The sequence below is a fragment of the Spinacia oleracea genome, chromosome 4, assembly GCF_020520425.1.
Source record: "Spinacia oleracea cultivar Varoflay chromosome 4, BTI_SOV_V1, whole genome shotgun sequence".
Taxonomy (NCBI): Eukaryota; Viridiplantae; Streptophyta; class Magnoliopsida; order Caryophyllales; family Amaranthaceae; genus Spinacia; species Spinacia oleracea.
Genome location: NC_079490.1, coordinates 171997080 through 172053196, shown reverse-complemented (window position 1 = coordinate 172053196; position 56117 = coordinate 171997080). Strand labels below are relative to the sequence as shown.

Below are 56117 nucleotides of genomic sequence, written 5' to 3'. Positions count from 1 at the left end.
GTTCCCCGCGTGTATAACACATCAACACTTTACCATCAAACTGTCGGACATTCTATGTGTTTATAGTTAACTCAAATTGCATTTAGGTAAATTTGGGGCCCCTCTTTTTGGGGGGCCATGTGCCGTCGCCCCGGTCGCGCCGCCCCAGCGCCGGCCCTGGAGTTATGGTTCTCCACAAAAGGCATACAAGAAGCCCACAAACTTAACATAAAATAACTCCACATCGAAGGTGATAACCTCCTTGTCATCAATTCCATCAATATTCCTTGAAAAAATCAAAATATCATCTGCGATATTAATAATCTTTTCTTACAATTAAATTTATGGCAAACCCAACATATGTACTTGGAAGTTGGAAGCAAATAAGGTAGCATATTGGATAACAACGTAAACTACTTTTTACTGTACAAAATGATCATTTAAAATTCTCCCGTATTCCTAAGGCATTTTTCTTACTTTATTATTATATGGAGAATAATTAAAAAAAAAAAATGTAAACTCTGATTTTTATTTTTTATTTTTAGAAAGTTTTAAAAAAAACCATATGAGTTTATGCAGCGCGTCTCCTGTGAGACCAGTCACACCATCAACTTGATGGTGTGACGAGCGCGAAACTAATAGCGTACCTCCCCTAAAACTATATAAAAAAAAGTAACAGATCTAAACTATAGAAGTAACATACCTAAACTAAAAAAGTACCTCCTCTACAATTATATATAAAAAAAAGTAACATGTCTAAACTATAGAAGTAACATACCTAAACTAAAAACGTACCTCCCCTAAAACTATTCCGTATAAAAAAAAGTAACATGTCTAAACTATAGAAGTAACATACCTAAACTAAAAAAGTACCTCATCTAAAATTATATAAAAAAAAGTAACATGTCTAAACTATAGAAGTACTACATAAACTAAAAAGGTACCTCCCTTAAAACTAATCCGTATAAAAAAAAGTAACATGTCTAAACTATAGAAGTAACATACCAAAACTAAAAACGTACCTCCCCTAAAACTACTCCGTATAAAAAAAAAGTAACATGTCTAAACTACAGAAGTAACATAACTAAACTAAAAAAAATACCTCATCTAAAATTATTAAAAAAAAAGTAACATGTCTAAACTATAGAAGTAACATACCTAAACTAAGAAGGTATCTCCCCTAAAACTACTCCGTATAAAAAAAGTAATATGTATAAACTATAGAAGTAACATACCTAAACTAAAAAAAGTACCTCCTCTAAAATTATATAAAAAAAAGTAACATGTCTAAACTATAGAAATAACATACCTAAATTTGCAAGTGTAAACTGGTCTCACCATCAGTTGATGGTGAGGACAGTCTCATATAAGAATTTGGGGAGTTTATGAGCAATTGATTGATTGAACATTTGATCTCCATTGACACATCGGACCTCCATAGTCCACAACTTCACATGTAAGAAGAGAAACGTTCCAACATGCCTGGACAAATTTAAACAATTTTTTTTTTTTAAAAAAAAAACAGAAAAATCAGCTGCTCAAACACACAGACACACACTGGGTAGTTGAAATTTCTCGCAAAATCCCCCATTTCGTAACTCTCACACACTCGGTTAGGAGAGAGAAACCATCGAAACCTAACATTCCGCGCGTTGAATTGGATCATCAAACTCCCTATTTCCCCCCAAATTTGCTGTTCTTTCTTCGATTTAATCGCCTTTTTGCTCTAATCATCTTTTCGGCATTGTTAGATTGATCTTCATGTTTTTGCTGATCAATTTCTGAGGGTTTTGATTACGAGAAAATTGCATGAATTTTTCAGCATTTTGCGATTTTTTTTTATTCCGTTAAGTTCAAAGATGATGAGTATTGAATTTGAAGTGAGGAATTGATTGGAATGATAAATTAGGAGTGAGAAATGAGTTCGCAGAGGCAGTTGGTGACTGCTCGTGACTTGGTGGAAGAAGCTAAGAAGCGAATCGTCATTCTTTCAATATGTGTTGTGGGTCTTTCCTATCTCATGTCCTGTAAGTTTACTTATTCTTTGCTATTTCCAGAATGGCAGAATTTATCTCTGTTATTAGCTTCTACTGATTTTCATTTGCTTAAATTCGTTTGAGTTATTGGCCCCTTTGATGCAAGCTCTGTGTTTTCTTTTGTGTTTGGACAATGCCATGAATCGTTACGCTTTTCGAGAGTAGGATCAATATATAAGTGTCTTTAAAAGTTATGGATACTGATTAAGGAATTGTGAGCTATTGCATTGGTATTTTTTTTTTTTTGATAAATATTACATTGGTAAATATGTTTCTTATTGGGAATATGTTTTGTTGTAATCGAAGATATAAATGAGTAGCAGACTGTCTTTTTGAATCAGGAATATGTTTCATGTCTCATATCCAATTCTGGGATAGGTCCTCATGCCCAAAATTTGAACCTTGACATGTCGGACACTCGTACCATAGTTCATAATGAAGAACTTATTAGTGGATGCTGAAACTTGAACACAATGGTATTACAGACTTTACTAATTAGCGAAATTGACCAAATTTTCTTGTCATACATCCCCAGACATCTCTATGTTTGTAAGCTAGCTACTAATCGTTTTGCACTCTTATTGTAGTGACAAGCACCTCAGTTTGGTGGAATCTGCCTGCTGCGGCCGTCCTAATCATAATCTTCCGCTATTTTTCCTTGGATTTTGAGACGCGGAGAAAAGAGGCAGCTTATAATAGCAGGAACTCTGGAAAGATTACAATTCAGGAGAAGCCTCTTGATGTACCTAAAACTTTGGTTAAGAAGGATCAATGGAGAAGCAAAGTCAATTCCCCTCCTGTCGAGGATGCAATTGACCAGTTGACTAGACATATAGTTTCTGAATGGGTCACAGATCTCTGGTATTCCAAATTAACCCCTGATGGGGATGGACCAGAGGAACTTGTGCAATTAATGAATGGCGTTTTGGGAGAAATTGCGTATCGTATGAAACATATTAATCTCATTGATCTGCTGATGAGGTATTAATTGCATGAAGTTGCATCAACCCTTCATGTAAATTTAGCTAACTTATTAATATTCATGTCCGTAAATTTAGCTAACTTATTAATATTATGTTGCAGGGATGTAATTCATCTGATATGCAAGCATCTGGAGCTTTTTCGTATATGTCAAGCAAAGATTAAGAAGAACTTGGCATCACTTTCTTTTGATCAGCGGGATATGGAGCTGAAAATAGTCCTGGGTTCTGAGAATAAATTACACCCACTTCTATTCTCTATTGAGTCAGAACATAAGGTACTTATTCTCCGTACTTATCTGTACCAAAGTTTCTGAAAGAGATTCATTTAATGTGACTTATGCAAACAAACCTTATCTTGTCGACAACTAACATTGGGAAATGGACTTGCTTTGTGGCGAGGACTTGCTTCCCTCATTTTCAAAAAAAACAACTTCATAAGCGAAGTATATTCTCCCATACACTCTCAGATTAGCAAAAAGATAAAACTTTAGGGAGCAGAAAGATAACAGTTTCTCCTTTTTATGGTCTGGGCATTCTATCACCATGACTCCCCATTATGTGGTCTTATTAGACTAACATCTATGTTTTCAGCATAACCATCTAGCAAACACCATTTCTCCTCTGTCAACCGTAAATTTGCTGCTTCACAATCACCCTCTTGTTGGCAGATAGGTGGTTTTCATGGATCTTTTGTTTCATTTCTGTTGTTGTAGGGGGGGTGGGGGGGAGGGGTGGGTGAGCATCTAATCAATTGATGTTGCTCCACTATTCTTGTGATATTGTTTCTTTTGATGGTTCAGTAGCGTAGTTGTCGGACCATTCCCCACCTTGGGATGAAGCAAATGAAAAGGGTGTGGTGTTGAGCTGTTGCTTGGTGTCAATATGGATTAAAAATGGTCTGAAGGGGTTGGAAGAGGAGGAAGGAGACTCTTGCTTGTATTGGAATGGCAGTGGAAATATGGGTGGTGATCGACAAAAAAGAAATTTGTGCCAGTGATCGTGGCTTAATGATAGGAAACGGAGAGAACCTCATAACTTAGAAGCATGGATTTAACATTGCAATTGCATTAACGGTCATCTATCATGGAAGTGTGCGTTATTATCATGTCAAATAAGTAGTGACTATTAACTTAGCATCAGTAGTATTGGCAGTATAGGCTTTGTATTGGTTGTATCAGCCATTACATGATGGACCTTTACAACTCTAGAAATTCTTCAGCAAGCTAAAAACCAATATGTATTTGCCAACATTTGAAACCCTGCTTAGAATTCAGTGGTAGTTGGATAGTGACAGCAGAGGTAAGATTGATAAATGTTTGAACATTGAATAGAAGAACATTCTAATTATCCAGTTTACATGTGTTTTTCGTGACATTTAAGTGTTTACTGATTTTAGTCCGTATACTATACGAGGGGTGAGAAAATATGAAGATCTCCAGGGAATATGAAGCAAAGAGATTGTTTACTTTTGCAAAGTAAAAAATATCCAACTACAACAATTCTTAATGGGGAAGTGGTTATTTTGAGGATTCCAAAGAGGACGATGGATGGAAGGTCTACTCTTCTCTTGGTGGGAGGATAACGTTGGTTCAATCATGTTTGTTTAGTATCCCTCTAATTCTGGTTTCTGTTGTAAGATAGAGAGGACGGCGAGGAACTTTTGTGGTTTTGATGTAGCAATAAATCATATTGTGAGTTGGGTTCTAATGTATTGGGCTATCAGCCCAAGGCAGAAGGAGATCTGGGCTTTGGAAAGTGGTGTCAAGGTTGTTGCATTTTCTTCCGTTTCTATGTCCTTTGACTTCAACTCTTCAAGTCATCTTAAGCAATAAGGGCTGCAAAAAAATGGGGAGGATTCTCAGGGTATTCTTAGGGTGACACATGAATGTCCTTGGAAGTTCCTTTCACAGGTGTACAACCCTTAAGTGAAGGTCAAGGTTGGGGATGAATATCTATTTTGATTCAAGAAGATGTTTAGGGAAGAGAGCAACCTTTTTTGTTCATTACCCTCGACTATTTCACTTGTCTTCACTCCACAATGCCACTGTGTGGTTTTTGGGCTGAAATGCTTGGGATTTATATTTTAAGAACTTATCACATGATAGGGATTAGAGTAACTCTTTTTTTCATTGGAGGTTATGGATCTTCAGTTAGCTACAATAGAGTATTCTAGGTTGGTTGGTGAATCTTTTTCTTGTAAATCGCTTCTAAGTTGCTTGAATTGACCCGTTAGCTTTCAGCTTTACTGGTCGGTAACTTCATTAAAGCCAGGGTTCCTCTTTAGATGAGGGATTTTGTGTGGACTTGGTGAATGAAGGATTAACTCTAATGACATTATGACATGTTTAAAAGAAAATACTATCTGCCTGATTTAATGTGCTAATAATAGTGTCTTGAAATGGTGAGTTATTTATAGAGGGGGTTGTTTGTGTTGCATGAGGAATCTTGTGTTTTCCCTTTAGAGGTTATGGTTTGGCTGTCTGCTGCAGATTTGTTTTAGGGGGTTCAGTAAGGGTAAAGAGATGAAGTTATTGTGGCACAATGCTTTCATGACAATTATGTAGTGTGCGTGGTTGGAGCAAACTCACAGGTCTTTTCAAAAGTTCTTTGTCTTCTGATTTGTTGTGAGACAAAGTCACTTATTTATTGTCATTATGGGCTAAGGTGGCTGGGGCTTTCACGGCTTGTCATAATTTATGGTTTTCCTGTTCAGAGTACAACATATCCTTATTCTTTGCACTTTTCACTTTTCAGCTATTAATATAGTCCTTTTTTGTTATAAAGAAATCTCGTTGAGATGGGGTTAAAATATTCTCTACTTCTAATAGTAGACGGGTGTAGGCATTAAAAATGTGATAAATGCCATGTCATCAATTGTGGTCCCGAAAAAGTCAAATGTTGACTTCTATTATTTAGATGTCAGATAAATTGTTTAATTTGGGTTATAAATCAAATAGGCCCATTTTAATTAAATGACGTTTATGTAATGGAAGTGGGTTATTTAAATGGGTTAAAGAAAAGAGGCCCATTTATAAGAAGGAAAACCCTAAACCTAAGAGGAGAATATAAAAGTTCTCTCCAAGTCATTTGGAGGGGGAGACGGAACGTAGTATACAAAAAACCTACTACTCTCCAGAAAAACCCTAAGACGGCTTCCAAGCACACAAGTCTGACATCAAATCTCGGTGGAAGAAGAACGACAAGCACAAGCGCCGTTCTACCTTCAAACCACAAATTCTTGCTGTTGTAGAGATCGAATCAGTGGATAAACATTAGAGATTGTACCCAAATACAAAATCAATACAAAATATTTTGTTCACATTATTTTGATTCTGTTATTTTTGCAGACTCGTAAATTTGTGTTTACAACGGGAATCTAAACTAGTCAAAGAAGGTGATGCTGAGTTGCTGATAAGAGAAGATGGGAAATGAAAAAAAATTAAATTATGCAATTTGTATACTTCAAAATTGGAACTTAGACTTGATGTCTCGAAAGAAAAAGGCAAATGGAAGAAAAAAGATAAGTTAAGAAAGATTAGAGTTGGGATTGATAGACTTGAGGGTAGATTTGGATTTCGAGGTATGAATTACCATTGTATGACGTATTCTTCCATTCTGGGAAGCCCTTCCAGTGTGAAAATTCACTTGTATGTGTTACTTTAAATAGCTGGAGACTAGAGAGAAACGACACTACCTTAGTATACTCAGAAACACTCCTCCCAAAAACACTAAAACAATGTAGAGATACATACCCAATTGTCCCATTTCCTTAATAAGGATTTTGAAATTGATTTCCTACCAAATTCATTATTAATGACTTCTGTTTTAGACACGCGCAGCTAGAATTTTAGGGGAGCTTCAGTTACTGATTATAATAGGGGTTGGAGCGCATTGTGTAAAACATTTTCAGATTTTCTTTTGTTGGGTGGGGTGGGAGAGGGGGTTGTTATCCTGTTTTTGTTATTCTCTTTCTTGCATGAACAAGTCTTTTGCTTATCTTGTAAAAAGAAACTTATCTGTAATTTGTGACCCCGAGTTTGCGACATGTATTAAATACTATATCAAATAAACAGGTTTTGCAGCACATAATGGATGGTCTTTTATCTCTTACTTTCAAACCTGAGGATCTGCAGTGTTCTTTCTTCCGCTATGTTTCTAGAGAGCTTCTTGCTTGTGCAGTAATTCGACCAGTGTTGAACTTGGCCAACCCAAGGTACTGAAAGAATAGAGTAATTCTGAGATTTTCTTTTGTGTTTTGTTTGTGTGAGTATTTCTAGAACTGCCTTTCTGTTCCAGCAGTGTATATCTATCTCTCTCAAACGTCTCTTTGGCCGGATCTGCACTGGATTGTTTGTTGATGTTGGGTCATATGTGTACTTATTTTAGTTGATTGTCTTCTGTTATTCTTGGTGCTGTTGTAGGTTCATTAATGAAAGAATTGAACAAGTAGTGATATCTGCGAGGAAGAAAAATGGAGAAGCTGCAACAACAAATAATTCCTCGCTATTAAAGCAAAATGGAGGTAATTCTGATCACTTTTCTCCGTTTCCAGATCCCTCTGTCTCGGGTGTTGAACTTGTTGAGCTTAAGAGCATTCAGTCCAAAAGTTCTATGGATAAGCTCGGCAAAGAGAAGGTGGACAGCGAAGACGCGTCTAAGGATCCTTTACTGTTAGTTGATACTCGGTCTACTCGTTCTTGGAGTTCTCTGCCCTTTGGCTCTGCAGCTGCTGCTGGTAGTCACATTGATCGCTCAGCCTCTGGAGGTGAATGGGGTGATATGTTGGATTATTTTTCTCGCAAGAAGAAACAGACTCTTGCTCCTGAAAATTTTGAAAATATGTGGTCAAAAGGGAGAGATTACAATGGCAAAGACACTCAAATAACGAATCATGTTCATCCAGGTTCTTCAATTAAGAGGTCTGATGCAGTTAATTCTTCGAAAGTCTTTGCAAAACAGAAGGAAAGACACAATATTGCTTCTGCAGAGAGAGGTGTTATTCTTCCTGGTTCAAATGTGAGGCCTCAGTCTGAAACAATGTACATCAGTGCTGATAGTAACATGTCGACTCCACCTCCACTTACATCCGATGAAGATGATGAGGAGCAAAAACTCATGGAGACAGAATTGTTAAGCAGTAGTCAAAGTTCCTCAGGTGATGAAGAAGATAGAGTTACAGGTCTAGATTCTCCAACCACCAAAGTATGGGATGGTAGAACTAATAGGAGTTCTGGTGTCTCTCATATCCGCCATCCACTTGAGGGCTTAGAGGGAAAGAAGGGGAAGAAGGGTAACAGAGGGCAGTATCAAAAATTGCATAGACAACAAAGTGGTCGGAAAAGGTCTAGATTAGGCAGTCAAAAGGTGCCATTGTGGCAAGAGGTTGAGAGGACAAACTTCTTGCCGGGAGATGGAAAAGATGTACACCCTTTGAAACCAAATGTGAAAGACGATGACTCTAGTGATGATTATGACATGGAGATTGTGGGTAGACTTCAGAGTGGAACTACTGCTTCTTCATCTGCTTCATCGTTGCCCGGAAGCTTTACGTCAACCGTTAACTCCCCTCAAACTGCGTTCTTAGACGACACATTTTTCAAGCTGAGATGTGAGGTAGTTAAAGTGATCATCAGCTACTAGCTAGGGCATTTTGATGTATATGCTTTTTGATGGCCATGTATTCTTCACAGGTCTTGGGTGCAAATATTGTCACAAGTAGCTCAAAAACCTTTGCTGTATATTCCATATCGGTCATAGATGTTGAAAGAAACAGTTGGTCGATTAAAAGAAGGTGCTTAACGCTTTGGATTGTGACATCATACAAATTACGAGGATGCAGACTCCTTTCGTTTACTGACATAGTTTGCCTTTGATAGATATCGACATTTTGAGGAGCTACATCGACGTTTGAAGGAATATCCAGAGTATAATCTTCATTTGCCGCCGAAACATTTTCTGTCAACTGGCCTTGATGTGCTCGTGATTCAAGAACGCTGTCAATTGCTTGGTCAATATCTGAAGGTTTTGTGTACTTTCCTCTAGTACTTTTTCCTGTACTGCTTCCATTCACAATTTTTCATAAGCTTGGGGTTTGTAGAATTGTAGCAAAGGTTGATTATGCGGATTTAGTTACTTGGTTTGCTGGAGAAGTGTTGTTTACCTAGCTGTTTAGCTATCTGATACAATATTATCACGCTGGTCGCTGCGCTGCTGTGACTCTTTGCGACTATGCCTACACGCAATTTGTTGTTTTGAGCAATAGTTTACGCAGGACTAGCATCACACAGCCTTTGTTTATTTTAGCTTCCCTTGTTAAATCTCTTTACTTCTCCTATCTTTCCGTTCCTTTTCCTCCATTCTATAATAGAATGGATTATATAAAAAAAATGTAACTCTTTCATCTGTTTGCTTGTTCCTCAGAAGCTCATGCAACTTCCAACTGTTTCAGGATCGATTGATGTGTGGGACTTCCTAAGTATTGACTCTCAGGTTTGCTATTTATAACGCTATATGTGTTACAACTTACAACTTGTCACAGTTCTGGGTATCAGTTCCTAATTACTTTTGTGGATTGTGCAGACGTACACATTTTCCAGTGCCTTTTCCATCATTGAGACGTTTTCAGGTGCATTGTTTTCATCTTTCGGATTTAATCTTTTATTGTACATTTGTACTCCCTCCGGGTTTTTTTTGAATGCATCAATTGACTTTGACACTATCCATACACTAAGTTTGACTTGAATTTTTACCATGTATTAAAATCAAATGGTATTATGTAAAATGTTGTTGGATTAGTGACAATACAAATTTTCATAATATCAACCTTTTATAATTTTACGAATAGAAAATAAGAGATATTTATGCAAGTGTGTTGGTCCAAAGTGATGCATTTAAAAAGAAAAAACTTAGGGCGTAATATTTTTTCTATTGCTTGATTTTTGGGAATTTCTCGACTTCCTCAACGTTCTGATTTAGTCATCATTTTTCTCAATAAGTAATAAAACTATATGGATATGCTATGAAGACACCAAGGAGTGTCACCAATGTAGAGAAGGTAGTTAGTTTTCATTTTCTTCACAAAAAGAATAAAAAAATTACCCGCCTTAACTTCTCATATTTTCCTGACTATTTTTATTTTGTGATGCTGTGTGGATTATTTCAGTTAAGCCACATGACAGTAGTGCAAATATGTCCTCTCTTGGTGGCCCAAAGGTGAATCACTTACAACCTAGGAGGGATCATGCAGAGTCTGAAAACAAAGATCAATCACCTCCAAAAAACCCTGTAAAAGAGGTTGGAAAACTTGCGGGAGATTCCGATAGCAGGATACAAAGTAATGGAAGAAAGGGGAATGAAGGTGCCGTGCAGCAAAATGTTGGAAAAGAAGGGGATATTGCTGATGATCCAACCTTTCCTATGGAGGTACAAACAATTCAAATTTATTGTGTCTTGTTTTTGTAATTAGTTACCATTTCTCCGTATGGAAAAAGCTTCAGCTAAAAACAAGTATGTTGCAGAGGAATACTTGTACCAGTATTTCTAAATTCGTCTAGTTACATTGTATTGGCATTTAGTCTGTGTACTTTTATTGGGTTCTTTGTTTCTCTTATGAGTCTTATCTGCTACTCCATTGGTGCAAGGACTGACTTCCTTTTATTTCAGTGGGTGCCACCAAACCTGAGTGGCCCCATCTTAGATTTGGTAGATGTTGTGTTTCAGCTTCAGGAAGGAGCATGGATCAGGTATTCTAGGATTCTTGATTTTGACAAATACTACCTTAATTTTAATTTTGGTTCCAAAATTCTATGTTGCTTCATGTGTAAGCATACCCTCTTCTATTATGTGTTATGTGATAGGCGGAAGGCTTTTTGGGTTGCCAAACAAGTGTTGCAGTTAGGAATGGGTGATGCACTTGATGATTGGTTGGTTGAGAAGATCCAGCGCCTACGCAAGGGATCAGTAGTTGCTTCAGGGATCAAGCGGGTTGAGCAGGTGAGAGAATTCCCGCATTTACTGGATCATGAACTTACAAAACTCATCTATGGTTTCTTCACTTTCTTGTATGTTGTAAAGCCCCCTTAGTTTTTCTGATGAGAGAGTATTGATTCTGGATGCTTGCTAATCTGAGTTCTATGAAGTTTTTCCCAAGCTGTTCTATGAAGTTCCAATGTCATTGTGTGTCAATTTTTAAACCAGGATGTGCTCGCCATTGTGTCATATCATATAATGTAGACCCATTTCTTCAGATGCATGATAAGCTTCTCCCTGCTGATTACTGAAGTTCCACTGATTTAGAATAATATATCTGGTATTGCATTAAAAGCTAATGTTATCTTCCCTAATGTCAAAATATATTATCACTGAACCTGAAGCCACCCAATAATAAAGGTGGGACTGTGGGAGAGATAGAGAAACCCTTCTTATTAAGCATTGAGTGCTTGAGTTTGCCTTAATTTCTCCTACACTTCAATTTAACGTTTGACCAAAAAAAAACACTATTATTTATGCAAATTAATCTTTGTCGGAAACTTTTAATACTGCACTTTGTGAAAAATAGGGAAATGTTAAACAACATTTAACAAAATGTCTGATCAATCCAGCAAAATGGAATTTTAATATTCGGAACGGAAGAACCCCTTTGATGGCTTTGAGTTTGGGTACTCTGTTCCACGACAATTCGTGGGTAGAAATATTATTGTCATTTTTCTGGCATTCATGTGTTCATTGAAAATTTTTGTTCATGTGTTGTCTTTTGTGGGGTGGGGTGGGGTTAAGGCATTAATTTGGAATGGGTTGGGGTGGAGGGATGGCAGGAAGGAAAGTGGTTTCTTCCTTAAACAGGGTGCAGTGGGAAGGGTCACTGTCTCCCTGCACAGATTTTAGAATTTTATTCTTAAGTCTTAACCTTTCTCAGCTTTCTATATGATCTGAATCATCTGATTGAAGATAAAATGAACATCCAGGAACTGAGGGCATTTACGCCGGATTATCAGCTCAGGCCTCAGGGATAAAGCACACCGGTTATTATGTCATTGTGTCTGGGCTATGAGGCAAAACTTTATTTAAGTAGATGAGCCAGTTAATAATAGCTATCTCTCTCTCTTTCTTCTCCAATTCATTATGTTTTTTAAAAGTGAGTTTGTAGAAGGGCTTAGAAGAGTGCAATAGTTGGGGATGGTGTGCCAGCAGCAAGAGAAAGCAAGGTTATATGATATCTCAGGAAAAGCTGGCCAGAACCACGCGTGCAAGTTTCCCTGAAAGAAACTGTGAATATGTCACCTCTATTTGAAAACAATGCCCTGACATACTGTTATGAGTGATTATGTCTTCTGATTTACGTTGTCATTGTCACATTGCCATTAAGTAGATACTGGCTTCCTCGTTAAAGACCCTTAATACTTGAAAATAAACTTGTATACAGATACTTTGGCCAGATGGAATATTCATCACAAAGCATCCCAGTAGACAGAGACCACCTGCCTCTGGTAGCCCGTCTCAGAAGTCTTCTGATGGCAAGATTCCTGATCAGTTATCATCACCAAAGGCAGAGAATTTCGAGGATATTGCTGAGCTTCAAGAGGAGGAGGCTGATAGACGTGCCAAATTTGTCTATGAGCTAATGATTGGTTAGTTACCCAGTAGAACTCTATGAGCTACACTTGGTTGTTACCATGCATTATGAGATGATTAAAAGAGAATTTTATTGCAGATAACGCTCCTGCGGCTGTTGTAAGCATTGTTGGTCATAAGGAGTATGAACAGTGTGCCAAGGATCTGTACTACTTCCTTCAGGTAACTTATTACAGTTTGAGAAAACTATTTCTGCCTTTTTAACAGTCCCCACTGTATAGTTATTTTAAGCTCTCTTGCATCTGTAGCTGAGTAATCCTCCTACCCTGTATCACGAAGCGTTTTTATTCTTCAGTTTATTGACCTGGAAAGTGAAAGTATGACTAGACTAGGTGTAACTGTAGCGTGTGCCTGTTCGTGCATGTGTATATAATAAAACCTTAACCTGTCTCTGAGGTAGGCAGACGCCGCAGACCTTTAAATGCTTCAGATTTGTTTTTTCATTTACATATGAAGTCCCATCCATGCGGCTCAATAGCTCGTACAAAAAGTTAAAAGTCCACCTTTTGAACTGGGGCAAGGTGTAGATCAAATAGGATTCTAGGTATTATGAAAGTGAGAAAAACAGATTTCCCTTGTGTAATCACTTTCAGGATAATCTGTCTATGCAAAACAAGTTACTGAAGGACACTTTCTCCTAAATAGCAAGAAGCTATAGATTGTCATTCGACTTGGGGAATTAATGAATGAATTATCATCAAGTTTGACAATTAATTGATCGAAGTGTCCACTAGGATCTAAGACTCCGTCCTGGTATCCACGGTGTCTTGAACACTCCAGTTGTCTTGGTGCGGGCTATTAATTGTTAAGCTTTCTTATATCGTAAACTGTAGCCTAAAGTTACACAATAGGTTATTTATCTTTGTTTTGAAGAAAATCACATCTCACTCTAATAAGATGTGTTATAAAACATCTTTTGAGTGTCATTTGGTATTGACTTACCTCTCCTGTGCCACTGCTTCTTAACCAATGGATGTTTTGATGTTTTCTGGGGTTTTCTTTTTGTGTGAACCATTTACAAGTTCATATGATGCATTTCAGAATGGATTGAAATATATCAACCATGTAAAATATGTAGTAGTATCAAAAACAACTGCAAAAGTAATTGATTTATTAGAAACTCCATAATAAGTCCGCTTTTTTTAATCATAATTTAAAGGGAACAACCCCGAATTTTCTGATAATATTTGTTTTTGGCAGTCATCTGTGTGTCTGAAACAGCTTGTCATGGATCTCCTTCAACTTGTGCTTTTGCATGCATTCCCGGAGCTAGATCATGTTTTTAAGCAGCTAGATGAAGAAAAACACAAGTTTGGAGAATTCAAGGCCACTTGATGTTTTTGCAAAACACGTTTATGTAAATTTGCTACCAAGATGCCACACAAGAACATATTTAGCACGTTTCGAAAATATTTAGCATATCTACAATTTGTGTAATTCTTGACAGCAAAAAGTGAGTCCCAGTTCTTTCATTCGTTGGACTGTTGAGTTCTGTAAATTTTGAGGATGTTTGAGACGAACCACAGAATTTTCCATTTGCAATTTGCAATTTGACCTTTACAATGTAAGTGAAAGCCACTGATTACAGCACTGAATTGTGCTTGGTGAGTGTTATGTAAATTTTGAGAAATGTTTCAGGCACATTGATGGAAAAGTTGTAGATCGTTAGATGCAGTTTCCCTTTTCTTCGTATACGTGTAGGGGCGGAGCTTCCCTGTGCTGGGGTGGGCCTGGTCCCCTCGATCGAAATATTTCGTAGTGTAATTTTAGTTTCAGTTCCCCTAAACTTTGAATATAATTATATATATCGGATATTTCATGAAATACCCCCGAGTTTTACCATTATTCACCAAACGCCCATCAAGTTTCAACAATTCATAAAATACCCCTCACAAATGACTTAATACCCCAAGTACCCCTTTATGACGTCATCATCTTCATAATCAACCAATTACGATCTAATTATCCACCTAATCCTTAATTAATCCCCCTAATCCCTAATTACCCCCTAATCCCCCATTAACCCACCCATTAACCCATTAACCCACCTATTTCTTATTTTCTCTCTCTCCCCTTCCTTTTTCTATTAACCCACCCCTCCTCAAGGATTCCAGCGAGGGAGCCATGGCTGCCCCCCTTGCTCACAGCCATTTTTGTCTCCTTCTCACCTCCCCTACAACCCACCACCTCTTTCTCAACTCACCATCACCGACTCTCCAAATCTCCTCCATTATCTTCCCAATCGACGCCGTTGTGCCTCCTTCCTTCAGATCTTGCAGTGCCTCCTCCGCCGCCTCTCCTCCGTCAGATCCCGCTCCTCATGCTGCACCTCCGCTCTTTGTATTCTTCTCAAATGCCGCGCCTCCTCCTGTCAGATCTCGCTCCTCATGGTTCACCTTCGCTCGCCTTACTTTGCTCAAACGCCGCCGCCACACTCGTCGTCAATCTATGGTAACAGAAATTTCTGGCGAAGAAGGTGAGGGGGTTGCGGTTCAAATCTGGGCGAAGAGAAGGCGAGTTTCGTCGGTGGAGGAGGCAACGACTTTAGGAGGTGGTGGTGGTGGCTTCAATGGCAGAAAGGGAAGAAGGAAGGGGAGAGGAAGGGTCAAGGAAGAAGCAAAAAAGTAAAAGGAAAAGGGAAAAAAATAGGTCAATTATGAAAAATGGGTAAATGGGTGGGTTAATTAGATGTTAATTGAGTTAATTAGGGATGATGATGTCATAAAGGGGTACTTGGGGTATTAAGTCATTTGTGAGGGGTATTTTATGAATTGTTGAAACTTGATGGGCGTATGGTGAATAATGGTAAAACTCGGGGGTATTTCATGAAATATCCGTATATGTATTCTATATTTACATTGTTTAAAATTTGATCCGCTATTGTATACGTGACTCATTTTCTCCCTACTACAGGATATGGCTGTCACTTTAGTTCCTTGTTTATTTGGTGATGCTTACAAATTTGTGGTCTGCAAATTATTTCATATGCTAGTCCTTCCCAAAATACTTTTTTCGGCACAAAACCATCCATTATCACATGAGACTATAAGAGGTACGGAGTTGTTGTGAAATGTCATCAAGGCTTTGTTTGGTGGGCGTAAAATATTTTCCGAAAAACAATTTTCCTCTATTTTCAATTTTACATTGTTTGGTGTGCGAACTAGTGTAAAATCATTTTCCCTAGGAGTAAAACTATTCTCCCAAATCCCAATGATGGAAAACCACCTACCCTTCAAAATGAAGGGGAAATTGTTTTCCTTCCTTTCGCCTCATCCTTTGTTTCTTCGTTTTTTTACATAGAACCAAATAACGGAAAACTAATTTTAAAATGGTGTTTTCCATAACAATCATTTTACAACGAAAATATTTTACACCCAACCAATCAGAGCCTAAATCAGCATTGTGGCATGCAATCCATAATTTGTCATTTTTGTGTCTATTAGGGTAAAATTGATGGCAGTATACAAGCTGTGTAAACATAGTACTGACCATAATTACACTTTGAGCAAGACATATATGCCATGTTGTTCATTCTACTACTGTAGGGCAAGCTCAATGTTAACCAGCGACAAAGATACATGGATCATTTAGACCAATTATGACTTGTAATGCAACTAAACAATGCAAACAACTTCCATAACCGACTTGGAATAGCAAGGAAAAGAGGATATCTAAACCCTATAATGATATGGACACAAGTGAATACCAATACAAAATCTTGAGTACCAATACAAATATATTAGTACCAAAAACACAAAATTGTTAAGAAGTACAAGTCATTTTGTGTTATTGGTACTAATATATTCTGTATTGGTACTCAATATTCTGTATTGATACTCAATATTATGTATTGGTACTCACTTGTGTCCATATGGACACAAGCCACTTTCGATCAAGACTTCCTCCAAAGAAAATCCTATAACACTAGACAAAATAATTATATTATCAAAAGTTTAGTACCTATAAATCTATAATCCAATAAACCAAAAGTCTTTACTAGAGATAAACTGCTAAATGGCAATGAAGGAGTGCCTATATTCTATACAAATCACAAGCACAATTCCTTCCTGATTCACAACTAATCAATCATCCTTCTTAAGTTTAAAAACACTTCTAACACTAATGGTAAAGCTTAACAAACAAAAGTCAAAAACTACCTTAAAACTAGACAGGAATGCTATCTTGAAACAATTTCAAGATGTACCCATAACAAATTTGCATAATTCAACTTAAAAGGTAAGTAATGTTGTTATGCCATATATATCTAGTAACAAAACCTAGGCAAGCACATCTAACTCGAGAGCATGACGAATTGATGAAACTACACACACAACGCCAACCCGATCCACGCTTAATCCTTGTTCCTCAAATAAGAGAATTTACGTGTCTTGTGAGGGATAAGTCCACACCAGAAACTGCCAGTTGATAAATAATCACCTATACCTGTTTCTAGAAGACTAAAATCACAATGTCTAAACTATCTTTTGTGCATTTCACTAAAATACTCAATCAAGAAGGGTAGATGAGCAAAGAGTGCAACAAAATCAACTTCACGGGTGAAAAACAATAATAGAAGATAACTCACACGCATAATAAATTTCGAAACTAGTAATAATCTCATCACTTAACCTCAAAAAAATTTAAAACTACCACATTGTAAATAGAAACAAAAAACCAGTACTATCATTCTTCTGATCACAATACAATGTCTCCAAATTCTTAAGAAAAAAAAGGCTAAAGTTGGAAGACTTAAGATGCAAAAATAGAGGTAATTGCTCGAAGTATCCAAACCAAACCCTCTGAAACTTTCACTTTGTTTAAGCTGATGCAGCTGCTCCTAGCTTCCTTGGTGCAGCTTGAGTACCTAAGCAAAGCAACACAACCATAAGCTTAAACACTCTATAAGAAAAACAAACAAGGTAATCATCAGAAGTACATTATGAATCCATACCCTCTCTGAAACCGGTCTTGAAACGGCGTGGAACATTGCGGAGGTACCTCATACGTCCAGTTCCGGTTGTCTTCCTCCTGATTGCCTTCTGACTCCAGTTATCTAAAACACCCCCACAACAAACAACCAATATTGCAAATCAATAAAAGAGCTCACTCTTAATCAATAGCAGTAATCAAGCAGCAAAGCAGCCAACAAATGCAATGATATCCTGATCAATTAGCACAAGGAGTGTATAAACCACTAATATTCAACAAATTAATGGTTAAAAGGTCGAAGTCTAAACCAATTAAAACAACTAATAATGCAAATCAATAAAAGCTCACTCTTAATCTATAGCAATAATCAAGCGTCAAAGCAGCCAACAAATACAATGACAACCTAATCAATTAGCATGAGGCATGTATAAACCACTAATATTTACCACTAATATTCAACAAATTAATGATTATAAGGTCGAAGTCTAAACCAATTAAAACAACCAAGCACATAAGAAGCTAAAAACTCCAAGTCTGAAACATCAAAAACAATAACCAAACAGCGGCACATACGAATCAGAAACTCATCAAACAACATAGCGAGTTATCAATGGTAATCCTCATATAAAATTGCAAATCAATAAAAGCTCACTCTAAACTTGTGGCAGCAATAGTTAAGCAAAGCAACCAATTAATACAATATAAACATAAACTAAACAAAGCTAACATTCAACATGTGAATGAGTAAAAGTTCCAAGTCTAAACCAATACAGCAAACCAGAACAGCAAACGACATTTGCAAAGTCTAATCTGTCTAAACTTAATCTCAATGACTTGTAAAATCATCAAACAACAATCCGACTTATCAATATTAATCCCCATTATAAAAGAATACATAGAAAATAGAATAATATCAATAACAAAGGCGCAAATGCATGAAAGGTCCAATTTTAATGCCACAAAAACAACAATCGAGAAGGTCGAAATCTAAAACTATCAAGAAAGAATGCAATATATCATTTAGCCCATTATTAAGCAATTAATACAATACGATAAATCAAAATGCAACACAGAAATAATCAAACAAAATCAAGATCCCTAAACCCAGTTCATATCTTTTTCATTATTCATATCTTTTTCATTATTCATCAAAACCCTAGAAATGAACTAATCAAAACAGCAAAAGTATGTAAGAGAGAAAACGAAGATGCATACATTTCCTGGTGCGAGCGGCGGGGTAAGCACAGGCAGAGCAGCGGCTCTTCTGAAGATGGAAACTGCGGCGGCCACATCGCACACAAAGAGTGTGGGTCTTGTTCCTTCTCTTACCAAAACTCCCTGTTCCTTTCCCCTACAAATTTAACACCCAAACAAAATGTTAGCTTTCAACAACAAAGATGGTGGGTTTTTGCCATTCTGGGTTGAGAGATGAAGAAGAAAGAGGAGAGAGAAAACTGACCATTGCAGCAGATGAAGGTTTGTGAGCGAAGAGAGAAGTGGAGAGGGAGAACGCGGCGTTGGTTTTGTTGTGTTTATTAAGGTTTTTAGGGTTTTGGTGGTGTGCTTTTGAGAGGGGGTGAAGGGATCTGATGTAGGGTGGTCTACTGTAAGGCTTCACACGTGGCAAGATCACGTTGCTTCCTGATGGAATTTTAAAAGAAGAAAAAAATGGTTGGAAATTGTAAATGGGAGATTTGCGGTTTTGGGTTTTTCTTGGGCTTGAGAGTTTGAGGCTTTGAGCCCAATCAGTTTATTAGTCGAGATTTGACCCGGAAGATGTTTTGAATATGTAAATGGACACGTTGGTTATCGTTTTTTGTTTCCGGTTTTATGCTTTTTAGAAAGAAAAAAAAATAGTAGTTTCTTATTTATTTATTTTTGTCATTTTTCAAAATCAACATGATTATTATGAGTATGACTAATTTTTAAGTTTACGATTTAATCTAGGTTTGTTTTGTTCAACTTATTTTAGACAAAATAAGTTCATATAAGTTCACAAGAGTATAAGATAATTTCAGATAAAATAAGTTTTTTCAATCATTTTCGCAACAAATAAGTTACTTCAGACAAAATAAATTTTTTCAGATAAAATAAGTTCATACTACGGATATAAGTTAAGATAAGTTTTTACAAGTTAAGATAATACTTTCTCCGTTCTTATCAATGGGTAAAAATTATAAAAAATTGAAATTATAAATCTATATAATGAGACGATTATAATAAGACCTCACATGACTATATTTTTTTCTTAAGCATAAATCATAATTGATAGTCAAGGTAGATTACTTGAGTAGTGCCAAAACTTAAATTGCACATGACTATCTATCTATACTAATATATTAAAAGGCATTGTGAAAAAAGTCTATGTAACATGTAGTACTCTTCTCTTTGCGCCACATCATTCACTCATCAAATGGTATGTTATGTCATGGACAACCAAAAATCAATACAATGAGATTTGAACTCCAGACCTCAAATGTGGATGACAACACTCATTACCATCTTAACCAACCACCAATTGTGTTTTATCTTTTCACATTAATTTATAAATAAATGGACAAACATGAAGAAACATGATGTCATAAAGTCTCATAAGCATCAACTATAAAAATGTCTTGCATGGTTGTATATATCTAACTAGCTTTTAAGCTCGTTCAAAGAACGGACAATTATATTAGTAGTTATTAAGCCATCTTTTAAAGTGTTAATTTTATGGAGGGTTTGTGATTTTGATTAATGGGAATTTTTTATTTATATATGAGTTAAATTTAATTTAAAAATATACAAATTAGATGGTGAATTAATATTGAGTGTTAAAGAGGGAGATGAAGTGGAAGAGGTTGAATGAATATATGAACTAAATGGTGAATTGATGTTGAATGAGGAAGATGGAGGGGATGAGGTGTTGAAACTGTAAAATATTTCGTATAACAAAATGAAAAAATGAAAAAAAAATTATGGACGAAAGATGGGATGACACGTGTCATCTAATGATCTGTGAAAGATGGGTGACACGTGTCATCTAATGGTCTATGGTTTTCTTTTTTAAATACTAGGTATAGACTAGGTATAGATTCGGTGTTTACTAATTTGTAGCAGATAGTTCAACTAGAAAATTAATTATACAAATTGTAAGATGATCTAATTGAAAAATTAGATGGTATGATAAATGACGTAATGCATGTGCGTGCGTAGTTGACGAATTTAATGAATCCTTTATGTTATACATGCATGTCTTTTGTCAAATATTGAGCTCAAGAAAAATCTAAAATTTTAACTATTCAATGTATCATTCGGGGCATCGCCCAAGCCACACACTAGTTATAAATCTATATAATGAGACGATTATAATAAGACCTCACATGACTATATTTTTTCTTAAGCATAAATCATAATTGATAGTCAAGGTAGATTACTTGAATAGTGCCAAAACTCAAATTGCATGTGTCACCTGAAAAAGAACAGGGAAAGTATAAGATAAATTCAGATAACATAAACTCAAACAAATTAAGTCGAATAGAACGGAACCTAAATCACATGACTTCAAAAATCATAAGGCCAAAAACTGAAAATTAGTGATACCAAACGGGTCCAATTTCACATAATCAAAATTTTCTAATACTTTTGATTCTGTGGATTTTATGATATACTCCATATTAATTATAGTACTTCGTATATGATATTGTATATATTATGTATAGATTGCATATAATTTTACCATAAAAAAAAGATTGCATATAATTTCGTGGCTGTATTTAAATTTCTTCATAAGTTCATTAGTTTTAGTGTATATTGTATATATAAGTTGATTATACGAAATAAAGTTATAAATATATGAAATAAATTTTGAAGCATGCAGAATTATAACTATGAGTTTATAAATCGACGAGTGAATTACCATTGTGTAAGATCATTTATTCCATTTCGAAAAATGATTTACTTATTTCCAAAACCTTCTACACATAAACAAATAGAACAATAATTAGAGTTTGCAATCGTGAAAATGTCTGAATGCAAGTTTTTTGTGGCAGTATTGTTTGCATGCTTTGTGGTGTTGCCTATGATTTTGCCACCAGTACTTCCGGAATTGCCGATAATAATGTACCTCGTTGTTCCTTGTTTTATCTTCTTAATGGGGTTGTTTGTGGTTTATACTACGCCTAGAAATCCATAAATTAATGGCCTTGTTTGGTTAGGAGCTGTTAGCTGATAGCTGGTTTGACTAGCTGTTAGCGGTTAGCTGTTTACACTAGTTGATTTGACTACCTGGTTACATTAGTTGTTTGTGTAAAAGTGTTTGGTAAATTAGCTGATAGCTGTTGGAGACTATTTGAAATTTTGCAAGGAAAAAAAAAGGTAAAGAGTTATTCTCTACGCTTTAGGGTAAGTATATGTGCTCGTCAAATGTTGTTACGGAGTATGATGTTATCTAACACTTTTCTAATACCGAACTATGTCTTATTTGATGCATTTTGATTTTTGACACTTGAATTTCATTAATATTGTATGGAGTACTAATGCATAGCACTTATACCTCTTATTCCTCAAACATTATTCGATTATAAGTTTCTTAAAGATCCAAGAAATCGATTCTAAGGATTCTATAGTCTCACAACTCGCAAATAATATTCTCATCTATGTTTTTTTTTGGGTTTAATTATCAAACGCTTTAGGGTTATCTTACGCGTGCCAATAACGATCTCATGCGATTCCGTACATGAATAACTTTACATTTAAAATAAAATAAAATTGTTCCCCTAACCCCACCGTCGTCATTGTCATCCTACTGCCGCCATCACCAAATCCACCAGCAACCAACTCAAAACCAATAACGCTCCTTGAAACCTTTTTGGTTGTTAGGAAGAGGTAGTGTGGGTCGTCTGGTGGTTGCGGATGAGACAAAATGCAGTATAAGTGTAGATAAAATAAATTAAGGAGAGAGCGAGATGCGTGGAAACGAAACATAGAGTTAGGTTATGTATAAAGTGCAATTATCAGAGGGGTTAGGACATCTCCAACAATAGGTCTTGCACACACAAATTTATTATATATCGTGGTAATTTGTAACATACATATTTTGACTAACTTTTTACATTATAAGGTAATTTATAATAGATAAATATTTTAAAAATTTACTTGATTAGACATTTTAATTGGAGTAAACTTTTAACATTACTAAGGTAATTTAATCCGTCTTGCAATATTTATCGTATACGAGTTTTTTTTTTATAATTTTGATCGTGTAAAAGCAGAAGAATAATAAAAAAAAAACCACATTTGGGCATCTCTCGGTTCCCGCGCTGTGAGTTTTACTCAAAGAAAATGGCGCCTTCCACTGCTCACTCGCTCATACCAATTTAGAGGAGAGAGAAAGTTCATCCACATCTCTCAAATATCAACAAGAACAAGAATTGGGAGAAAATGGGTGGAGAAGTTAAGGAAGAACAACAATGGAAGCAGCAATTCCCAGCATTTCCATACAAACCCTACTCCATTCAACTCGATTTCATGAACTCCCTTTATCAATTCCTCGACAAAGGCGGCATCTCCATGCTCGAAAGCCCCACTGGTAAAACCCCCTTTCCTTTTTTTGTTCTCTATTTAGATTCTTCTAGAATGTTCTCGAACTCTCTAGATTGTAGATTGTAGTAACAAGTTCTGATTTTATAGGTACTGGGAAAACTTTAAGCATTATTTGCAGCGCTTTGCAGTGGCTTGTCGATCAGAAAAATCGAAGAAAGCCCATTTCAGGGAATTCATGCCCGACTGATGATGAGCCTGATTGGATGCGAGAATTTGTGGTAAACAAAGAAAACCCAGTTCAGGAGAAGAAGAAAATTGGGGTCAAGTCCAAGAAGTTCATTGAGGCAAATCGTCGAACAGGTGGTGTGGGTGATTTGTTCGGCAATGAGGATGAAATTGGGAGGAATGAGAGAGTTGGGAAGGGGGGAAATTGTGAGGAGAATAATGGGAAATTATTGGATGATGATGAGTTTTTGGTGGAGGAATATGAGAGTGAACAGGAAGATGAAGAGGCTGGGGTTTTTAAGAGGAAGGGTTCGATTAGTTCGTCGAGTGATGAGGATGAGGAGGACAAGTTGGATGGAGAGGAAGAGGGTTTGAAGGTTTTCTTTTGTAGTAGAACACATTCACAGCTTTCCCAGTTTGTGAGAGAGTTGAATAAGACTGTGTTTGGTTCTGAGTTGACGGTCGTGTCCTTAGGTTCTAGGAAAAATCTCTGCATAAATCAAGGTAATGGTCCATGATTTATTTACATAATTTGAGTGACAGACATATTCATTTTAGAATTTGGAAAAGATCTCAACTTTTTGCTCAGAACATAAACTACCAAGCATGATCTTGATATGTGAATTCAGTTTTTGTGCATCATATTTATGTGTTTACAGCAGCGTTTGAAGTAACTAATACTGCTATTGCTTGCCATCACCTAAAGCGAGAGAAGTTTTAGTGTTCATTAGTTAAACGGGAGGAAGTTTGTTCATTTTATATTTTAGCTGTGGTTATATTCCTGCTGCTTAGTGGCAAAATATTCCATGTTTTTAACATCTTGCAATTGGTTTACTTTTAGAGGTGTTGAAAATTGGGAACCCGACTAGCATCAATGAACGGTGTTTGGAGCTGCACAATAGTAAGAAAAGTGGAGGTTCTAAGATCAAGGTGATTGATAACTTGCTTCCTTGATTCTGCTTTTTCATCTGTTCTAGCAGTAGAGATTGGTTAGCAGTTGATTTGTGCCGTTTTTTCCCTCATGAACTATATTGCGAGTATCATTATAGTAGTTTATCTGAACATTTCATTGTCACTTATATTGGGGTTGCCAAATCAATTGCATAGTCTACATGTGTTTGTGGAAGGCAGCTGTGTAATCTTGGTTTTGTATAACATATATTTCCACATTGAAATACTATCTCACTGAGGAAGTCACTTATGGTACTAAACGAAAAAGTGATTAACTCTATTTGTCTAAAAACTAACAAAAATTCACCAATTATCCATACTCATTCTGAAAATTTTCTGTTTAACATTTAATTTAGTCTAGATTATGATGGAACTATGGTTATCAAGGATTAGTCAATCCATTTTGATTTCTCATGCTTATTCTTGCTTCAAATGAAGCATCAAGATTGAAGGTACTTATATAAAAGAATGCCCGTGTCAGAATTGGATTCAAGTTTACTTAGTTGCAGGCAGTTCCCTGGATAAATAAGATTTTTATGTATGGCGTATTATTATTCCTTTGCTAACAATTATCCATTATCAATTTAATGTTCCATGCGATTGTAAAACTCTCGTTTGAAGAGCATTCCATAATCAACAGTTTGCAGATCCTTTTCACTTTGTGTCAAATGTTCTATTCTGGTTGTGGCAAATTCCATAATTTTGATGCATTTCTAAAGCTGCAGCATGTTTTGATGTCTTTCATTCCATTACAGGCTTTACATCTTCTTTAGTCAGCGAGATTTGTGTTTATTTACTGTGATCTTGCAGGTTTTTGCATATTTCTGTTGTTTTAACGCAAATAGGTGAATTTGTAACAGCTTCATTCTCTAACTGTTGAAAGTTTAACACTGTTGACATGGCACCTGCGGATTGCAGAAGCTGGAACCTGGAGGAAGGGTACGACGGACAAAGGCTTCAGCAGGCTGCCCAATGCTACAAAAACAAAAGTTGCAGAAAGAATTCATAAGTGATGTCTCTCAACAAGAGGCTTTAGATATTGAAGATCTTGTTGGTGTTGGTAGCAGATTAGGAACTTGTCCATATTATGGCTCAAGACGTATGGTTCCAGCTGCGGACCTTGTTGTCCTTCCCTATCAGTCTCTATTATCAAAATCATCTCGTGAATCCCTTGGTCTAAATTTGAAGAATAACATCATTATAATAGACGAGGCTCACAATTTAGCTGATTCTCTTATTAGCATGTATGATGCAAAGATTACTTTGTCACAGGTAACTTTTTACTTTCTTATTCATAGTTCTATTAGCTGTAAAATTCCTATAGTTTAAAATTGTTGCTATTTGTGTGTGTGTGTGTGTGTGTGTGTGTGTGTGTGTGTGTGTGTATGGTTCTCTTCAGCAGTTTGAGTGCTTGATGTTATTAAAAGTCAAAGTTCAACAGAAGATTTCCCCCCCTTGTTTTCAGTTGGAAAGTTTGCATCAATGCATGGAGAATTACCTTGATAAATTTCGTAGCCGTTTGGGGCCTGGAAATAGGAGATATATCCAAATCCTAATGGTCTTGACTCGAGCGTTCATGCAAGCTATATTCGATGAAAATGAAGCAAGTGACAATGTAACTAAGAATACTGTTGAAAGGGTTACACACGATGTTCCAAGTGAATCATCAGTCACGATAAATGATTTCCTTTTTTCTTTGAATATTGACAACATCAATTTTTTAAAGCTCATAAATTATGTAAAGGAAAGCAACATCATTCACAAGGTGAGAAAATGTTGCAGCATTCTCTTAAACATAATTTTCTTCTTACTTGCAAACTGCTGTCTAGCTTACTTTTCATAGTAAAATGCTCAGGTCAGTGGATATGGAGATAAGCTTACATGTTTGGAGAAGCAGATTCCTGGTGGTTCTATGACTAAGGATGGAGGAAGTACCTTGTCTGGTTTTCGGGCACTACTTGATATGTTATTATCATTGACAAACAAAAATGTTGATGGAAGGATAATTATTTCAAAGATGAGATCAAAAGGATTGGGCGAACAAGAGGGGTTCATAAAATATGTTATGCTTACTGGTGAAAAGATTTTCTCTGAGGTTTGCTTCACTTTTCTTACCTTCCATTATTTTTCTAGGAAAAATTAATTATAATAATCCAACCTTTGGGCCGTTTACTTTTAATAATCCAACCTATCGGTTATTATTCAATAATCCAATCTTTATACCCCATTCGCTTTTATTGCACCCAAATGGGCAGTTACCGGCTAACAAGGTCACACCCTATCACCTTGATTAAGAAAAGAAAAAAATTATCGAGCCCCTTTCACGCCTAAATTCAACAATTAAAAGAAAAAAATTAAAAATGATATTTTTTTTAATAAATAATTGTAATGGACTAATAGCAGCGTGCCACGTGGACGTATGACCTGTTGTACCGGGTGTTTTACTTGTTGGGTGCAATAAAAGCGGATGGGGTATAAATGTTGGGATTATTAAAAGAAAATCGCTCAAAGGTTGGAGTATTAGAATGCATATTTCCTATTTTCGATTGCTACTATCCTCGTGCGATGGTTGTTATGGGGTTGAGTATAGGTTTAGTTGGTTCCTCAAAAAGCATAATGGTGTTTTTGTATGTAGATTGCAAATCAAGCTCATGCAGTGGTCTTAGCTGGAGGAACTCTGCAACCTATAGAGGAAACAAGGATGAGACTCTTCCCTTGGCTACCATCAGAGAGTTTGCATTTCTTTTCATGTGGTCATATCATTCCTCCTGAGAGTATCCTACCTGTTGCTGTATCAAGTGGGCCATCTGGCCTGTCATTCGACTTCAGCTACGCATCCAGAAGCTCGCCAAAAATGGTCAGTCATTTTGCGGCCTTCTTTCCCATTTTTGTGATATTGGTGTACTGTACTACCGGTACACCTGTCAAGCAGGTCGGTCGGGTCGGGTCGGGTTATAAAAAAAATTAGGGTTTTTCTACGTTGTACCCTATAGTTAATTGATTTCTACGTTGTACCCAAACGTTTTAAATTTTACACATTGTACCCTTGTATTTGCAAAAAGGATAAATTTTTTTTTACCACCTAAAAAAATCGAAATATTGTTTTTTACCACCTAAAAAACATTTAAAAATTGTTTTTTACCACCTGAATAATAGAAAAATAGATGAAAATGTTATGTAGGGGGTCACAATGACGTTAATATTTCTAATATGTTCTATTCTTCCACGATTTCATGTATTTAACTCTATTTTCTTCTCCCGCTTCCATATTTTCCATTAATTTACAAAATTTTTCACCACCATTAATTTACAAAATTGACAAAATTTAATGGAAGTAAAGGGCGAAGGGTGAAAGAGTTAAAGAAAATCACACAAGGAAAGTATAAAATTGGAGGAAAATTGAATTAGCTAGCCATACATAAAGGTTTCTTCTATTTTTTCGTTTTGTAGGTGGTAAAAAACAAGTTTTAGTTATTTTTTAGGTGGTAAAATACAAGTTTTAATTTTTTAGGTGGTAAAATACAAATTTTTGATTTTTTTAGGTGGTAAAAAACAATTTGTCCTTGCAAAAATTACTCATTTTTATCCAACCCAATGTTAAAAAGTTTTGTTGTATTTTTAAGAAAACCAAGATTTTTCTACATTAGCGTTGGTTTAACAACAAACATAAAGTTGTCTATAATATAGAAAAACCTTTGTTTGCTTAAAAAGTCAAGAAATGTTTAAACGTTGGATTAACAACAAGGATAAGGTTGACTATATTTTACAAGTACAGGGGTACAATGTAGAAGATTTTAAATGCATGGGTACAACGTAGAAATCAAAGAAATACAAGGGTACAACGTAGAAAAACCCAAAAAATTATTTTCGGGTTTGTGTTAATTCGGGTCGGTCACTTTGGGTTCCGGTTTACAAATGGTTGTTCAAGACCCAGAACTTTCGGGTTCGGGTTGACCCAACGGGTTGAGAGATTTTAAAATATGTATTACGGAGTATATTTTAATTAATTTATGTAATAAATATACAAAATATGCACACAAATTAACAAAATTTTATACACAAGTTTATATTTAGTCAAATTCAACCAGAAAATGGTGTATAATTCAAATCAAAATCATATTACACCCAACAATAGTAACAACAACGTTTTATTAAGCTTAAACTCATAATCTCATTTTATTACTATAAATATAATGATTCTCAATCGGTTGGGTCAAAATGGGTTTGATCGGGTTTTGACCCATTACTTTTCGGGTTGTTCGGGTTCAGATAAAATCGGGTTACGGGTCACAAAATTGGGTTACGGATCGGTTTTCGACAGGTCTATTGGAGTGGTGTTTGTTGCTAGAGGACATACTACTGAAATTCAGTTCATACAGGTTCTGCAAAGCATGCATCTGGTCTCTGTGTAGTTTTCTGACGAAGCTCGAGTTGTTTTTTTGTTTTCTTGTCGATCTAAATTATTCTTTCAAGTAACCTCATTTCAGCTTATCAGTTCATACTGAAGGTTGTTCTTTGTCTACGTGTTTCGGAAGTGCAGATTGAGGAGCTTGGTCTTATGCTTTGCAATTTAGTGACTGCAGTCCCTGAAGGAATAGTTGTATTCTTCTCTTCATTTGATTATGAAGACAAGGTCTATGAGGCATGGAGAACAAGCGGCATTCTAAACAGGATTACAAAAAAGAAGCGTCTGTTCAGAGAACCTCGAAGTAGTTCAGAGATTGAAGGTGTTCTGAAGGAGTATAGGGATACAATTGACACATTATCTGGTAAAACCCTAGATAAAAGTAAAACATCTCAAAATGGTGCAGTTTTATTGGCTGTAGTTGGTGGTAAGATATCAGAAGGCATCAATTTCAGTGATGGAATGGGAAGATGTATAGTCATGGTCGGACTTCCGTACCCTAGTCCATCAGATATCGAGTTGATTGAGAGAATCAAACACATGGAAGGCATTGATGATGCAAAACTGCAGGTTTCAAATACTGACAGGTATAATAATGGAGGAAATCTTCATGCTGGATTCGACATTTTAAGACGCTGCAAGCAAAGAGGCAAAGAGTATTACGAAAATCTTTGCATGAAAGCTGTGAATCAGTCAATTGGTGAGTAGCATTACTGTATTACTCTATTAGTCCAAGACTCCAAGAATTGGTTGCTTGCTTTTCAATCTTTGTTTATATTATGTTTTCCAAAGATTGTAGGGTCTAAAACGTTTTCACGGAAAACAATTTTCCCATTTTCAATCATTTTACGTTGTTTGGTAAGGCAAATGGATGTAAAACAATTTTCCATAACTTCCTCAAAGTTGGCAAAACATTTTCCATTTCAAAGGAAAGGAAACCATTTTCCCATCTTTTCTCCTTACCTCCATCTTGTTTCTTCCCACCAATCTCCACCCATGCTCTCCCATTTTCCTTTTTCTATTAATTTTTTTGCAAGGAACCAAACAAAGGAAAACTAGTTAGGGATTGTATTTTCCTTGAAAAAAGTTTTACATGGAAAATCGTTTTTCACTGAAAACGTTTTATGCCAAACCAAACGGAGCCTAAAAGAGAATTTGTTTCCTTACGTATATTCAAATCAAATTGCAGGTAGAGCAATTCGTCACAGAAATGATTATGCTGCAATGCTGTTAGTTGATTCACGGTACGCTTCTGACCCTGTAAAGCGAAGCTCTTCACACCCAGCTAACAAACTACCACAATGGATACAAGACCGACTTGTCTCTTCAACTTCCAGCTATGGTGAGGTACACAGATCACTGCACCAGTTCTTTAGGAATAACAAGAATAAATTGAGTTAATGTTTGAAAATAGTTTCAAAATTAGAGAGATATCAGATAATCATTTCCTTGTATAGATGTGACTATGTGAGACAAAAGCTTTCTGAAGGCATGCTTCAGTGAATTATATCAGTCTAGCATATGAATATGATACAGAATTACATATTGCTAAAAAAAAATTCTCTCATTTTTTCCCATGAGATAGACTAGTATTGTACTTATTTGGTTGTATATGTGTTCAAGATACCCTACACAAATTTACTAATCTGCACAATTCCATGGTAAAAAGTTTGAAAGTCCAGTGCCTAAGAGTTTATCCTTGTGAGCTGTGTTAATTTCTCTTATTTTTCACCTCGGGTTTCATCCATTTCACCTTTAAAAAACCGATATCCAAACTTTTCTTTCCCTGTATGATTAACTTTTATCTGAATACATTTCAGTTGTTAATTGAAGTTGTGCCAACTTTACTTGAACTTATCAATGAATTTTGTCTGAAATAAATCAAAATAGGCTGAACAGTCTAAATCCTTACTTGAAAGTTGAAACTATTGATTTTTTTTAAGGCGAAAAGAACAAAGCGTACTCGTTGACACTTGACACTTGACAGTTGACACCTTGACCTTTTCTATACTTGAAATTAGTTAAAAGTACTTAGTCTGTCCTCATCACTTACCCCAAAACTGAAGCAACATTACTTTGATTGAAGTGTTGTATATAACAAAACCCATGTGGACCTGTGTCTCTCTCAACATGAAATGTAATTGCAAAAAGTGGGTTCCATTTCCATAATTCTAATTATGATTCTCAACAGTTTCAGTTGCAAGATCAGAGCTACTACTATTTTACTCCTTTTCACTCTCAACACCTTAAATAATGTCACCTGCCAATTCTTACTTGATCTGTCTTTGTTCTGCTCTGTCAATAATCTGTCATTGGAACTCTTTACAAGACCTCCTGATCAAGGATTAATTAATGTTCTGTTAGAATTAGATTTACATGACAATTATACATGATTATTAATTTCGAACGATGGAAGTATTAATTATGACAAGTGTGAGAAAGCGACGACACACTACAAAATTGCAGGTCCATAAATTTGATTTCTAAAGTGTATCCTTTGAACTTTGCATTCCTGCTGTCAACAGGGGTTGTTCACTGGAAACTTGGTTTATTTTGGGGTGTATAACCAAGGTGTCCACCGCTGATAGCAGTGACTAATGACTAACCATCTCGCCCCGCGTACTTCAATTAAGGGTAAAGGGTTGACCAATGATCTGTTTTCATTCCCAAAGTTTGGGATTTGAACCCCTAACTTATTGGTTAAGAAACAAAGTGAGCAACCACTATGTCAAGACCAACTTTGTTACACTGATAACTTGGTAAGACTGATAAGTCATCCTATTCTCTCAAACTAACAGACAATACAGAATGACCCGTATTAGCTGTAAAATAATTTCATCAAACACGTTTACACAAACAACTAATATAATCAGCCGTACGTACTAACCGGAAGCAGATATCAATACAATCTTTTTCTTAAGATGAGCAAGACATGTTAGCCCCATCAGTCCATCACCACAACTTAAATGATGATTGAGGCCTTTATTTGACAAAGATCTTGGGACCATCAGCAACAATTGGGCCAATCTTTTTCCAAAGGATGAATGGATTCAATCCCACTTTTGCACTAAAAAGGCGGTATTCGACCTTTATTTGTAGAATTCTATGGGATTAGAAAGTCCCAATTCATTGTTGCTAAAATGACACTAACCTAATTGGCCCTATTTCAGGAATCGCATGGGTTTAACAAATTATTGATCATGATTTTGAAACTTTAACCTATCCACTCATTTCCTTTTGCTTTCCTCCTTAATCAATGCCTATCTTTTCCTTACAAATTCACTAAACAAAATTCAGTAACTTTTAGGTTAAATAATGATAATTATGTGTTCCCTTGTTTTTAGTGATGGAAATAACTTGAAAAAACTTTTCATACATACACACCACACCCTCATTATACATGTGAAAATATTGCGTACAACTTTTTTTTTCCTGGTTTAATCAGTTCAAATAAGTTCGGTGAAAAGTTCAGGTTTCATCCGATGAACAGAACACACTCTAAATGGATGATTAGTGCATCTACTGTTACCTCTCGGGATAATTATCTCTATAACCTTATATGGTACCATGTACTCAGTGAATGAATTGGACAGCTCAAACAGCACATAACTCATTTTCCCATTAAGTATTGTGCACAAAACTTGTTGCAGCAACAGAGGAAATCCAAAAAAAAGAAAAGAAAAGGAGCAAATGTTGTTCAAGAAAACCATGCAAAAAACCAAAAACTTCTTCCAAAAATCTCTGCAAAACATCCGAAACTTCCTCTTTGGAAGCTATGATAAGATACCAAGAACCTTATTCTTAAACCCTTTATCCTGCACCAGCATTAACCAAAGAAACCATCATCTAGATCACATCTACCCAGAATTGTGCAACTCAAACCAATCACCAATGTCAGAACAAGATGATCAACACAATGCTGACAGTAGTCCAATGAAGCAGTTCATGAACATTGCTGTCAATAACAGCACTGAAGTAATCAACTCTACACAGAAAATGGAAGTTCCAGAAAAGATTATTCAGAAATCTGCTTCAACTTCTTTTAGGTGTGAAATTGCTAATGGTGGGGCCCCAGCTTACATGCTAGCAGAGAAAATGAAGGAATTAGAGATGATGGATGATGTAGGGGATGTTGATCATACTTTAGATGTTGAAGAAGCTCTTCACTATTATTCGCGCCTTACTTGTCCCGAATATGTAGATATTGTCAACAATTTCTTCATGGATATGTATGCAGATTTTCGGGTTCCACAACCTTCCATCACCATTAGTTCTTCGAGCAGAAGATTAGGCCCCTTGGCACTTTAAGCAGATTAATACTTCTATGGTCTGATTGTTTTTCTCTGTTTTTTTTCTTCTGAATTCTGTCAATCAATCCCTTGAGTTTTGTGTGCTTAGTTAGTAGTTCAGTGTGTCTTATTGTACTACTCTTATGATGTAATAAGGTGAAAATATGCTATGCATTGCAGGGGAAAACATATGAAAAATGTGTGTCAAAATTATAAATTCCTTGTTGAAAATCAATAAAAAAAAAAAGGACTGATTGTTTTGCTGATAAACAGATAGTCTGAATCCTTTAAAATTCACAGACTACTAAATGTTGACAAAAAATTGAACCTAAACATATGGAAAATATGTGTCAAAATTATAAATTCCTTGTTGAAAATCAAAATTAAAAAAACACAAACTGATTGTTTTGCTGATAAACTGATAGTCTGAATCCTTTAAAGTTCACAGACTACAAAATGTTGACAAAATATTGAACCTTTAGCATTGAAACATAAGCTGCAGAATTATAAGGCATAAAATCCAGATAGTCAACCGAAATGAACCTGACTTCAGAGGTTAAGGAACAGGGAAGTGTAATCCTTTCGCGAACCTCTAATCTATACTAATATATTAAAAGGCGTTTTGGAAAACGTCTATGTGTCACGTAGTACTCTTCCCTTTGCGCCACATCATTCTCTCACCAAGTGGTATGTCATGTCATGGATTACCAAAAATCAATACAACGAGGTTCGAACTCTAGACCTCATGTCTGAATGATAATTCTCATTACCATCTTAACCAACCACCAATTGTGGTTTATTTCTTTACATAAATTTATAAACGGTTTTTTCATGAAATGCCCCTGAGGTTTCACGAAACGCACCAAATACACCCGCGCGTTTCGAATCACATAGTATACCCCTATTTAAACTTAAAGTGCACCAAATGCCCCTAGACTTAACGCCGTTAATATTCCGTTAGCATTATTGTACCTTTATACCCTTACTCACCCAATATTTTACATTTAACTATTTTTTTTAAAAACAAAATTCCTCCTCTCCTCCTCTTCTTCTTCTTCTCTCTCCTCTCCTCCTCTTCTTCTGCCGTTTTTCTTCTCGATTCTTTCTTTTGATATTTGCAAGTATGCAACAACACAAAGGGTATGAGAGATAGAAGTTGTAGATTACCAAAAAAAAATAAGTTAGAGAAAAGTAGTAAGCTAGTGTCAAGCTCTCTCGATGACTCGATCTCTTTAATCTGCAGCCCACTTTATTATTATTTCCATTTTTGGAAATTAAGTTATTGGTATCATTGAATTTTTGCAATTGACAACCTGCAAAGAGAAATTTCATTGTTGTTGACAAGATTGATAATCTGACATTTTGTATGTTTTTGAAGATGATTGAGTCTGGTATAAACCAAAGGTATGACCCTTCATTTGTTAATGGAGATGCATGTTGTGGGAGGAGAAGAGGATTAGAATTGCGTATGCAAATTAGAATCGCGGATAGAGGGTCGACTTTAATCTGATTTATTCAGATGAATAAGCCGTTAATTCTATTATAACCCAGGATGATTTTTGCATTCTTGTTTGATTTTTCAATTTAATTTTGCATTCCATTATGGCTGAAATCGAAGAATTGGGGCTTAAAACCCAGAAATTGATTCAAGTAAGGCTGCAAAGAAAGCAATGAAAGATAAGGAGAGAGAAAGGAACAGAAGAGAGAAAAGGAGCCGCCCCCACCGCCGCAACCCTTTCCCTCATCTGTTACTTCCGCCGCAACCTCCGCCGTTACAATATCATCATCACCATTCGTCATCGTCTTAATCTTTCCCTTCTTCATCAAACTTCAATTCATGTTCACGATTTCAATTCACTCGAAAATCTGGGTTCGAATATTTGGGGGTTTGAGTTAGCAATTGATATTTGATGAAAATGGTTTGAAGAAAGGAAAAATTGTGGTTGGTTTCACCATTTTGATACCCAGAAAAAAAGGGACTTGAGATTGAGAGGAGAGTGAGAGAAGAGAGGGGATTTAGAGTTAATTAGGGTTCATTAGGTGTTATTTAGGATTAATTAGGCTAATTAGTATTTAATTAGGATTAGTCGGATAAATTAAGAGTTAATGTTAACGGAGTTAGACTTCCGTTAAGTCTAGGGGCATTTGGTGCATTTAAGTTTAAATAGGGGTATATTATGTGATTTGAAACGCGCAGGTGTATTTGGTGCGTTTTGTGAAACCTCAGGGGTATTTCATGAAAAAACCGATTTATAAATAAATGTTAACATGAAGTCTAAACCAACTAAATTTTTATTTGATTTTTTATTTTCTATGGAATATTTTGAAATATATAAAAATAAATAATTAGGACAACTATGAAGAAACATGATGTCATGTATCTCATAAGCATCAACTATAGAAATACCTTGCATATATGGCTGCTTATATCTAATTTGGTGTTATTAATTTGAAGCATTTAGTTCCACTAGAAAACAAATTATACAATTGTAAGATGATCTAATTGAAAAATTACTTGGCATGATAAATGACGTAGTGTGTCTGTGTAGTTGACAAACTTAATTGATGTTTTTCACTTTAAGGTATACATGCATTTCGTCAAATATTGAGCTCAAGAAAAATCTAAAATTTTAACTATTCAATGTAGCCATCGGGGCATCGCTCGGGCCACACACTAGTTAAGTCATTAAAAGGGCACAAAACCTGATTTCATGAAATTACGCGCAGTAAGAGAAAGTTCAGAGATTTTTTAATTTTTTTTGGTTTTTTTGTTAAACGATTGGCATTTTAAGAGGGAAAATGGGTGTGGTTAGCCAAGTTGAAGAACATTGTGCCTTTCACATGCAAGTCAATGGCCGGAAAGCTCAAGTCAACACCTGAAATGAGCAATTTGTTGTGTCTCGCAATTTTTTTTAGTTTAAGGTCTTACTTGGCAAAAAAAAATTAAAAGGTTATTTCTCGCAAATTTTGGGTTATAAAAAAGTTATTTTTAGCAAATTTGCCTTAAAATTATAGTAAAACACTAGTTTTCTCAAAAAAATAATTTTTTTTTGATGTCAACTCTGTATTTATTAAAAAGTTACAGAAAGTAACATTGAGATCGATAAAGAACAAACATTTCATGTATTAAAGTGATATAGCAAATGATGCAAAATGATCATAGTAGTGATACACAATGAACCATATCGACGAAGGGCCGTGATGGCCATTAGCTGCAAAGTTATCCTGCAATACCATCAGCTATCTTGTAAATCACACAAAAAAGCTCATAGCTGCCAGTAATAATATACTGATATACAATGATCAAGAGAGGCTATTTTACTAGAAAGCTTTACAAATACATGTTTAGTATATCTATAAATAACATATCCTCTCCTGAGTCCTCGCCACAATAGGGAACAATTACACGAAGAGAATGAGCAGGACTTTTCCAACAGCAAAGATCATTCTGAACTTAGTTGCAGCTGAACTTAAGCTTGTTGATAAACAACTGATTGTGTTACATGATGCAGAAAGCTGGTTTATGAAATTCAGCTTCTTCAATATATAATAACACGGATGGGATCAATAGCCTGTTGATGATACTAAAATATTGCTATCCTTCAATCGTCTTTGGAAATTAGCTAAGCGTGTCTGCAGCTGTAAAATACCAGAAGCCTTCTGAGATAAAATGGAATTGAGTCTAGTGATGTAATCATCTAGCTGATTCCCTGGTTGATCTGCTTCAACCAACAAATTCATCTCCTGCAATTTCAAAAAAATGATTAAAGATGGTTTCAGGCTTGAGCACATAAGAGAAACTCCAATTGTGAGTTACAAGGTGGTTTGGCTAAGTTTGTCACATCAAATTTCTAGCTACAATTGATTTAAGCTACAAATTTTCACATTTGTGGGTTACAATACCTTTTAGCTCACTATAATATTTAATTTAAATAATTTACTTTTTTGAGCTACCTGCCCAAAATAGCTATAAGGTTTTAACAGCTACTTATGTCCATTGTTTAACCATTGGAGTCGTTCTAAAATCTAAACAACATAAGTTGAGGAAAGAAGTAAGAGGTTCAGTTGAGTTCACACCATTCTCATTTACATACCTCTCTTACAATATCCATAGTCTCCTCAACTTGTCTCCGGTGAGCATTGACAAGATCCTCTTCCTCCTGTACAAAAAATGAGATTATATCCTGGTCAATAAAAGATGCTTCATTTTCAGATTCAGTACCATGTCCACAGAAATCATTTCACCTGCAAAAGGTCATTCAAATCATCATCATCTGAATCAAGGTTCTTTGTCTCAACTTTGGACACGTCTTTCCTTTTTGCCTGGCCCTTGGCAGTTCTTGTTTTATCCTCAGAAGCAAAGGCACTTGAGTCAAGCTTTCCATTTTTCTTCCAAGCAACTTTTGATTGATCATATGTATCTTCTGGAATATCATACTCTTCTCTCTCAACTGGTTGGGGCCAAGCATCATTACTTTCATCCTTGAGCACATACGGTAAACTACCAGACAATGGCAAATTTGTTGATTCCCTTAGATTTGCAATAGGAAGCGAAATCTCCTTTTTATTATTGTTTCCTTTAGAAAGGCTCTTCACCCTGTAGAGAATTGGAGAAATTTTCTCTTAAACTCCGGAGGCTGGTGAAACTTTTTGGAATTTCCATTTACTCTTGTAGTTAAAATATAGTGGCGCAATCACATTATCAGATAATCTCCACTTACCGGGAAAAAAGAAAGTTACTAGATATTCATACAAAATTACAAAGTAATATACAGCCATGAGCCATCAAAAAAATCAAAGTAATTTAGGGTTGGTAACAATGGAACATTATCAGTTTGAATATCAATTTTAATTAATAATAATACTCCACTCCGAATTAGATTAAGGTGATTAGTTTATTTTTCTAATACGGAGTATAATTATATTAAAATTGTTACTTAAAATACTTATACTCCCTATAATGATATTCGATCACCATTAAAATGAACAAACTACTTTATTTACAGTTAGGTTATTCAGTGCAAGCTCAAGTCTATCTCAAGAAAATACCTGTCAGCATATCTCAGCGTGTTAAGAGTATGTTCACATGAGCCTGAGCTTGGGGAAATGCAAGAGATCATTACAGTCCTTGAATTTCCAACAAAAGAATCCCTCAACACCTCAGTCAATTTACTCCCTCTGAAAGGTATATGATTTTGGTCATTGTCAAGAGCTCTGATGCATTCCTTCAAGGCAAGCAAGCTTTTATTGATTTCAGCTCCTTCTATCCTGTAAAATAGAATTTGTGAAAAGGTGCAAGGGTAAGATATACAGCAATATATTATGACTATGATAGGCGTAGCCACCAAAGGTTTGAGAATCGAACTTGAGACATCAAAACTGCACATCTGCAGTTGTCGGACAGTGAAAATCAATATCTCCCTTAACTAAAATGAGTGTAATGAGTTGTATTAGACTAGACTATTAATTGGAGTAGGTGCCCCTTATACACTTCATCTTTTGACCCTTAATCTCCATGATTATGGAGACTAAAAGATCATTTTCTCATATATATGCCCTTAAATTACTTGAGAAGTTACCACCACAACATGATTTGGCTTTTTAGGCTCACGTAGAGTACAAGAAGAAATCCCCCCCAAAGATCAAGACAGTATGTTGTCCTCCAAATGAGCGTAATCGGAGGTTTTACGAATGGAATTAATCGGGGCCTACACGCTTCCTAAGTAGGAACTTTATCAATTTTTTAAAAGTTATCATTCAATATTAATTTGGGTCTGAACATGAATCGTCCAAGATAAATCATGTTCAATTCAGTTCCTCTGAGAGTGTGCAAGTTAATAACTCCAGGCTACTGGTGAGATCTATGGACCTATCTGTTTCGAAGATATGGATGCAATGCACCACATTTTGGGTCTGAACCAGAAACAAAAATATACTTCATGCTTTTTTTTTTATGCCTTTGATGTTTACTGATACAACAAAGATCTTCTTAAGAAAAAACAGAGGATATCAAAATCCTATACCTAAAGATAAGAAATATGGTGAGGTCAATAAAGAAATCGGACATCTTTTGAGCGTACTGACAAATTTACACAAAAAGAAACAGCATCACGGTTTACAATGATAGAATGATGGTGTCAATTTGACTATAATTTTAATATCGGAGGCTCAGAGGAAGAAGGGGCATGCATTACCTGGTCTGCTTATCATTATCTGTGGTATCTGCACCACGTTCACTCCCAGCAAGATCAATGAAGGAAAGTTTTCCAACAAGTCGAGGAGGTTTCGACTCAGCACCTTCAATTGTTCTTTTGATAGCAAGCTGAAGTATAGCATGTGAGCGAGAAGACTCTTCGTTCGCACCAGTAGTGCCAGTACTTCTGGTGGCGCTTCCTCTCTCTATGAGCTCCTTGATCATCTCCACATCAGACACTTTGTATTCTTGCAATCCTACTATGCACACTTGTTGTTTTCCATCTTCTCTCATGCAGAGTTTTCTACAAATTGGAGCAATTATTCGCTTTAGAATATATGTAAGCATGTCTTGTAAGAAGTGCAAAAATTTATAATGAAGATAAGAGGCAACTCACTTTCTCTCATTAAGTAGATCGTAAAGCTTTCCACCATAAATCTCAAAGAAGCTAACAAACAAATGAAAACCCTGGTTTTTGTAAGTGTGGTGCATTAACCGTAGTATATCTCTGGAGGCTTTAAGGGGCAATGGTTTCATTGTATAAGTCTTTCCACTTCCTGGAATGCAAAAACAGCACTTAGAAAGATAATTTTCATGTTGGGCACCTCTAAATCAATTCAGCATTACAATCCACATGAATGTTCAACACTTGAACCACCAGTTAATACTAACATAAACAAGCAATTGGAGAGACACATATATTAAATTGATAACAACCTTAAAGTCAAACCCATTACTAGGTATCCTTTACAATGAAGGAAAAGGCGGAGAATGAAAGGCTAAATCAAGTCTCTAACAGCTTAACCATTTCAGAATTCAGTTTTAAAATACTCTCAATTCCATCCTTTGACTATATTATCACGCTTCATTTCTCCTATTTTATCTTATGATACATATCAGTTTTGAGCTTTGGAGCTGGTCTCAAGCCTTATCCAAGCAGGAGCTGAACATACAAACGAAAAGGTCCAAAGCCTCATGGTGAACTATTGAGCATACAAACGAAAAGGTCCAAAACTATGCTTGAATTGTTTCCAGCTAAATAATGCGCAATGATGGAAACCAATCAAATGAACATAATTAAGCCTAAAATTATTAGGCAGAAAACCAATATACAGATGGCATTCAAAGCTTTATTTTACAACGATAGCACACTGTCAACCTAAACTAGGAATCATGGGCTTACCTGTTTGGCCATATGCAAAGCACGTGGCTTTTGTGCGCTGAAAAATTATAGGTACAATAGGCTCCACAGTTTCATGGTAGACCTGGAACAAATAGAAATATTAGTAATTTATATGAAAGCCACCGCCAAGTATATTATATCATCCCTTTTCCGCCATCTCACCTCATCATTTGAAACTTCCTCATTCAGCACTGCATCAAAAACAAAATTATGCCTGTCCACATATTCAGTCAGGTCAACCTGTCCAAGCATTTTAAATTTTCAGTATGGGCATAAGTTTTAGCAATTGCATGCAGACCTACAAAGAGGTCAGCAGCACAGAGCACAAGTCATGAAAATTTCAAGCAGTTGCAACAATCACTTAAGTAGGGCTTTAGGGAAGCATCCCAACGAGAAAGGTGATAATTAGTTACAAGCAAACAATATAATAGACTCACCTTCAATTTAGTCTCATGAACTGTTAGAGAGTTGCCAAGTGTATCGATAATGTCTTCCTCATTCTTTGTCATCTCTTTTTTGTTAAGAGGCCTCTTCCGAACCTGCACATGCACATGGGAAATTTGATAAACGAATCAACTCAACCAAATAAAAGTCACAAACGGACGATTGCATAAACATACCATCACTAATTCCTCCATAAGCCTAAAACCAGACAACAAAATTAACTGAATGTTTCTCTTAAGTAGAGAATGATGTTACTTTATGAGTAATAGCCAAGCGACTTCTGTAGCCGTTTAGCATGTATTTTACTCACTGTTTATGGAGTAATGGCTACCAAGCAACTTGCATATTGTAAGTATTGTTCAGAAGCTTCAGTTTTCTGGAGTTTACAAGCAATAAATAAGAAACAAGATGTTTTTCCAATATATACAAGCATACATCGTCAACCTTTAGCATTCCATTCCCTTATACTGCGCTTCGCAGTTTCCAATCTGTTATAAGTTATAACACTTCCCTCCCCATGTATTGTTCGTGGAACTGGTATGCGATCTCCAGACAAGGATGGATCCATTATTTTCACAGACAACTTAGCGTCTTACCATATGACAACAGTAAGAAAAAGGATGAACAGAATGCAAGATTCATATTTATGAGGGATGAAAAAAGCATACCACAACTTTGATTTTTGCAACAGAACTGGCTTTATCCTTATCCACAGCAATACTTTTCAAAAGATTGTTCTCTTGCATACCACGGACTCTATTAGTCCCATTCTGCTTGGGAATTTCAAAGTCGTCAAAACTTCGTCCCTGAAAGGATTGATTAAAAGAACCATTGTACTGACCAGGAGGAGGCATCTGCAGTATTACAGACAGCAAAACAATTACTGGAAGCAACATCAAAAAAATGGGCATGTTATCATGAATAGTTTCTCCAAACTACCAACATATCTCAGAATGTCAATCTAACTAAACCACATAAAGTACAAGCATGAGTACACCAGAACCTGGAAACCAAATGGTATGTCAACAGGTTGGCCTATTGATCGACTCCATAGTCTTCCATTCTGACTGATGTTTTTGAAAGATTTTTCATCCCTAATTTCAGAGTTCAAATATAAATGATTGTAGACCCAGAAAAGCTAATGGTTTCCAGAATGACCGTTTGGAAAGCAAAGTTGATAAACCACTTACTAACTAATGTCCTACCATGTTACAATACCATAACAAGTAACAAATACACCCAACTGCCAAGAAAGAGCTCAATTCACCTACTGAAGTAGGGTGACAGACCTGACAGTTTATAAGTAAAGAAACACATATGTTGCTAACATTCTACAAAGACTCTATAATTATCATCCACCGAATCTTCCAAATTAAAAACTGCTGAGAGTGCTGACCTTGCCTCAATAGTAATCTTTCAAATTTTAGAATAAGCAATGCTATAAATGACTACACGGTAATCCTATAAAATAATAAAAAATAATGTCAATCAATAATATAAACTAGTGTACATTGACATAAACCAAACTGATGTTATGCAATGTGATTACAACATAGCATCCTCATCTTTAAAGCAACACCCCAGTTACTTAAACTTCACTCCTTAACCAAATAATTAATGTTGTATATGAATATATAATATTATATAATCCAATACCAGACCAAAAAATTCATTGAGAGAGACAGGGAGATCAATTAAACACCCACCTCAGTCAGAAGCTCAGTATCATGAGAGTGAAGATCCAAAAGACCGGGGCTGAACTCGTTCGGCGATATCTGGCCTTCACTGTTTTTCCTCGAAATTCGAGATGGATTCACCGGCGGCGTTGATGGCTCTGTATAAAAGTCCCCACTACCATTACCATATCCCCTCTGCCCATTTCTACTTCCCCTTGTTCCTTGCCCATAATACCCATATTCCTGCATTCATCAATCCCTATCATCAGACTAAACTCCCCAAACCTCCCAAATTTCACACTAAAAAAGATGAATTCAGCACAAAATTAACCCAGAAATTCAGTACCCAGAAATGCAAACCAACTCTAAAGCACATGAATTTGGAGTAGTAATATTACATCAACTTAAAAAATTAAACAAACCCAAATTTAACTCTTTTATGATCAGTCAAAAAATCCAAAACCCAGACAAATTCTCCCAAAAATTCAGCAGCCAACCAATTCGAAACAACATAAATTCGGAAATGTAGATTGAATTAACTCAATTCACACTCAATCAAACAATCCAACGCCCAAGTAAAACCCAACACAAAATAATCCCAAAAATTCAGTACCCAAAACTTTAAATAACCTCAATATCATATAAACATGGGAAATGCTGGATTCAATCAATTCAAATAACTTCCAAATTAGTGAAATTTAGGGTTCAGATCTAACCTGTTGAGCTCCATTAGATTGAGCCCAAAACCCATTATCCAAGAAATTATCAGAATGCTGTCTCTGATGGTGCGCAGTTGAAACCCCAGATCTCCTATTATTGTTCATCTTTAAATCTCACTGTAAAAAGAAAACTAAAACTTCCTCTCTCCTCAACTTTCTAGAGAGATAATCAAGCAACCATGAACACAAATTGAGGGAAACTTCTTAGCAGTTACTCCTCCAAATTTCAATGGATTTGTCGTTGATGTTGTTGTTGATTTCACTGTCACTTAATTTTGTGGAGGAGAGAGAAACTAAGAAAGTTAGGATTCAAAATTTTTTGAAGAGAGGGGAGGTGGCACGTGCGAAATGCATGGCACACATGTAAGGTGTTTTATTGGATTTAAAAAAACTTAAGAGGAAGACATTCTTGAGATGAGAGAGGCCCAATTGTTTGAATTTTTTTGGCATGTATTGACCGTTGCCACATGGTGGGGCCCGCTTTTTAAATTTTGCTAAAACACCGTTTTTAGTACTACTCTGTAATACATTATCCAAAATTAGACCTGATCAAGAGGCGGGCCGGGCTGAAAACATAAAATCTGTTTATTATGTCGGGTCAGGTCAAATTATCGCACCAATTATTTGTCTCCAAAACCCATTATTTCGTGCCAAAAATAGTGGGGTTTCGGGACGGGTTAAATATATAATAAAAAGGAATTTTTATCAGAAAGGACCTTTTATAATCCAAAAATTGTGAAAAAGGACCTTTTAAAAAAAAAGTTGTGAGAAATGATCCAAATCATGTTTTTTGTTGTGAATAGGGACCAAGACCCATTTTCCGGCGGTCAAACCCAATTTTCCAGCGTTGACCTCCACGTGCACGGCACGTGACACATTTTAACGATTTTTTTCAGGTTTTCCCTCCAAGAATTCCCCCCTACTCAGAAACTTCTAAAAAACCGGTTTCTCTCTCCTCTCTACTCTGTCTTCTTCCTCCATTTTTTCTTCAATTCGTTCTCCGTAATTAAAAAAAAAAAAAAGATCGCTCAATCCTCAAGGAAGACTCATACCTAATCTCACTTGCTTTGCTTTCATCAACACTACAGTTCACTGATTCTACCTCAAAAACTGAAGTAGGCGAGCATGAATCACCCTAGGTTCAAATTTCACTGGAATGTTAACCCCTTCATTCAACGACATAACACTCTAAATTCCACTGCTATTAGGGCTGAGCACGGATCGGATATCCGATCCGAAATCAACATTCGGATCGGATATCCGTATCCGAATATTCAGATATTTGATATCCGAATCCGATCCGAAAATTTCGGATATCCGATATTCGAATATCCGGTTTTTTCCGATCGGATAATCCGGATATCAAATATCCGAGAAAAGTCCTGCCAACTTTTTTCCTGCTCACATTTTAAATTATTTTGTACAAACAATTTAATAAACAACAAATTTCAAGGATTATTTCACCCTAAAAATATAATAGCGCAATTGTATTTGCCACGAAGCCACAACAAACTTCCCATACAATACATGCAGACATGCAATGCTGCCAACCTAGGGACATAGCAACAAGAACCAGCACTCCAGCAGTACCTAATAGGCTAATACATAATATTCTTAACTCCAAATTACAAGTCTTCAACAGCAATGTTTAGTCGTTTAAAAATACTAAATATTACAAGTCTTCAACTACATTAACAAAAGTGAAATTTGATAACTAGAAATAATCATCAACGACGCTAACGGATGGTTGCTCCACCAATGAGGACAATTCTACAAAAAAGAAAAGAACATATGTTAGTATTTTACAACTCAAAATACACACAAGGAGAACCGATTTATAATATAACTAAAAAGTAACATAAGAAATATATTTTACCCTCCTCAATCTTTTCCATTTCAGCAATGCTTTCTTCGATAATAAGTGGGCGATTTGCAACACGCAACCAATCTTGTCCGCATATTAAAGCTTCTGCCATTTGTGATGAAAGAGAACTACGAAATAGATCAAGTACCCGTCCCCCGGTGCTAAATGCAGATTCTGAAGCGACCGTGGAAACTGGAATGGCTAATACATCCCTAGCCATAAGAGCAACTATCGGATACCTCTCCTCGGCTTTATTCCACCACCCTAAAGGATCAAAGCTCTTCCCTATGATATTAGGCTCTCTATCATCCATTAAATACTTATCCAAATCAGATTTTTTTTCCATAACAACTTGTGCACCAACATGCTTCTCAAACTCATAGTCTGCCACATCACGCTCATTGTAGATCTCTGTATCTATAGAAGTCAAATCTACTACTTCTGAAGGAACTGATACATTTTCAGTTTGAGAAGAAGCATAATGTTCATACAAAGAAGTCAAAGCATCCGAGACCATGCCATACAACTTCGATGCCTTGTCTAAATCATATTGATCATCAATAGCCCACTTGACATAGAACATTTTACGACGAGGGTCAAGCACAACAGCAATATATAACATCAAGTTAATGTTATCCACATTATCCCAATACTTATCATGCTTTTTCTTCATTTTATAAGCCATTAACCTCTCACCACTATTACTGCTCTCACACTTTCTTTTTATCATCTTGCTTATTGCCACAAGCTCTAATAAATATTCATTAGAAGTAGAATACAAAGATCCAGAGAGCCTCAAAGTAGCATCATAAAAAATCTTAAGAAAAGGGAGAAAAGAAGAAGCATGATCCCAATCATAATCAATAGGCACACCAGCTTGCTTGGTTAACTCAGCAATATATTTACCACCATCAGAAGTTTCAAGCAAATCAAAAGCTTTTCGGAAAACCATAGCATAATCCAACATCAAATAAGTGGAGTTCCACCTAGTTTCAACATCTAAACAAAGTTGACGTTTTGACTCAATTTGCTCTTGGTTTACACAATTTTTAAACTTTTGCAATCTTGCAGGAGAAGATCTAACAAACTTCACAGCACCACGAATTTTTTTGATTGATTCTTCACAATCTTTCAAACCATCTCTCACAGTAAGATTAAGAAGATGGGCTGCACAACGCATATGAACATATTTACCATCCAAAACAGTCCCATCTTTCCATCTTTGAAGCCTCTTTCTCAAATATTGGACACCTACATCATTTGAACTTGCATTGTCTACTGTAATAGTAAGTACCTTAGTAATTCCCCACTCAAGAAGACACTTTTCTACCCCTTTACCAATTGCCTCACCTGAATGACCACTTATTGGACAAAAGTTCAAAATCTTTTTATGCAATTTCCAATTTTGATCTATGAAGTGGGCAGTTAAGCACATGTAGGTTAAAGTTTGACAAGATGACCAAGTGTCAGTAGTGAGACAAATACGAGAAGAACACTTGCTAAAATAACTTTTCAGTTTTTTTTTCTCATCCAAAAATACACGATAACAATCTCTAGCCACTGTGAAACGTGAGGGAATGAGGAAGTTTGGTTGACAAACTGACATGAAAAGCTGAAAACCCTCACGCTCAACAACTCTAAATGGCATTTCATCCATTATTATCATCTTTGCAAAAGCTTTCCGAGTATCCTCTTGCTTAAACTTCCAAAATTCTAATTTCCCTTTCTTTTCCCCAAGTACATTTTCACCTACACTATCATCTCCCATAGTCTGTTCACTATGTTCACTTAGAAAAGAAAGAAGCCTTTGTGATCTATCAATGTTAGGAGGGTATTCTTTACATCTATGGAGGTGATTTTTCATAACAGTTGTACCCGTTTTAGAACTACCACAAACATCAGTTGGACAATACATACATTTAGCTCTTTCTTCTCCATCTTTTATGATCACCTCAAAATGATCCCAAAGCCAAGATCTTTTTTTCTTACCTTTCTTTTGAGCCTCACCGGCAGTTTCTGTTACATGCCTCTTTGATGGAACTTGTGGTACTGCAGCAGCCTCTTGCTCTTGTGGATTTTGAGCTCTTGCACAAGGAGCACTAGAAACAATGGGGTCGTCGTTCGAGGGACCAGTTGGGGTAACACTTTCACCAGTCGTTTCATCCATTAATCTGCAATATTATCAAGATCATCTCAATTAGAAAGGTTTTTAACTTCTCAGACAAAATGACTAAGATAGCTAATAAGCCTGTTTGCCGGCACAAAAATGAGCACCAGTAACTTCCACATAGCATGCATGATTTCCCTGGTAATAATAATTATCACCAATACTAAGGACCCACAAATTGAATTATAATGGATAAATTCATTCTTGAGTACAATATATATCAATTATTACAAGTTTTACACTTACTACTAATATCATAGCAAAACTTTACACTGTCACTTACTACTAATATCATATCAATTATTAGCAAGGGAGTTGGTACGAAAAAACAAAACTTTTACACTTACTACTAATATCATAGTTGGAGTCTGGAGAACCTCAAATTCAAGATGTAAATAAAATAACAAATTTGAAGGCACAAAAAAAAACCAAAATCTAAAGTGCCGGTCCTTAATTAAAGTTAAACAAAATGAGCACCAGTAACTCATTAACATTTAACAAAGTCATAAACACTGCATTACACAAGCAATTATCACACAAAGGAACATTTCCGAGAAATTCTTACAGTGAAATTGATCTAACATTTCAATTAAAAATTAAAATGTACAAAAAGAAACCGAAACCGCAAATTCGAAAAATGCTCGTCCATAAACAACAAGTTTGACCTCACCAAGATACCAAACTTTCGACAGAATCTGAAATTTCTATTTACTACACAAAATAGCAACTTTGATTTGAACTATATCACCAAATTCATAAATAGATCTATTGTATTGTAGAAATCACACCAAAGGACAAGAACACAGGGAAATTTTAAAATCCAAACTGGGTAAACATAAGAATGAAAATCCAAAATCCAAACTGAATACAAGTTATAACATACATGAAATTGAAAGAAACAACGAAAACAATCACAAATTAATTAAAGGATAATAAATAAATTACCCGGTGATAGGAACAAGAGCGTGAGTGTCGCCGGTAAGAGTGAGCGTCGCCGGTGAGAGTGAGCGTCGCCGGCGAGATGAGAGACTGAAGAGTGAAGAAAGTCCAGGAGACTAGAAGAGAGAGAAAGTGAGAGGAGTTGTGCGACTGCGGCGTGAGGCCATAATTTTGAAGTTTAGGGCACACTGTTTATTTCATTGTTTTGCTGACTCTAAAGTCTAAACAATAAAACTATTAAAGTTCGGATCTTCAAATCGGATATCCGATATCCGATATCCGATATATGCTTATTTTTCGGATATCGGATATCCGATTTTAAAAAAATTAATATTTGTATCCGATCCGATATCCGATTTTTTCGGATCGGATATCTGATCCGAAATTGGTTTCGGGTCGGATATCCAAAAAAATCGGATCGGATGCGGATCGGGTATTCGGATTTTCGGATTTTCAGATAGTTTTGCTCAGCCCTAACTGCTATCATCATCCTCGACACCCACAAAAACTGAAGTTGGATATCTATTCAAAACCCCACATTCGACCATTTTCCTTTGAACATCATTCACCGCTTCTTTTAGGGTTCCATAAGCTCTTATGAAACTCACCCTTATTCATCTTCACAACAATTTCAGCAAGCTCACGACTATCATAACTACCCAACATAACATAACTCCTCATTTTTGGGTGCCAAACTCGAGCCTTCCACATTCCATCCCCCAACTCCTAACAACAGAACAAACATTCTTTCCCCCCTAAATATTTTCCCCGAGGAACCTCATTACCCTTAAATCTCTCCTCAAAGTCCACTTCTTTCATCTTATAAGCCCTACCAGCTTCTTGAGCAGAATCAAAAGTTCCCAACCAAATTTTTTGGTCAAATTTCTTCATTTTGTGAATTCTACGATATGAACCCTAATTTCAAGAGTTAACAAATTGGAGAAATCGGACCTAAGAAAATGGGATTTTTGTTGTTACCTTGTATAAAATGCCACGAAAATCAAAGGGGATTGAGTAATTTTTTTTCTAACTACAGTCTACATAGGAACGAATTGAAGGAAAAATGGAGGAAGAAAATGGGGGAAGAAGGTAAAGAGGAGAGAGAAACAATTTCTTTTTAATGTTTCCGAGTTAGTTAAGGGAATTATTATTATTATTTTTAAAAAAAAATTGTTAAAAAATGGAACACGTGCATGTCACGTGCCAGTCAACGCCGGAAAATTGGCGTTGACCACCGGAAAATGACCTTTGGTCCTTATTTACAACAAAAAACTTAAATTGGGCCCTTTATCACAACTTTTTTTTTAAAAGGTCATTTTTCACAATTTTTGGATTATAAAAGGTACTTTATGACAAACTTTCCTAATAAAAATTGTTGTTTTACGTTGCTAAAGCCTGCAAAACTTTTTAAAAGTTCGGGCCAGGCCGGGCCCCGAAATATTCTGCCCAAAACCAGGTAAATTTCGGGCAGGGTCGGGTCGGGCCAGCGGAACGGAGCCATGTTGATCAACTCTACCAAAAACCAAAAAATAAGATCTTTTTGTGGATATTAAGTGGTTTGACTGGTTACTTACATTAACTTATTTGACTAGATATTCGTATAGCCGTATTAATTGTTTGATCAAAAGTGTTTGATTATTACAGAGAATTTGTTAGTTATTTCAAAATTACGTAGTAATCATAAGATAAAGGTTCTTTTAAACTATGAGATTTTTCCTAAATAGTTTTTAACCTACAAAGCTTTTTAAAATCGCTTCTAACCAACCCTTCAAACAATCAACAAGTTAATTTGCATATTTAATAAAATAGAGCCTACTATAAGACTTTTAAGGAATTTATTGAAGTTTAATAAAGCAATTGCCTTGTGTATTAGGGTACTTTGATTAGTGATTGATCTACATTGAATCTTGTCTAGTGAGTGGGATGGTAGGATCTCGTCTTTCCTTGCTTACAAGACATTGAATAGCAAGAGCCACGATCTAAGAATTATGATTGTTTTATATAGATTTTATGATGATTTTTCATAGTGCATAGAAAAAGCCCACAAATTTAGGGAGTATATTTTAAGTAAATGATTTTGCAAGGTCATGAGTAAATACAAAATGACCTTGGATGTAAATTTGATAAAAAAAATTATATATTATATACTCCCTCCGTCCCAAAATATAGTGTCTGTTTTCCTAAAATGGTGTCCCTAAATGATGTGCCTATTTCTATTTTAAACCATTAATTTTTACGCATAATACCCTCATGCACTAATTGTAATTTCAATATTGTCCTAAAATGTCAAAATTTTTACTTTGAAAATTGTAATTTTTTACTTTTATTCAACCCATGTGCTTGATTTTGTCTTTTTGAGGACCATTTATTATGTATACACCTTTAATCTTTAATTTCTCTCTCCATAAAAGCCACCTAACATGTACTTTATCTTAAAAGTACAAATAATTATTGTTTTATTATCAATGATAGGAAGATATATTTTACCTTAATAACCGTGATTTTGGTCAAACGGACACTATATTTTGATATTTTGGCTCACCCTTCCTAAATATTTTTTCCGTTTGTCATTTTACGTGGTTATTAAGGAGAAGGAAGCATTACAAGATTAGCGATCATTGTTATACTTTTATGGGAATTGTGTTTTTTATTTCTTTTTTTACAAGAAAAAAAAATAGTTGTAAGTGTTGTGAACCAATAGAATTAAAGGAATAAAAGTATCAACTCATTAATCCAACCAATGAGATTACGTGGTTTTATTTTTATTTTATTGATAGACCAATAGAATTACGAGGTTAAAATGAAAGAAAATAAATGAGAAGATCATTTTAGACACCTTAAAAGGAAATGAGAAAAAAAAAAAAGGACGAAAGGAGTATATTGTTTTTGTTGGATAGATTATTGACATATTAATGACCTATTCCTCAACTTGAGATAAGTCGTCTTCATCCAAATTCACTTATCTGAATTTAAACTATTATCGTTATAAATTTTACTCTAGTGACCTTCATTGATATTGAACTTAATTTGATTGAACTTATTGGAGCTCATTTTTTAATCATTTTTTCCTAAATAAGTGAAAAATTGAACAAATTTTGAAAGAAATGTTATCGACCTACTAGAGTTATGCAGTAAATCATTTAGATGGAGTTGGATCATTTGGTTCCTCCTGAAATAGCTTATTGCATTACATGTATGCCCCCCTCCCTCCCTCAATGACTCCCAAATTAGCTTAACCTTGTTGGTTTCAGAAAATTTCCTGATTCATTTTGTGTCATACGTAGTATAAGGTAATGGATGATTTTTTATGTCGCACTAAATCAATATAAGAAATCAATATTTTGGGTTGTGTTTTCAATCACGACATCAAACGTACTGTAACAAACAGGGGTGTATCTATTGTGTAATGTGGGTAGACAAATGTCTACCCTCTTTAATTACAATTTGCTATATAACAAGGAAAAAGGCTTAGCTAAGTTGGCATTTTCCCTTAAGCATTGTATACAAGCAACCCAAGTTTGAAACCTTGCATTAGTAGATTTTTTTTTTATCCCCACTTTTCGTCAATGCAATTACTTCTTTAGTGTTTCATTATTTAACCTTTATATTTAAAGGGAGGTCGTGGGTACGATGACTAATATAAGGCAAATACTTTTTTTCAATGTAACTACTCCGTATTAATTAGTGTGATGAGATACCATAGGCTTACATAGACACCGATTTTTGAGCAGTACTTTTAAAGTTTAATTTATTTTACGTCATACTTTGTATTAAGTTCTTATTAGAAAATGTCTACCCTATTTCGAAATCCTGGATACGCCACGGTGAACTATATTCAATTTGTAGTTTTAGTTTTAGCTTTTTTTTCCCTCAATTTGTTTGGTGATTTTATAACTTCATTCCTAGTATTACTGAAAAGCAACGTGAGTCCATATAAGTGTATATCTATAGTCTCAAACACAAATCTCCATAGACCATAATGTATCATTGTTTTCACAGAATTTGTTATGACAATATCTTTTATACAACCAGTTGTATTTTGAGTGTGGTACAATTATAAACATACAACTAAGACTATAATTACTCATGTGCTTGTTTCTTATGAACACATGGGTAAAACATGAACAATCGATTGTGTCACAATTTGTGTAACATTTGTCCTAAGATTTGGTGACAATTGGTTGGGCTTGGCCTGTACACTAAAATTTGAGAGCCTAATCAATTTGGACAGCAATTCTCACATACTCCGTACTTCCATAAAAAGCATCAAAAAGCAATAAACAGCCCAAACCACAAATAACACAAACACAAACACAAAAATACAATAAAATATTCTTCATCTTCCTCAAACAGGAAGTTTCTACACTCCTCCCATGGACAACCTAACAATCAACTTTTGTTTGCACTCCTAAAACCCCCATTTCATTAGAACTTTCCAGAACAATCCTTGTTCATCTTCTCCATACGCTTTATTAAATTCCCCCATTTCCCTTAAATTCCCTGAAACCAGCACTGATCGACGACCACCAATTCTGTTCTTTTTTTCTCTCGGGCATTTCATCGAACACATTGTGTGCAACAATGGCGGACGACGGCGTTGTAGTGCTATACGACGGTTGCATTGTCACCACCGATCCCACCAACAAAAACCCTAACCCCTTTTCGATCAAAGTTGGATTAACCCAGATGCTTCGCGGTGGCGCAATTGTGGAAATCGCCGATCCACGGCAAGCTAAAATCGCCGAAAATGCAGGCGCCTGCTGCATTTCTGTCTCTGGCGATCAAAAGGGTATCGGTAGAATGGCGGACCCATCTCTGATCAAAGAGATTAAACGCAGTGTTTCGATTCCCGTCATCGCTAAAGCTCGGGTTGGACATTTCGTCGAAGCTCAGATTCTTGAATCGGTTGGATCCGATTACATCGACGAGAACGAGCTCTTATCGATTGCCGATGAAGATCATTTCATAAACAAGCATAATTTCCGGGCCCCGTTTGTTTGCGGGTCGAGGGATTTGGGTGAAGCTTTGAGGAGAATTCGAGAAGGAGCTGCTATGATTCGTACCCAAGGGGATTTATCCGGGTCAGGTAATATTGCTCAAACTGTAGGAAATGTTAGAAAAACAATGGGTAATGTAAGGGTGCTCAATAATATGGATGATGATGAAGTTTTTACCTTTGCTAAGAAAATTGGGGCGCCTTATGATTTGGTAGCTCAGACTAAGCAAATGGGCCGGCTTCCGGTGGTCCATTTCGCCGCCGGTGGGATTGTTACCCCTGCTGATGCAGCCCTCATGATGCAATTGGGTTGTGATGGGGTGTTTATTGGGTCCGAGGTTTTCGACGGGTCGGACCCGTTTAAGCGTGTCCAGGCCATTGTGGAGGCGGTGAGGAACTATAATGACCCGGTTGTTTTGGCTGACGCGTGCTCCGGACTGAGCGGCGCTATGGGGAGGATGAATATCAATGATGATAACAGGGTGGTTGAAGTTTGAAGCAATGAAAGGTATCTTGTTCTAACTTATTGATAAAGAGTTGGAAAAATGTTATGCTTTAGAACTCTTAGATGTTGTTCTTGTTCACTTGTTTGATGTTATTGTCCAAAAAAAAATGTGGTTTCATGAGGCATGAATCATGTTGTAGTTGTATTATGTACTTTGTTATGTACCTTGATCATGTTGTAATATGAGGAAATATAGAGTTATGGTTGAATAAAATAGTTACTCTTTGTGATTGTTGTGATTGTCTTTTGCTAAAATTTACATCACTTTGACAAAGAATGAAGTTGGTTTGTGGTTTTAAGTTCATTTATACGAATAGGACAACCTCCAAGTGTTATTGATGGTGCTTAAACGATGGTATAATTCGTTTCTTGCAATTTTGATCATGGGATTTGATGATACTCAGAGTTGATATAGTTGGACAATTGGTTCTCCATTTAAGCTAGCTTTATATAAATTATGTGTTCTGTGATTCGTTAAATGGAGGCATTGTGAAGTGATTTATGCAGATAACATTTCTTCGTTGAATAGATGCATAAGCTTACTGTGGTGAAAATCCCTTACTGATGTTTGTTTTAGTAGTTTTGTGGATTTTTACTCAGCTGTGACTCTGTGAGTCCCAAATCCCAATCAGTGTAAACCAAATATAGGCAATTAGCCTATAGGTATGGCACCATAGTTCCTGAAATTAATGTGCATTCTAATCTCGTTCACCTATACATTAGTGGATTTATTCCTGATGGTGATCTTCTTATTTTGTTGAGCTGGTATGGAGTAATGTGTTCTTTACCAAATTTTTACTCTAGTTAAAGCAAGCAATATAGTTCTCCAAATCACACCCCTTGGTTAGGAAACTACGTTTTATCTGTTCATGCTTTTTGTGGCTTATAGGAGTAAAAAGTTATTTTGGTGTCTTACTATGGCTGAATAACAAGAGAAGGACTGAAAAATTGTATTATTAGCTCATAATCTGCTCGGTAGGACAGGTAGTTCACTTAGTGCTTGCATTAAGTTTTAGAAAGTCAATTTGATATTTGTATTTGCGTTAAGGGGGAGGACTGAATAGTTACATATCTTATGCATCTATTGAATGTTTAGGTTCAGAGCTGGGTAATTTTGGTGTTTGAACTTGAAATGGAAGGTTTAGAATATTGTTGTTCGGCCAGATAGCTTGGAAAATGGGAAGAAAAAGTAGTTGGTTATTTTTTCAGAATGTGAGTTAGGTGTTCAAATGTACTTTATAGTGTTCTTGAATCATGATTCTTGAAGTGTTGTTCTATGATCATTTGTAATTGGCAAGTTATATGGTCTCGAAGCCATTATTTGATGAGAAAGAGGTTCTTTGTTTGCTTTGGGGATAGTAATAGAACGTGAGACTAAGCTCTCAAGCTGGGGAAGAACAATGAGCCTGTGACTATTGTCAGTGACTAGGTTAGGAAAGCAGTAGTGAAAGGTTACATAAACCAGGGTTGCATGCTTTCATGACGCGTAGCTCATGTGTCTTGGAACTGTCAGTTGTGCACCGTGCCTTTTTAGAGGTAGGAAGTCTTTAAACTCTAAACCGATGGTACCTCCAACTGTTTGCTTTGTAGTGTTTAAATCATGGTTTTTGAAGACTTGTCCTAAAATTGTAAAGTAGCAATTGACAACGGACTTGAAGCCATAGAATGAAATAAAATACAAAGTTGTAACTTGTAAGGGGGGTTTTTGGTTCGCGGAGTTTAGGTATGAGGTAAGGGTTTAGATATTTGTTTGGTTGGTAAATTTAAGAGTTTAAACCCATACCTCAAACCCTCAAATTAGGTATGGGATTTAGAAACCTTTGGGGGAGGTGGGTTTGGCTCATACCTTCACTATAGGATCAAATCCAAGGAAAAAAATCATTTCCGATATAAACCAAACACATGGTATTAAGAATCAAGTTCCAAACGCATACCATCTTACTTTCATTCATGATTTTTAACCCCATACCACTTTACGAACCAAACGCCCCCTAAGAGCTTTGTATTATGAAATGAAATAGGATACAAAGCTGTAAGAGCTTAAGAAGGGGTGCCTGTCTGTTGAAGAATGAGTCGGTGACTCATTGTCAGTGACTTTGTTAGGGGAGTTGTAGTGAAAGGTTGTTTGGCTATTGTCACTGTTTATAGACCTGAACCCGGGTGACTTGGCTGTAATCAAGATGAAGCTTTGGATGAAACTAAGTGGAGGTCCGAGCCAATTGGTGATGCATCATTTGTTCAATTTTACTAGCACTTTTTGTAAAGGGGGGGGGGGGGGGGGGGGGGGGGAGGGGATGGGAGGAGAGGCTGGCGGACAAAATATTTAGATGCTCTCTAAAGGGCATGTTTGGTGCAAACTTAGGAAAGGAAATGGAAAGGAAATAGATAAGGGGAAAGGGTAATGTTAGCTATTACCAATATTAATTGTTTGGTATACCTTAGGAAATGGATCACTTGTAACAAATTGGGGATTGAGGAGGG

General features: G+C 36.0%; 6 protein-coding genes across 9 annotated transcripts; 4 read left to right on the top strand and 2 right to left on the bottom strand.

Annotated features, from left to right (window-relative positions):
• The first annotated feature begins 1398 nt into the window (after nucleotides 1-1398).
• Nucleotides 1399-14271, top strand: LOC110786622 (uncharacterized). 3 transcript variants are annotated; one of them, XM_021991173.2, is made up of 15 exons: nucleotides 1404-2006; nucleotides 2603-2996; nucleotides 3099-3273; nucleotides 7072-7211; nucleotides 7420-8611; nucleotides 8689-8789; nucleotides 8875-9019; nucleotides 9419-9487; nucleotides 9578-9623; nucleotides 10161-10420; nucleotides 10661-10740; nucleotides 10855-10990; nucleotides 12420-12624; nucleotides 12708-12790; nucleotides 13829-14271. In XM_021991173.2, exons 1-15 carry the CDS (start codon nucleotides 1898-1900, stop codon nucleotides 13961-13963), a joined length of 3270 nt encoding a protein of 1089 aa, XP_021846865.1. In that variant the 5' UTR covers nucleotides 1404-1897; the 3' UTR covers nucleotides 13964-14271. The 3 variants fall into 3 exon arrangements, 1 of the variants encoding a protein (XP_021846865.1); XR_002532905.2 differs by lacking the exons at nucleotides 12708-12790; nucleotides 13829-14271 and adding an exon at nucleotides 11962-12076 and having other exon boundaries at nucleotides 1401-2006; nucleotides 12420-12558; XR_002532906.2 differs by lacking the exons at nucleotides 10661-10740; nucleotides 10855-10990; nucleotides 12420-12624; nucleotides 12708-12790; nucleotides 13829-14271 and having other exon boundaries at nucleotides 1399-2006; nucleotides 9447-9487; nucleotides 10161-10252.
• Nucleotides 14272-17198: 2927 nt separating this feature from the next.
• On the bottom strand, nucleotides 17199-19192 carry LOC110786620 (60S ribosomal protein L37-3). The gene is made up of 4 exons (XM_021991172.2): nucleotides 19017-19192; nucleotides 18773-18908; nucleotides 17580-17681; nucleotides 17199-17492 (listed from the first exon to the last, which is right to left on the bottom strand). The coding sequence occupies exons 1-4, from the start codon at nucleotides 19017-19019 to the stop codon at nucleotides 17446-17448; spliced, it is 288 nt and encodes a 95-aa protein (XP_021846864.1). The 5' UTR covers nucleotides 19020-19192; the 3' UTR covers nucleotides 17199-17445.
• A 3642-nt stretch (nucleotides 19193-22834) lies between these two features.
• LOC110786618 (uncharacterized) lies at nucleotides 22835-30238 on the top strand. Of its 2 annotated transcripts, XM_021991169.2 has the most exons (9): nucleotides 22835-23126; nucleotides 23228-23809; nucleotides 24147-24235; nucleotides 25175-25528; nucleotides 25722-26021; nucleotides 26112-26351; nucleotides 26892-27113; nucleotides 28797-29361; nucleotides 29851-30238. In XM_021991169.2, exons 1-9 carry the CDS (start codon nucleotides 22979-22981, stop codon nucleotides 30060-30062), a joined length of 2712 nt encoding a protein of 903 aa, XP_021846861.1. In that variant the 5' UTR covers nucleotides 22835-22978; the 3' UTR covers nucleotides 30063-30238. The 2 variants fall into 2 exon arrangements, with proteins under 2 accessions (XP_021846861.1, XP_021846862.1); XM_021991170.2 differs by lacking the exon at nucleotides 25722-26021.
• A 1990-nt stretch (nucleotides 30239-32228) lies between these two features.
• On the top strand, nucleotides 32229-33220 carry LOC110786619 (uncharacterized). The gene has a single exon (XM_021991171.2). It carries the CDS (start codon nucleotides 32352-32354, stop codon nucleotides 32967-32969), a length of 618 nt encoding a protein of 205 aa, XP_021846863.2. The 5' UTR covers nucleotides 32229-32351; the 3' UTR covers nucleotides 32970-33220.
• Nucleotides 33221-36050: 2830 nt separating this feature from the next.
• Nucleotides 36051-43550, bottom strand: LOC110786617 (kinesin-like protein KIN-13B). Its single transcript, XM_021991168.2, has 12 exons — nucleotides 43163-43550; nucleotides 42477-42689; nucleotides 41439-41624; nucleotides 40764-40865; nucleotides 40489-40566; nucleotides 40327-40408; nucleotides 39541-39700; nucleotides 39145-39447; nucleotides 38000-38218; nucleotides 37196-37547; nucleotides 37045-37110; nucleotides 36051-36694 (listed from the first exon to the last, which is right to left on the bottom strand). The coding sequence occupies exons 1-12, from the start codon at nucleotides 43268-43270 to the stop codon at nucleotides 36515-36517; spliced, it is 2049 nt and encodes a 682-aa protein (XP_021846860.1). The 5' UTR covers nucleotides 43271-43550; the 3' UTR covers nucleotides 36051-36514.
• An 8872-nt stretch (nucleotides 43551-52422) lies between these two features.
• LOC110786616 (pyridoxal 5'-phosphate synthase-like subunit PDX1.2) lies at nucleotides 52423-53875 on the top strand. The gene has a single exon (XM_021991167.2). It carries the CDS (start codon nucleotides 52717-52719, stop codon nucleotides 53626-53628), a length of 912 nt encoding a protein of 303 aa, XP_021846859.1. The 5' UTR covers nucleotides 52423-52716; the 3' UTR covers nucleotides 53629-53875.
• The last annotated feature ends 2242 nt before the right edge of the window (nucleotides 53876-56117 follow it).

What these genes read in the sequence shown, in the direction of transcription:
- LOC110786617 (XM_021991168.2), bottom strand. Translation starts at nt 43,270, where the DNA reads ATGAACAATAATAGGAGATCTGGGGTTTCAACTGCGCACCATCAGAGA. An exon ending in GATCTACTTAATGAGAGAAA is followed by an intron (nt 39,448 to 39,540) that starts GTGAGTTGCCTC and finishes TCCAATTTGTAG; the next exon opens with AAAACTCTGCATGAGAGAAG. An exon ending in CTATGGATATTGTAAGAGAG is followed by an intron (nt 36,695 to 37,044) that starts GTATGTAAATGA and finishes TTGAAATTGCAG; the next exon opens with GAGATGAATTTGTTGGTTGA.
- LOC110786619 (XM_021991171.2), top strand. Translation starts at nt 32,352, where the DNA reads ATGTTGTTCAAGAAAACCATGCAAAAAACCAAAAACTTCTTCCAAAAA.
- LOC110786616 (XM_021991167.2), top strand. Translation starts at nt 52,717, where the DNA reads ATGGCGGACGACGGCGTTGTAGTGCTATACGACGGTTGCATTGTCACC.
- LOC110786620 (XM_021991172.2), bottom strand. An exon ending in CGCCGCTCGCACCAGGAAAT is followed by an intron (nt 17,682 to 18,772) that starts GTATGCATCTTC and finishes GGGGTGTTTTAG; the next exon opens with ATAACTGGAGTCAGAAGGCA. An exon ending in CAAGACCGGTTTCAGAGAGG is followed by an intron (nt 17,493 to 17,579) that starts GTATGGATTCAT and finishes TGCTTTGCTTAG; the next exon opens with GTACTCAAGCTGCACCAAGG.
- LOC110786618 (XM_021991169.2), top strand. Translation starts at nt 22,979, where the DNA reads ATGGGTGGAGAAGTTAAGGAAGAACAACAATGGAAGCAGCAATTCCCA. An exon ending in GTGGAGGTTCTAAGATCAAG is followed by an intron (nt 24,236 to 25,174) that starts GTGATTGATAAC and finishes TGCGGATTGCAG; the next exon opens with AAGCTGGAACCTGGAGGAAG. An exon ending in CAAAGATTACTTTGTCACAG is followed by an intron (nt 25,529 to 25,721) that starts GTAACTTTTTAC and finishes CCTTGTTTTCAG; the next exon opens with TTGGAAAGTTTGCATCAATG.
- LOC110786622 (XM_021991173.2), top strand. Translation starts at nt 1,898, where the DNA reads ATGAGTTCGCAGAGGCAGTTGGTGACTGCTCGTGACTTGGTGGAAGAA. An exon ending in CTATTGAGTCAGAACATAAG is followed by an intron (nt 3,274 to 7,071) that starts GTACTTATTCTC and finishes TCAAATAAACAG; the next exon opens with GTTTTGCAGCACATAATGGA. An exon ending in TGTCTATGAGCTAATGATTG is followed by an intron (nt 12,625 to 12,707) that starts GTTAGTTACCCA and finishes ATTTTATTGCAG; the next exon opens with ATAACGCTCCTGCGGCTGTT.